The 72089-nt window shown below is 39.2% G+C and overlaps 2 protein-coding genes across 4 annotated transcripts; one reads left to right on the forward strand and one right to left on the reverse strand.

Moving 5' to 3' along the window:
- The first annotated feature begins 12041 nt into the window (after window positions 1-12041).
- On the forward strand, window positions 12042-18935 carry LOC142166916 (DExH-box ATP-dependent RNA helicase DExH12-like). Its single transcript, XM_075226764.1, has one exon. The coding sequence runs from the start codon at window positions 12441-12443 to the stop codon at window positions 18789-18791; it is 6351 nt and encodes a 2116-aa protein (XP_075082865.1). The 5' UTR covers window positions 12042-12440; the 3' UTR covers window positions 18792-18935.
- A 4384-nt stretch (window positions 18936-23319) lies between these two features.
- Window positions 23320-40294, reverse strand: LOC107787850 (transcriptional repressor ILP1). Of its 3 annotated transcripts, none has more exons than XM_075226766.1 (6): window positions 39856-40272; window positions 38638-38793; window positions 26224-26891; window positions 25629-25911; window positions 25260-25537; window positions 23320-23630 (listed from the first exon to the last, which is right to left on the reverse strand). In XM_075226766.1, the coding sequence occupies exons 1-6, from the start codon at window positions 40210-40212 to the stop codon at window positions 23600-23602; spliced, it is 1773 nt and encodes a 590-aa protein (XP_075082867.1). In that variant the 5' UTR covers window positions 40213-40272; the 3' UTR covers window positions 23320-23599. The 3 variants fall into 3 exon arrangements, with proteins under 3 accessions (XP_075082867.1, XP_075082866.1, XP_075082868.1); XM_075226765.1 differs by lacking the exon at window positions 23320-23630 and adding an exon at window positions 24381-24912 and having other exon boundaries at window positions 39856-40294; XM_075226767.1 differs by lacking the exons at window positions 23320-23630; window positions 39856-40272 and adding exons at window positions 24381-24912; window positions 39336-39677.
- Window positions 40295-72089: the final 31795 nt, after the last annotated feature.

Below are 72089 nucleotides of genomic sequence, written 5' to 3' on the forward strand. Positions count from 1 at the left end.
CCGATAGGTGAACGACATCGCCGACCATATAAAGCCTCAAATGGAGCCATCTCGATGCTGGATTAGTAACTGTTATTATAAGCAAACTCGTCCAAAGGCAGGAAACGATCCCACTAACCTCCAAAGTCAATCACACATGCCCTGAGCATATCCTCCAAAATCTGAATTGTCCTCTCTGACTGTCCATCGGTCTGCGGATGAAAGGCTGTGCTGATCTCTACACGGTTCCCCAACTCACTCTATACTGCTCTCCAAAAATGTGAAGTAAACTGAGGGCCTCTATCTGATATGATGGAAATTGGCACACCGTGCAACCGAACTATCTCCTGAATATAAATCTGGGCCAACCTCTCTGAAGTATACGTAGTCACAACAGGAATAAAATGTGCCGACTTGGTCAACCTGTCAACAATCACCCAAACTGCATCAAACTTCCTCAAGGTCCGCGGCAACCCAACTACAAAATCCATAGTAATTCGTTCCCATTTCCACTCTGGTATGGTCATCTGCTGGAGTAGGCCACCTGGACTCTGGTGCTCATATTTAACTTGCTGGCAATTTAGACACCGAGCTACATACTCAACTATGTCCTTTTTCATTCGTCGCCACCAATAATGTTGCCTCAAGTCACGATACATCTTAGTAGCACCTGGATGAATAGAATATCGAGAACTGTGTGCCTCTTCCAGGATCTTTTTCCTCAGCCCATCCACATTAGGAACACATAGACGATCCTGGAGTCGCAGAACACCATCCACTCTAATAGTAACTTCCTTGGTATCATCTCGTAGTACCGTTTAACGAAGAACCACCAGGTGTGGGTCATCATACTGGCGAGTCTTGATTTGCTCCAATAGTGAAGACTGGGCCACAACACATGTAAGAACTCGGCTGGGCTCTGAAATGTCCAGCCTCACAAGTCTGTTAGCCAAAGACTGAATATCTGAGGCTAATGGCCTTTCCTCTACTGAAATGAAAGCCAAACTACCCATACTCTCCGCCTTTCTGCTCAAGGCATCTGCAACCACATTTACTTTGCCCGGATGATACAAGATAGTAATATCATAATCTTTTAGTAACTCCAACCACCTGCGCTGTCTCAAATTTAGGTCCCTCTGCTTGAACAAATGCTGCAAACTGCGATGATCAGTGTAAACTTCACAAGACACCCCATAAAGATAATGCCTCCAAATCTTAAGAGCGTGAACAATCTCAGCTAACTCTAAATCATGTACCGGATAATTCTTTTCGTGGGGCTTCAGCTGATGTGAAGCATATGCAATAACTTGCCCTTCCTGCATCAATACACAACCCAAGCCAACGCGCGAAGCGTCGCAATATACTGTATACATCCCCGAACCGGAAGGCAACACTAACACTGGTGTTGTAGTCAATGATGTCTTGAGCTTCTGAAAGCTCACCTCACAATCATCGGACCATCGGAATGGGGCACCCTTCTGGGTTAATTTGGTCAAAGGTGCTGCAATAGATGAAAAACCTTCCATGAACCGACGATAATAACCTGCCAACCCCAGAAAACTCCTGATCTCAGTCGCCAAAGTGGGACGATGCCAATTCTGAACTGCCTCAATCTTTTTGGGATCAACTTTAATACCTTCGCCCGATACAATATGTCCCAAAAATGCTACAGACTCAAGCCAGAACTCACATTTAGAGAACTTAGCATATAGCTTTTGTTCCCGCAATGTCTGAAGCACTAATCCCATATGCTGCTCATGTTCCTCCTTACTGCGCGAATAGATTAATATGTCATCAATGAAGACAATGACAAACAAATCAATATATGGCATGAATACCCTGTTCATCATATCCATAAACGTTGTCGGGGCATTAGTTAAACCAAAAAACATTACCAGAAACTCATAATGACCATATCTAGTACGGAAAGCAGTCTTCGGAACATCCGAATCCCGAATCTTTAACTGATGGTACCCCGACCTCAAGTCGATCTTAGAGAATACCCTAGCACCCTACAACTGGTCAAATAGATCATCAATACGCGGCAACGGGTACTTGTTCTTAATAGTGACTTTGTTCAATTGGCGATAATCAATACACATCTGCATTGTTCCATCCTTCTTTTTCACAAATAATACTGGTGCACCCCAAGGAGATACACTCGGTCTGACGAACCCTTTGGCTAGTAACTCTTCAAGTTGTTCTTTCAATTCTTTCGGAGCCATGCGATACAGTGGGATAGATATAGGCTGGGTATCTGAAGCCAAGTCAATACAGAAATCAATATCACAATCAGGTGGCATACCTGGAAGATCTGACGGGAATACATCGGGGAACTCCCGAACTACAGGCATTGAATCAATAGTCGGAGTCTCTGCAGTAGTATCCCGAACATAGGCTAGATAATCCAAACAACCCTTCTCAACCATGTGTTGAGCCTTTATAAAAGAAATAACTCGATTAAATGAACTAATAGGCAAACCTTTCCACTCCAGCTTAGGCAATACTGGAATAGCCAAGGTAACAGTCTTGGCATGACAATCTAGAATAGCATGATATGGAGATAACCAGTCCATGCCCAGAATAATCTCAAAATCGGTCATCTCAAGCAATAGGAGATTTGCTCTAGTTTCATAACCACATAATGTAATAATACAGGACCGGTAGATCCGGTTCACAACAACAAAATCGCCCACAGGAGTGGACACATATACAGGAGTACTCAAGGACTCACGAGAAACACCCATGAATGGAGCAAATAGAGATGACACATATGAATACGTAGATCCTAGATCAAATAATACTGAGGCATCTTTGCCACAAACAGAAATAAGACCTGTAATCATAGCATCTGAGGCCTCTGCATCTGGTCTAGCTGGAAAAGCATAGAACCGAGCTGGAGCACCAACTGTCTGGCCTCCGCCTGACTGACCTCCACCTCTAGGACGGCCCCTACCCACCTGTCCTCCACCTCTGGGTGGTCGGACTACTGGTGGAGCAACTGGTCCAGTAAGCATAGGCTACTGACCCTGCTGTACTGGTCTACCTCGAAGCCTGTGGCAAAATCTCCGCATGTGACTGGGATCCCCGCACTCATAACAACTCTTCGGTGCGATGGGCTGTTGACTAAGTGTCTAGACCTGGGGACCTGAAGACCCACTGGGAGGACCCTAAATAGCTAGTGGGCGGTAAGAACTCTCTGGGATAGCATTGAGATAAGATCGCACTGGAGCACCTCGAGGAGGTGGTGGTGCTGGATATGGGGGTCTGCTGGACTGTCCCCTCACGAACTGACCTCTGCCCCCGGACGGAGCACCTCTGAACTATCCAGAGTACCTGAACCGCTTATCTCTCATAATCTTCTCTCGGCTCCGCTAACGTACACCCTCAATCCTCCGGGCTATCTCCATAACTCGCTCATAAGAAGTACCCATCTCAACCTCTCGAGCCATAGTGGCCTGAATACCAGTATGTAAACCGGCTACAAACCTTCGCACTCTCTCCGCCTCAGTAGGGAATATCATTAGTGCATGGCGAGATAATTCAGAAAACCTCGCCTCATAATCAGTCGCTAACATCTGACCCTGCTGGAGCTGCTCAAACTTAAACCGCAACTCTTCCCTCTGGGAGGGTGGAATATACCTGTCCAAAAAGATACGGGTGAACCTGTCCTAAGTCATGGGAGGAAAATCTGCTGGTCTACCAAGAGCATAAGACTACCACCATCTACGGGCTCTACCCTCTAGCTGAAAAGTAGCGAAATCAACCCTATAGGATTCCAATATCCTCATGTTGTACAGTCTATCTTTGCAACGATCAATGAAATCCTGTGGATCCTCATGTCGCTCACCCCCGAAGACAGGAGGATGTAGTCTAGTCCATCTTCCCAATAGTTTCTGAGGATCGGCGGCTACAGCTGGCCTGGGCTCAGGTGTAGCTGCTGCCACTGGCTGGACTCCACCCACGGGTAGTGCACTCTGGGTCTGATATACAGCAGCTGCTTGTCCATGAGCCTGTGCGGTAGGGGTCTGTGCTCCCCCGCCCGCCTGAGATGTGGCTGGGTCTGCCGAAAATAAACCGGCCTGAGTCATATTATCCATGAATCGCAGCATACGACCCATGACATCCTGAAATCCCGGTGCAGATGTGAAGTCCACCGGAGCTGGCTCTGCCATAGGCACCTCACCCTGCTCCTCAATAATGGGATTCTCTGCTGGATCCACTGGCGGCATAACCGGAATAGTCCTGGGATGTCCTCGCCCTCTACCATGGGCTGGAGCCCTCCCTCGGCCTCTGCCTCGGCCTCTAGCAACTGGGGGAGTAGCTCTTCCCTGGTCTAGAATCTCATTAGAGCGTGTTCTCACCATCTGTGAGAGAATAAGAGAAAGATATTTAGTACTACATCAATTGCACGATAGAATATGAAGAAAGGTAGTTTCGTAACACCATATAGCCTCTCGAAGATAAGTAAAGACGTCTCCGTACCGATCCGCAAGACTCTATTAGGTCTGCTCATAACTTGTGAGACCTACGTGAACCTAGTGCTCTGATACCATGTTGTCACGACCCAATATCATCTATAGGTCGTGATGGCGCCCAACACTACAGGTAGGCAAGCCAACTAATAAATCATACGTACATTGGTTAAACTTTTATTCCAAGAAAATAATAAAATACAAACTTCTACCAATGTGTGTGTGCCAAGACCCGGTGTCACAAGTGCATGAGCATCTAGTAGATTATACAAAACTCCAAATATTGTCTGAAATGAAATAGACAGAATATAAATATAAGAAGAGACGCTGGTAGCTGCAGAACGGCTCAGAAAGGTAGCTTACCACTATGCCTCGGGATGACGTGGGTATGTGATGATAGGTCCTCCACTAGTACCTGTCTCAGATCCTGCACAAAAAGTGCAGCAAATATAGTATGAGTACGTAAACAACGTGTACCCAGTATGTATCAAGCCTAATCTTGAAGTGGTAGAGACGAGATGGCCGACTTTGACACTCACTATGGGTCAATAATAATAACTGAAATATAACTAGAATATTTAAATCAGCATGATTTACAGAATGTACAATAATTGATTTAATCATCAGAGATAATCAAATTCCTTCAAATGTAACAACTCTCAATATATTAATTAAATTCCTTCAATTCAGAAAAATTTTAATTTATCAATTAAATCTCATTTACAGGAGTAACAATTAATTCCATAAACAAACAAGAATAATGATTCATTAAATTTTAAGAATTTTCCAAATAATTAATTAGCTTCTCAAGCTGAAATAAATTATTAAAGTATCGTGTAATTATTATTATTAAGCACGATTTCTGTTGAGGACGTACGGCCCGATCCAGAGTGTCGTGTACACTGCTGAGGGACGTGCGACGCGATCCATAGATGCATCTATCCTGCCGAGGTGTTTGGCCCGCTCCACAAGAAAGGAGGATATTTTTATGTACCTCCGGAAGGAGAGTATATTTATTATGAGATAAATTTGGGAGGAAGAATAATTTCTTTTAACAATTAATAATTTAAACAGAGAATCAAGTATATGAGGTTTTCATCCTTTAATATCTTTATCTAACAATTTACAATATATATTCATATATATCAATTAATATTAATTAATCAAAGAATACAATTTACACAAGTAATGCATGCTTTGAGTCCTAAACTACCCGGACTTTAGCATTAATAGTAGCTACGCACGGACTCTCGTCACCTCGTGCGTACGTAGCCCCCACAATTAGCAATAATTATTTAATTTTTAATCACCTATGAGGTAATTTCCCCCTCACAATATTAGACAAGAGACTTACCTCGTCTTGCTCCAATTTAATCCACTATAAGGCCTTTTCCACGATTATCCAACTCCGTCTGGCTCGAATCTAGCCAAAACAATTCGATATAATCACTAAAAATTATAGGAAATCAACTCTATAAGAAAATACTACAATTTTAATACAAATCCCGAAATTAATTAAATATTCGTCCGTGGGGCCCACATCTCGGAATCCGGCGAAAGTTATGAAATCCGACAACCCATTCAATTACGAGTCCAACCATACCAATTTCACTCAAATCCGACTCCGAATCGATACCGAAATCTCAAAATCTTGTTTCTATGAGATTTCTAAACTTTTCCAAATTTCAATCTCAAAACACTAATTTATGGTGAACACAATGATATACTTGTATATGTAGACCAAATTTGAGTTAGAATCACTTACCCAATATTTTTCCTTGAAAATCTACCAAACGTTGTCTCTGCTCAAACTCAAGTTCGTCAAAAATGGCAAATGGGACGAATGTCCTCTTTTTATAACACTGTCCAGCACTTCGGAACTGGGCCTCGAACAGGGCCTCGATCGATGCTTCGATCATGGCCCTCGAGCCTAGGCCTCGATCGTGACTTCGATCACAGGATTGAGCCTGGACCTCGGTCATGGCCTCGATCAGGGCATCGAACATGTGCCTTCGATCAGGGCATCGAGCTTGGGTCTCGATCCTAGCCCTCGAGCCTTACCTTCGATCATGCCCTCGAGCCTTGCCTTCGATCGAGGCTTCGATACTGAGCCTCGTCCCTGACTTTGACTTAAGGATCGATCGTGGGCTCGATCACAACCCAGAATGTCCAGCATAAGAGGAAATATTGTAGCAGCTTTTTAACTCAAATATTTTATCCGTTAACCATTCGAAACTCACCCGAGGCCCTCGGGACCTCAACCCAAAACACCAACAAGTCCTAAAACATCATAAAAACTTATTTGAAACTTCAAATCAAATCAAACAATGCTAAAATCACGAATCATGCTCCAATTCAAGCTTAATAAAACTTAAAAATTTCAACTTCTACATTCGATGTCGGAACCTATCAAATCAACTCCGATTGACCTCAAATTTTACACACTTGTCATAAAATACATAATGGAGCTATGAAAATTTTCGAAACTGGATTCCGACTCCGGTATCAAAAAGTCAACTCCCCGGTCAAACTTTCAAACTTTAAATTCCTATTTTAGCCATTTCAAGCCTAATTTCACTACGGACTTCCAAATAAAATTTCGATCATGCTCCTAAGTCCAAAATCACCATACGGAGCTGTTGGAATCATCAAAATTTTATTCTGGGGTCATTTTCTCAAAATATTGACCGAAGTCAAACTTAGCACTTTAAAGCCAACTTAAGGAACCAAGTGTTCCGGTTTCACCTCAAACACTTCCAAATCCCGAACCAACCATCCCCGCAAGTCATAAATTATTACAAGCACCTACAGAAAGTTTTATTTTAGGGAACGGGGTTCTAAAAGTTAAAATAACCGGTTGGGTCATTACACAAAATGTATATTTTAAAAAAATAAAATTGGTATGACGTGAATTGTTTTTAAAAAAATGTAAATAAATTATATCGAAATGGGATTATTTTTTAAAATATAACATAATTTAAAAATAAAAGGATAAGATATTTTTGAATTTTAGTAGGGAGTTTTTTAAATTATTATAACAAAAGTCATATCATGGATAAAATCAAGTAAACAAGATCTTATGGAATATTTACATAAATATGTGGCCAGATTTATATTTTACTTTTTATAGCTAATATACATAGATGATATACCGACAAAACGTAATTATACATATATTACATATGAATTATATATAAATTACATATCCTTCAATTTTTTAATTTAGTAGTTGGGTGAGCACCTATTTAAGTTGATTAGATAAAGAAAAAAGAAAAATATGAAAGAATTTCAACCAAAGACTAAAAATATAAATAAATTTCTTATCTAGACTATTTCTATTATAACTCATCCTTTTATAGTGAAATAAATTAATTTTTTTAACCAAAAAAAAAACCATAAAAAATAAGATAAAAGAAAATAAATATAGAAAACAATATATGGAAAAACTAAAAACCAGAAATAAGAGATGACAACGAATTTCTTCTTCTGCTTCATCTTTGTTGAGTATATAAATTTTGGAAGTTGATCTCATCGATTTCAAATATATATTTTTTTCAACTCAAATACATAGATTATAAGATAAGAATTTTTTAATTTACATTATGTGTCGTTTTTCAAAAATCACTATTAGTAACAAACTGATATGATATTCAAATCTGAATTTAAATGCAATTTGAATAGTTTCCATTGTGGTTAAGCCAAGTATGGTATCGAGAAAAGAATAAAGTTACCACATACTATTGGCATTGTGGTTAAGCCAAGTAGCAAGCTAATAGGGTATTCAAAATTCAAAATCTGTTGTTTGAGATATCGATAAACTCAAAATTGAGTCATACTGAAATAAAGTTTCACCGGCAATAAAATTATTTAAATTTTTAGATAGCCGATTAAAGTGGATTTTAAATTAAGGATAATATTTTCACTTGCATCATTATAAAGATAATCATTATTGAAATATATAAAAGTTTTAGAAATTGAAATTTCAAAATAGAAATATTTTTTAAAAGATAACAGCATACGAAATAAGAGTTCAAGTCGTAGTAAAAGAGTCATGTCGTAACCACAGAGTCGTTCATATTTTGTCAACCTTTGTGCTTTTCCATAAATACGAGTTATTATTTCGCTTCGTGACTATTTTTAGATTCCATTGACACCAATGAAAATTGTGCAAAAATATATTATCACTACAAGATTTGAGAAAATGTTAGTCTTTTTTCACATAGTGTTTCTTAATTAATATCTAACGATTATCTATAATTATCTAGAAGGTTTAAAGTTTAAGGTTATTTAAATATAATTCAAATAAATTAGATATTTAATATGGTTAGTGTCAAATATCAAAATGGAGTTATACTGGAAAACAAATTCACTCGCTAAAGAATTATTTAAATTTTTAGATAGCCGGGTAAAATAAGTTTTGAATTAAGGATATTATTTTCACTTACATTATTATCAAAATTATTATTATTGAAAAATAAAGTTTTAGAAACTGAAATTTAAAATAGAAATATTTTTTAAGAGTTCAAGTAGTAGTAAAAGAGTCAAGTCGTATCCAAAGAGTCCTTCATCGTCTCAACCTTTGATTGTTTCGCCATAAATATGAGTTATTATTTTTCTTTCTGACTATTTTAATGACACCGACGAGAATGGCACCAAAAAAGAAAATATAATTGTAACTAGGAGATTTGAGAAATGGTTAATCTTTTTCATGTAGTGTTTCTTAATTAATATCCAATAATTATCTATATTTGTCGAGAATGTTTAAATTTTAAGATTATTTACATATAATCCAAATAACTCAAATACTTGATATGGTTAATGTTCATGCATCCGCGCGGGTGCTAATACTAGTATATATATATATATATATATATATATATATATATAAGAAAAATAGTTTGCAATGTAGTTAAGCCAAGTGACAAGCTATAGGCACTTGGAAATTTTAGGACAAAGTCATCTAAATTAGGTAATAACATTAAGTTTAAATTCAGAGATAAATCTTTTTAAATTAACAAGATAAGCAACCTTTCTAGATTTATTCCTCTGCCTATTATATCATCCTCCATATGGGAAAAAATCTTTTTAAATCGTGTTGATAGTTTTTCAAAACTCTATACCTATTTATATTATACTAGATTTTATTATATTAAGGGGGATGATCAAGCTTGATATTAAGCCAAGTGACATTAATAAAAAGTCACTTCGATCTTTTATGACAAAAATCTAAAAAAAAATGGACAAATCTAATAAGGATTAAGACAAATCAGATTTGATCAAATCTAATATATGGTGAAATTAATTACGATCGACTCCTATTTTCATAGTAAATAGAGTTTAAAAGTTTTTAAAAATAAAGATTCCTATTTTAATAGTTATGCACTAACCACATGATCCGTTTTCCTTCATTTCATATTTTTGTTTGTTGGAAACATTATGTAAGAAATAAATAATAGTGAAAATATTGTTATAGCAATTAGATATAATGTGTTCAAATAAATAAAAAATAGTTTTTTTATAATTAATATTTGAATTGAGCTCTGTTAATCTAAGTTTGAGTGCATAAGATGAGTTTTTGACAATACAATCCAATGTAAAAAGTAGAAGGATAAGATTTATTTGACTTTGAGAGGAGGTTTTTTTTTTTTTTTTTGAAATATGATAAGAAAAATTATATTTTTGAATATAAGTAATAGAGTCAAAGTTACTATTGAAATAATTTTCAAGCTTAATCTGTATTATATTAAAATAAATGTAGTAGAAATAAATATTAAATTCAAACAAAGTTAATAAAAAGCCACGTGATAATATAATATTAAGTATTGAATGATGTAATAGCAAAAATAAGGAACAGATAAAAAGATAAAAAGTTTCCTCCTACAAAAAAGATAAAACTTATTTTAATTTGAAATGAGAAGTATTATGATACGAAAGATCACGTTATGGATAAGGCCACATAACTGAAGTCTAATATAAAAATAAAAAATAAAAAATAAATTAGAGATAATATGAGAAAATTTATATTAAGAATTAGTTTAGAAAATAAAATAGAGTAAATATAGAATACTTAAAAATAATATTGACAAATTCAAATAATTTAAGAATTTCGAGCAATAGTTTTAAATAAAATAAATATTTATTTTAAAATTTTAAAATTGCACATATATCTATATAATATTAAAGGATGGTAGTGAAAAATAATATTAAATGAAGTGAAAAGTTAATAAAAAGTCATTCGACAATGTGATAATACAATATATTAGATAACATAATAGCAAAAGTAACAAAAATAATTAAGAATTCAAAAGGTTTTAATATTAGAAATGGAAGGAAAAGACTATCAAAACTTGAGATTAGAAAGAACGCTCAACTATAGATAGGACCACGAAATTGAAGTTTTACTAGATAAAGAAAAATAATATTTTATAACAAACTAAAAATTTTAAAAATATAAATAAATATTACATGTAGGTAATTTTACTATCGAAAATTTAAAATCAAATTTGTATCTTGAATCTAAAGAGAAAGAAATTTAATTACACGTAATACAAAAATAATTATAAGATAACTCAAAGATTTGAAATAAATAATTAAAGAACTATCTATTAATATTTTAGACTAGTTCAAAGTTACATTTAAAATAAGAAGTGATATTATTATAGGTAAAACATTACCGTAAAAATTAATTAGAACTTATAAGAAAACATTTTTCCTTCAAATGGTAATAAGCAAGATATTAAAAAAAAAGGAAGATATTAAATAAATTGGTAAGCTAATAAAAGATCACATGACGGTATAACAATATTAAGGAAAGAATAATGCAATAATTATAAGGAAAGAACAAAAACATAAAAAAATTTATATAAAAATATAGAAGAATAAGACTTATTTGAATTTGAGGAGAAAAACAAAAGGATAGTAAGAATTTTGTTGAAACAATATGATCCAATGTACTCAAATAAGACAGATCATAATAAGACATGTTTGGTATTTTTAATATTAATCAAGAAATAAAATGCAAGTACTAAAATCAAAGAGTTGTGTCGTTGCATATAGAAAAAGAAAATAAGTTATCTACTAGTTGAGAAATGATTTTATGTCCTACTTCTTAATTAATATCTATAATGTATATGTGAATAATTTATATTTTAGGTTATTTGCATATAATACAAATAAATAAATCACAATTTGACATGATTTATGTGTGTGCATTGTGCAGGTACTAATTCAGTACTAGTGTTAACAAAGTATTAATCCCTACATTTCAATGAACCATCAGTTTCTTATTAGGTGATAGTTCCTGCATCGTTAATCTCAACATACAAATTCATACATTGTAATCCTTGCATATTGTTAAGTCAGAATCCCTACTTCACTAATCAACATTACAATTACAATGTGAAGACAATATTAAAACTTGTGTGGTATCATGTTTTATTCTTAATTGAATTAAATAAATAAAATTACTTTTAGGAGCTTACATTATTACCTTTAATTTTAAGTTAGTACATAAATCATGACATAATTTTAAATGCTTATTTGGTCTCAATTTATTTGTTTCCCGTAGTTAAGGTTAGAGCCGTTGTAGGCTCAGCCAGTTTAGAACTCAAAAGCTTTTTTTTCTTTAACCCAAATCGAATTGGGATTGGGATTGAAACCGGCAATGTAGGCCAATTGGAATTGGGATTGAGACTGCCAATGTAGGCCTTTTTAATCCAATTGGAATTGGGATTGGGATTGGGATTGGGATTGAAACCGCATAGCTCCTCCGCCAATTCCGACTGGGATTGGGATTGAAACCGGCAATGTAGGCCAACTGGAATTGGGATTGAGCTCCTCCGCCAACTAGTATATATATCCCTTATAGGAGTATTGTATTTCATCAATTCCGTCCAACTCCATCCCTTATATTCTCCCTCCCTACAATTTACTTCACATCAGAATCTCTCCTTCCAATTCAAATTCAAACTAGGTGTAGGTTTTGTGATGGGCCATTTGGAAGCACAAGCAGTGTATGAATACGGAGCCAACTCACCTGAGTCTCTTTATGGGAAAATAGACCCCAAAACATTTGGTGATCGTGCTTACAAGGGTAGACCTGACAAGGCTGCTAGGAAGCGCGAACCACTACTTGTCTCTGATTGGCATAGACAAAGCAAGAAGAGACGGTTACTTGAAAGTGTTCTTACTTCAACTGAGGAAGAAGGTGTTTACCAGCCTAAAACCAAGCAAACGAGGGCTGCTTATGAGGCCCTGCTCAGCCTCATTCAGCAGCAACTTGGTGACCAACCATTGAATATTGTTACTGCTGCAGCTGATGAGATATTGGCTGTCTTAAAAAATGACTACTTTACCAACCCTGATAAGAAGAAAAAACAGATTGAAAACCTGTTAAATTCCGTATCAAATGAGGTGTTTGACCAGTTGGTGTCGATTGGGCGACTCATCACTGATTATCAAGGTGATGGCGATGGCGATGCACCTCTGGATGATGATGTTGGTGTAGCTGTTCAGTTTGAGGAGAATGAAGAAGAAGAAGAAGAGAGTGACCTTGATGATGAAGAGGATGAGGACAATGATGTGCTGGATGCCGACTGTTCTAGTGCTATGCCTATCATTGCTGATTATGAGATGCGTGAGGCGGATGACGGAATGTCCTTGAATGTTCAGGACGTAGATGCTTATTGGCTTCAAAGAAAGATCTCTCGAGCTTATGAGCCCCAGATCGATCCGCAACAGAGCCAAAAGCTTGCTGAAGAGGTTCTCAAAACTCTTGCTGAAGGCGATGATCGTGAAGTAGAAACCAAGCTACTGTTGCATCTCCAATTTGATAAGTTCACTCTCATCAAATATCTTCTGCGGAACCGGCTAAAGGTAGTATGGTGTACCCGTCTTGCACGGGCTGAAGACCAAGCGAAAAGGAAGGAAATTGAACAAGAGATGTTGCGGTTGGGGCCAGATCATGCCGCGGTACTAGAGCAGTTGCATGCTACTAGGTCTACTGCAAAAGAGAGGCAACTGCATTTGGAGAAAAACATTAGGGAAGAAGCTCGGCATCTCAAAGATGGTGACAGAGATAATGATAATGCTTGGTTAATGGGGCAACACCAGCTGCTTAATCTTGACAGCCTTGCATTTCCTCAAGGTAGTCTGTCGATGGCAAATAAAAAATGCGAGCTTCCAGTGGGGTCTTATAGGAATCATAAGAAGGGGTATGAGGAAGTTCACGTGCCAGCACTGAAGCCAAAGCCACTAGCCCCTGGAGAAGAGCTTGTGAAGATCTCCTCCATTCCGGTGTGGGCTCAACCAGCGTTCAGTGGGATGACCCAATTGAATAGGGTTCAGAGTAAAGTATATGAGACTGCCCTCTTTTCCCCAGAGAACATCTTGCTCTGTGCTCCAACGGGTGCTGGGAAGACCAATGTAGCTATGCTCACTATACTTCAGCAAATCGCTCTAAACCGCAACTTAGATGGATCATTCAACCACACCAATTATAAGATTGTGTATGTGGCACCTATGAAAGCCCTTGTTTCTGAAGTGGTTGGCAATCTCTCCAAGCGTTTGGAACATTACGGTGTCAAGGTAAAAGAGTTGAGCGGTGATCAAACATTAACTCATCAACAGATTGAAGGGACTCAAATTATTGTGACTACCCCTGAGAAGTGGGATATTATAACTAGAAAGTTAGGTAATCGCACTTATATGCAGCTTGTTAAACTTGTTATTATAGATGAGATACATCTCCTGCATGACAATCGAGGTCCTGTTTTGGAGAGTATCATTGCAAGAACTATCAGACAGATTGAAATCACAAAAGAGCATATTCGGCTTGTTGGATTGTCAGCAACTCTTCCAAATTATCAGGATGTGGCTTTGTTTTTGCGAGTTGATCTGAATAAAGGACTCTTCCATTTTGACAATAGCTATAGACCTGTACCGTTGGCTCAACAGTATATTGGAATTACTGTTAAGAAGCCACTGCAGAGGTTCCAGTTGATGAATGATATTTGCTATGAGAAGGTGATTAGTGTTGCAGGAAAGCATCAGGTGCTTATCTTTGTTCATTCTAGGAAGGAAACAACTAAAACAGCTCAAGCAATCCGGCATGCTGCACTTGGTAATGACACCCTTACTAAGTTTTTGAAGGAGGATGGTTTAACTCGGGAAATTTTACAGTCTCAAACTGAGCTTATCAAGAGCAATGATCTCAAAGATCTTTTACCATATGGTTTTGCAATTCACCATGCGGGTTTGGTCAGAACTGATCGGCAGCTTGTGGAGGAGCTTTTTGCTGATGGACATGTGCAAGTGTTGGTCTCAACTGCAACTTTAGCTTGGGGTGTAAATTTACCTGCACATACTGTCATTATAAAAGGTACCAAGATTTACAATCCTGAAAAAGGAGCATGGACTGAACTCAGTCCTCTTGATGTTATGCAAATGCTTGGCCGTGCTGGAAGGCCTCAATATGACACTTATGGTGAAGGAATCATCATAACTGGACACAGTGAACTGCAATATTATCTTTCTTTGATGAATCAACAGCTTCCTATTGAAAGTCAGTTTATATCCAAGTTGGCTGATCAATTGAATGCAGAGATTGTTCTTGGGACAGTACAGAATGTCAAAGAGGCATGCAAGTGGCTCCTATATACTTACCTCTATGTTCGCATGGTACAGAATCCCACACTTTATGGTCTAGCTGCGGATGCCCTCGAAACTGATTATGCTTTGGAGGGAAGGCGTGCTGACTTGGTTTATTCTGCTGCTACGTTGCTGGACAAGAGTAACTTGGTTAAGTACGATAAGAGAAGTGGATATTTCCAGGTGACTGACCTGGGGCGCATTGCGAGCTATTATTACATAACTCATGGGACAATTTCCACGTACAATGAGCATTTGAAGCCCATCACGGGTGATATTGAACTTTGTAGGCTTTTCTCTCTCAGTGAGGAATTCAAATATGTAACAGTCAGACAAGATGAGAAAATAGAATTGGCAAAGCTTCTAGATCGTGTCCCTATTCCGATAAAAGAGAGTCTTGAGGAGCCTAGAACCAAGATCAATGTTCTACTGCAGGCGTATATTTCACGGCTGAAGCTTGAAGGGTTGTCTCTATCATCCGACATGGTTTATATATCTCAAAGTGCTGCACGTCTGATGCGAGCCCTTTTTGAGATTGTTCTGAAGAGAGGATGGGCTAAGTTAGCTGAGAAGACCTTGAAATGGTGCAAAATGATAAGTAAGAGGATGTGGAGCGTACAAACACCACTCCGCCAATTCCACGACATTTCAAATGAGATATTGATGAAGTTGGAGAAGAAAGATCTTGCTTGGGAGCATTATTACGATCTTTCATCACAAGAGTTGGGAGAGTTTATCCGGTTCCCGAAGAAGGGTAGAATGTTAGACAAGTGTATTCATCAGTTCCCGAAGCTGAACCTCGCAGCACATGTTCAGCCAATTACCCGGTCAGTCTTGAGGGTAGAATTGACCATTACACCGGATTTCCAGTGGGAGGACGCGGTCCATGGTTTTGTAGAACCTTTCTGGGTGATTGTTGAAGACAATGATGGGGAATATATTCTTCATCATGAATATTTCATGCTGAAGAAGCAGTATATTGATAAAGACCAGACTTTGAACTTCACAGTCCCAATATATGAGCCATTGCCCCTTCAGTATTTCATTCGTGTTGTCTCTGACAGGTGGCTAGGGTCTGAGACTGTTTTGCCAGTCTCTTTCCTACACCTGACTTTGCCAGAAAAATATCTTCCTCCCACTGAGTTACTAGACTTACAACCTCTACCAGTTACTGCATTGAGGCATCCAGCATATGAAGCACTTTATCAAGATTTTAAGCATTTCAATCCGGTTCAGACTCAGGTATTCACCGTTTTGTACAATTCAGATGACAATGTCTTGGTTGCAGCTCCAACTGGTAGTGGGAAGACCATTTGCGCTGAATTTGCCATATTGAGGAATCATCAGAAAGGACCTGATAATATCAGTCGTACTGTGTATATAGCTCCACTAGAGGCTCTGGCCAAGGAGCGGTTCAGTGATTGGAAGAAGAAATTTGGAGACTCTCTGGGAATTAGAGTTGTTAAATTAATTGGGGAGACTGCCAAAGATCTGAAGCTGTTAGAGAAGGGTCAGTTAATTATCAGCACGCCTGTGAAATGGGATGCTTTATCTCGTCGCTGGAAACAGCGAAAGCATGTTCAGCAAGTCAGTCTTTTCATTATTGATGAATTACACCTGATTGGTGGTCAAGGTGGCCCAATCCTGGAGGTGATTGTCTCTCGGATGAGATATATTTCAAGCCGGGTTGAGAACAAGATCCGCATCGTTGCTTTGTCAACTTCCCTAGCTAATGCCAAGGATTTGGGAGAATGGATTGGGGCTACATCTCATGGGCTCTTCAACTTTCCTTCTGGTGTTAGGCCCGTGCCACTGGATATTCACATTCAAGATGTTGATATTGCCAACTTTGAAGCTAGGATGCAAGCCATGACAAAACACACATATACTGCAATTGTCCAACATGCAAGGAAAGGAAAGCCTGCAATTGTGTACGTTCCCACGAGGAAGCATGCACGCCTGACTGCTGTTGATCTGATGAGTTATTCTAGTATGGACAGAGAAGACACACCCATGTTTCTGCTACGATCTGCAGAAGAGCTGGAGCCTTTTGTGGAGAGGATCAATGAACCTATGCTGAAAGAGACACTCAAGTATGGTGTGGGTTACTTGCATGACGGATTGAGCGGCACTGATCAGGAAATAGTGAAGACGTTGTTTGAAACTGGATGGATTCAAGTATGTGTAATGAACAGTACAATGTGTTGGGGAGTACCACTATCTGCCCATTTGGTGGTGGTGACGGGAACACAGTACTATGATGGTAGGGAAAATATGCACACTGATTATCCAGTTACTGATTTGTTGAAGATGATGGGTCATGCCAGTCGACCTCTTGTAGATAGCTGTGGGAAGTGTGTCATCCTTTGCCATACACCACGCAAGGACTACTACAAGAAGTTCTTGTATGATGCATTCCCAGTTGAAAGCCATCTGCAACACTATGTCCATGACAATTTGATTGCTGAGGTGGTTGTGGGAGTTATTCAGAACAAGCAGGATGCGGTGGATTACCTAACATGGACCTTCATGTATAGAAGGCTGCCACAGAATCCAAACTACTACAATCTGCAGGGTGTTAGTCACAGGCATCTGTCGGACCACCTCTCAGAGCTGGTGGAGAATGCTATCAGTGACTTGGAGGCAAGCAAATGCGTTGCTGTTGAGGATGACTTTTTGCTTTCACCTTTGAACCTTGGCATGATAGCGTCATACTATTATATCAGTTACACGACAATAGAGCGATTTAGCTCTTCCCTGTCCTCCAAAACGAAGTTGAAGGGCTTACTGGAAATATTGGCTTCAGCGTCGGAGTATAAACGGTTGCCTATAAGACCAGGTGAAGAGGAGTTGACAAGAAGGTTGATTAATCACCAGCGTTTCTCCTTTGAGAATCCGAAATACACAGATCCTCACACCCAGGCTAATGCTCTTTTACAAGCCCATTTTTCTAGGCAAGTGGTGGGTGGAAATCTTGCTTCTGACCAGCAAGAGGTGCTTCTTTCTGCTATTAGGCTGCTTCAAGCAATGGTTGATGTTATTTCCAGTAACAAATGGCTTAGTCTAGCACTTCTAGCAATGGAGGTGAGCCAGATGGTGACACAGGGAATGTGGGAACATGACTCGATACTTCTTCAGGTTCCACACTTTACAAATGAATTGGCTAAGAAGTGTCAAGAAAATCCAGGAAAGAGTATAGAAACAGTGTTTGATTTAATGGAGATGGAAGATGACGAGAGGCGTGAGCTCTTGCAAATGTCGGACTTACAGCTTATGGATGTTGCCCGGTTTTGTAATCGGTTTCCAAACATTGATTTGACATATGATGTGTTGAACCGTGATAATGTGAGTGCTGGAGGCGATGTGAGTGTGCAGGTAACCCTTGAGCGAGATCTTGAGGGTGGAACAGAGGTTGGACCTGTTTTTGCACCTAGATATCCCACAACCAAGGAAGAAGGATGGTGGCTTGTTGTTGGCGATACAAAGAGCAACCAACTGCTGGCCATTAAGAGAGTTACCCTGCAAAGGAAGTCCAGTGTCAAGCTCAATTTTTCTGCACCTGCAGAAGCTGGAAAGAGGACCTACACACTCTATTTCATGTGCGATTCTTATCTGGGTTGTGACCAGGAGTATATTCTTACACTTGATGTTAAAGCGGCAATGATTAAAGAGGACAGTGAAAGAGTCTGATGTAGTTTTCTTTTTTGAGAACTTTCCCTATATCCCTGTTGTCTGTGAGGTCTTAAGGGCTAGGAACCAAGTCTGTATTTCGCTTTGTAGTTATGAAGGATTACACTGCTTTGTGTAGTTCATGTTTATATATTTACAAATATGCTTTGTATAGTTCCTGTTTATATATTTACAAATATGTCATCTTCTCAAAAACAAATATATATATTTCTATTGTCTGCAGCTGCTTTATAGCTTTTAGTAATTGGTTTTAATGCTGGTAAGATGGCATTTTATGTTCATTTGATATCATTATTGTGTTTCTCACTTGGAGATTTCTGTCTTCTCCCTTCCCTGTTGCTTGGTGTTATGAATCTTCCGATATATACAACTTAGTTTTTACCTATTTTCTTTGTCCCAGTTATCCTTGTAGTGGTGTTTCATTTTCAATTTCTTTGTGAAGTGGAAGGTTTTGCTTAAAATTAGCAGTAAGAAGCTGAAGGTGAAAAGATAGCTCTTTTCCTGTGTTATTAGTAAGGGAAGTGAGAGATATTTTTGTGCAAAATATGTGTTATGCCACTTGTCTCTACTTGCTTTTCTAAAAACGAAAAATAATAATTCTTGTCTCTGATTTTCATTCCCTGGCTCTCTCCCTCAATGGTTTTATACTTTTATATCTGAAATTCAAGGTAGAGAGTGTGTGTGTGAGAGAGAGAGAGAGAGAGTCCAACAACACAGTGTTCCTGCATTTCATAAAATACAAAAGATTAAGGGTTCCATTACCACGCCTCTTGAAGTGGATAAAGGCGATCTAATTTATTCCATTAAACGCACTTTTGGGTATTAAGCTATGTTTGAGTATTTGTTTGTGCTCAATAGAATCAAGTACATGTAAAAAGGAATTTGGGTGTCATTTTATATTTATATTTTATTTTTATTCTTGTCCTGTTTATGGCGTTCTTACTTTGTACCTCTAAATATTGGCTGGATCGCTTTGTTTCTTATATTTAGAATGGCTTGTCTGTTTGACGAATTCTTTTTGCTTTAGCTTTCATTCTGATATTTTTTTAGAATATTTATTTGTACTATTATTTTTCAGTTTTCTGATAACAAGGAGGAGATACTTTTGTAGTGTACTTGGAAGGTGCTAGCTTAACCATAACTGCTAGATAATTTATTTATTTTTTCCTGTTATTTTGCTATCTTAATAATAAAATGCTTGTTTTAAAGATATCATTTGTGACTCTGTGAAGACCCAATTAGATACAATCATTTGACCCACTTCAAGGCCTTTTTCAATCTAATAGTCTATCGTATCTCATCTTTATCTGGTTTCCTCATGCCATTTATCCCTCTTGGTATCTCCCCCATTATCCCCCCTATACTCACCCTTTTTCCCTTTCTACTTTTTCATCTCTTGCCTCTGTAATATGTGTTGTCCTCAGATTTCTCTGCCTCAAACTCTATTTCGCTGCGGCGCAGAGAATTGTGGCACGGTGAATCGTGATCATTTTCTACGCCTCGAACTCTATTTTATGTATATTTAATTATAGAGTGAAATATTATTGCAACTAATGTGGAAAAGTATATGGTGTTCAATTTCTCATTCTTTCACTTCGCCTCAATCAAACTAGTTGTGGTCAGCTGCATCGATTCTCTCTATATAGCAAACTATGGTCTATGGCAAGAGTGCAGTAGAAGATATTTGAAGGAATATGCATGAATAGTATGAAGCATATTTTTCTATGCATTTGGTCTCTCAGTATAAGCAAAAAGATGTAAATGGCTTGAGGATGGCTTAAGAATTTGTCCTCTTAAGCGCTTACTTTGGCTTGTGTGTATGAAATATTCTTACAACAACAACGCCTCAATTCAAAACTGGTCTGGGTGCTGTATAAATATTCTTACTTACAAAAAATAATTGTTTGCTGGATTTTATTACAGGTGTTGGGTTCTTTTCAAAGAATACTAACAACTAAAATAAGTGATATTGCTCTTCTTCTCATTTGTGATCAAGCTTTTTGGTATTTGATGATTAGTAGCATAATTGGGGCCATTTGTGAACTAGATTCCTGAATCTGCAGTAGAGAGATCTAGTTTCTGCAATTCTTTGTTGGACTTGGCACTAAATAGGCACTACTGATGTGTAGAAAATGAATCTGAAGGTGAATTTTGGCTGTGTAAGGTTGAACCTTGAAAGAAATGGCTAAAGGTGGAGAAGAGGACTTGCCAAGGGATACAAAGATTGTCCAAACATTGCTAAAATCAATGGGAGTTGGTGACTACGAGCCTCGAGTTGTGCATCAGTTCTAGAACTGAGGCATCAATATGTTATTGATTTACTGACGGATGCTCAAATCTACTCAAGCAAGCAGGGAAGGTTGCCATTGACTCTGATGGTATCAAGCTTGCCATTCAAGTGAAAGTTAATTTCACCTTCTTACAACCCCTGCCACGTCAGGTACTAAGTCTTATTAGATCCTCCATTCTTGTGTTGGTATTCATTATTCCAAGACGTAAATTCGTACCTTTCTTAGAGGCCTCTTAAGTCTTAAGGGTGTGGTGAAACTGATAACCTTTAGCCTTCTCTTGTCTAGGAAGGATAATTAAAATAGGGACTTACTGAGTCGAAGGATTATATGATGTAACTAAAATGATAGGCTTGGAGGAAAATATGGTTCCTTTGCAAACAGTATTGTCACTTTACCCTAATTCTCCTTTTTCCTTTTCGGATGTACAGTACCTGGTAATTTCACAGTTCAGCAAAACCAATTTCTTCAGACTTGAACATTTCTTATGTCGCTTATGAACAAGCTAGAAGTGAAAAATAATTCATGAACGCTACTAAAGCATGTCATTATTTGTGAAATGTGTATGAAAAGTTATCAAATTTATAATTTAACAATAGTTTCGTGGAAAATTTTAAAATTTATATTTTGGCAATACCTTTGTGGTTTTTGTAATAGTTAAACCTAGAGAGTATTCCATGCAGAGAAGAGAGAAGTGAGATTACAGAAATGGCTATGTAGATTCAATGATGAGAAGATAGCTACCTGGAAGACCGGTTGAGATCAAATATGGAAGAGGGGTTTTGGGCTCCCAAGACTGTGAAAACACCTTATGGACTAGCTGTATGGAAACAGATCTCTCGTCTTTGGGGGAAGTTTAGCAAGAATATCAGCATTAGGATTGGATATGGGCAAAGAGTCAGGCTATGGACTTATGTTCTAATTGCTGAAATGTTTAATGATACTTGCTTGAACTGTCAGTTTAGAAGAAATTTCTTTGAATGGGAAATGCAAGAAGCGGACTTATTCTTGCATAAATTGCATTTACTAGAGATTAATCAGGGGAAGGAAGATGCATTATGGTGGAATGTTACTATGAATGGAGTGCTCACTGTGAAGTCTTACCACAGAGAACTCATAAAAATTGATTCAAAGCTGGGAACTAATTGACCTTGGAGATTTGGAAGACAGTTGCACCAACTAAAGTGGCCTGCTTTGGTTGGATGGTGGCTCATGAAGCATGATTGACTCAAGATAATTTGAGGACGAGAGGCTCTAATATGTGTAGCAGATACTATCTATGTGAGAGCTTCTGGCAATGCGAATCTGTTGTTCTTCTTTGAACCATGTTTGTGGCTATTTTTGGTGTTCAAGGTTTTATGCCTGAGAACTTCAGAGGTTTGTTAGGGTGTTGGAAATCAATCTACGTTGGGAAGTGCAAGAAAAAGATCTGGATTACTATTCCAGTGTGCATTGCATGGACAATTTGGAGGGAGAGAAATAGGAGATGTTTTAATGGCCTAAAGGAGCACTTCAAGTTCTGAAATTTAGATGCCTTCAAAATTTGAACTATTGGGAGAATGGGAACTGTGTTTTTAGTCCATGATGTGCTAGACTTGTTAGAATTTATAGAGATCTGATGTACCAAGTCTAGCTCTGTTTTCTTTTTCTTTTCTGCAGTATTTTCTTGAAACTGCGTATTAACAAAATCTTATCTTATCAAAAAAAAATGTCCAACCTCTATTAGTCTTTTTAAGCTTGCAAACTTTGCTTCTACTTAACTATCCCAATCACATCTCAAGAGTTAAAATGCAAGGTGTTCAAAACTGTGTGCGAGTGTTGTTCGTTTAATTTGGAAAATTACAGAACACATAAAGGTATTTTGTATTTTCTCAGCCAACAAAGTAATATGGGGAAAAGAACAACAAGAGAAAGGAGGTGGGCTACGGTGGTCAATGCAGAATAGTTCAATTATATGAAGCATCTCAGTACAAAATTATTAATAATGCATAATGGATATAGAGGATTTTGGATGTTTTGTTCTATCTCTAATTCTTTGTATGGGTATAACTTATTGATACTTTGATCAATAACCATATAGGATTAATCAGCCATAGCTGACTTCCATCATTATATATTGAACAGAAGTGATAACCTTCGTAACAGTCAAATGATGAGACAGGAGCCCCACATGTTGCCCCAAGGTGCTTTACGATTGCCTCACAATGTAAAACGCAGAAAGTTTAGATTACCAATATATCCTAGATAAAGTCAATAATAAACTTTAACGGGTGGTGTCAAAGTAAAAATAGAAAAAATAAATATAACCGATGACATCGTTAGGAGAACTGCTCATCTATTTCAAACTCGATGTTAGGCAAATTAACGAATTACCAGCGGCCATCTCAAAATGACCTTATTAATAATAGCATACAAAGGACTTGTACACGCCAAATCTTTTTCTGAAATGCTAATACCCACTGTCACGAACTAACCGGCCCCACCTGACTAGCTTGGAATTTGTAGTAGCCGTTGCATTTCTCACCACCAGTTGTCACAAACTAAAGAGTTCCTGGTACAAGTGTAATCATCACATGTCAAAACTAAACACAACTGGCCATAAATTCTCAAATTTATTCTGAAAAATCTGATTTTGGTGAAGTTTGGTTTGAAGATGAAAATGTGTTTGGACATCTGTTTTGGGTGAAGTTTAATTTGGAAAAACATGAAACATGACTTATACTCACAAATTCTAAAAACTATCACAAATACCTAACAGTACCATTATCAATAACATTCATTATATTATCGCAAACCATAGTCCTGAACATAAATAAATTTGATACAAAATTATTATTTTTATAATAAACTACAACAACCCAGTATAATCCCACTAGTAGGGTCTGGGGAGGATAGTGTGTACGCAGACCTTACCCCTACCCTGGGGTAGAGAGGCTGTTTCCGATAGACCCTCGGCTCCTTCCCTCCAAGAACTCCCCACCTTGCTCTTGGGATGACTCGAACTCACAACCTCTTGAAACTACATGATACACTATCAGATGACCGAGAAGACGAAGCAACATCGTTACAAAATAATAAATGGTGGGCTCTTTTATAAAATATAAAGTTTCGGGCAATTTTTAAAAAATATAATAGTGATATTTTGGCCCAAAACCAGCTATTGGGATTTGGAATTTGGCCAAAATGTGGCAAAATCTATGGCCAAACGGGTCCTTAATCTTTGCTAGCACCTTCTTTTCCATTTTCTATAGATTACTCAGACATTAAATACCAATAGTTTTTAAGCCCAAACAAAAAGATGTCAATCCAACCAAATTCAAACATTCAAATATAAGCCACTCCGTTATATATGACCAGGACCAGCCAATTGGTCAAATGACAAATGCTCACGACACAGAAAAAATTGTTAATGACTAGCTGATATACGAGTGGTTACAACTCTCCCCTGTACAGCACACAGGACTCCTTCACTGCCTCAATTATGTAGGATATTAACACTGTGCAAAAGATTTTAACTAGGTATAAACTGATAAAACGCCCAAAGAAATAAAGCAAAGGGTCATTTTGACACCACCAAGAAAAAAGGGTATCAAAACGGATCATCTGTCTCAAAATATGGTCTGCTCATTTCCTTAGCATGATCATCTTCCTTGAGAGCTCGTAGCATCTTGTGCAAATAAGGAAGAGATTTTGCAGTAACTAACTCTTTACCGCTCTTATCAGCAGAAAAACCGTCGAAATGAGTCCAAATCTCTTGACCAAACGAACAATGCTTTTCCTTAAGCCCTTTTTCGAGTTCTAGCACGTAATCCACCAGAGGCTGTAACTTTCGACTACAAAAAGGGACCACGAAAACAATATCCATACGTACAACAAGTCAAACAACAGAAGTTTTTTAATAGAACACACTTTTGCACTAAAGGAGATTCTAAATATGTACAGCAAAGAGTCTAAACATACATTCTCATTCTCAAATAAATAGTCTAATGAACTTATGAACATATCACGTGTTCATAAGAGAAGCCCTCTTGGAAAGATATAGAACTTGCTAATAATAAATTAAAGTAGACAGCTGTTCATATATGTAGCAACCTTGAAAGCATCATATACCATTACTAAAGACAATCTGTAGGTAAAGAAAACAAAAGGGTTAACAATGACCTACTTAAATAAACAATACCTGTGATCCCCTGCGAAAATACCAGTTAATGAAACAACTTTCTCAGTTCTCATAATAGCATCGTGAATGTTTGCTTGGATGCCTCGAAGATAAGGAAGAATCTTCCCACATAAGAGTTTATCAAGAGCAAGTTCTTCTATGACAGCCATGGCAAGAATCCCACCGTTATGGAACAAGCATATATTAGACATCAAGCGAAGAGACATTCCAAACCTATATGCAGCGACTCGTGCTGCATCAGGTACAGCTTCCGTTACAAGTGAGTCCAACACAAGGACCTGCAAAGACCAATACTTAGTTTCAGACCATTTGTCTGAAACTAAATGAAGTAAAGATTTCCAGACGTTTGTAATGATCTAAGAAAGAGACCGTCAAATTAGCAACAGCCTTATCTAGACGCTCATGAACCGTGTTAACTAGATCAGTGTATGAAGGGTCAGTGGACGGAAGACGTCTTCTTAACAACAGATTTATGGCAGATACAGCACACTGTGTCTCACGGGTGCTAAACACATCCCAGCACTGAGCTAACCGGTTATGTAGAATGGCCATTGCAAGTTTCACCACCAATTGAACAGGATTGGCATCAGCGTCATCAAAGCTATTTGGATTTTCATCTGTAGAGAGTCCATACTTACGAAGCAAAGTATACCTGGAATGACACAAAATATAGTTCAAAGTTAAATCTTAAAAGAGCATGTATATATGTATATTTTACATATTAGAATCTTTTTACAAGTCAAAAGTTCCTTACCAAGATGGTGTGAGAGACATGAAAAATTTGTATAGAAGTGAATATATGTCTCAACGACATCTTTTCGTATTTGAATATTTCATACATATCAATTATAGTGCTACGAACTTCTAGGTCCCAAAAAGGAAGTCTCCCAGTCGGACAAGGAAAAGTTTCCTCTCACAACCCCTGAGTCTAGTATTTACAAAATTTGAGAGGAAATGCACTTACCATTTCACATTCATGAAATTTGCATTTTCATGTAGAGGATCCCACTTCAGAAGCTCCAGCCTCACATAGGGTGAGAAAATAGCAGGTATACAAACGGACACATGTGCATCACGATAGCTTGAAGTATAATCTTTCTTCCATCTATAAAACTTTCTCACAACTACGGAAAATTCAGAGTATTCATGTTTATCACCAAAAATCTGTTTAGTAGAGTGAAGCAATTGATCATGCTGAGACCGATACGCATTGCTCTCGGTGTCACTTTCATCAGTGTCTAATTCTCCTTCTATTGGCGGATAGGATCCTATAGCTGGCATTCTCATAACATCATTTCTTGCTCTCCTGCGTTCTCGGGCGTTTGCCCTTCTGCTCACATCCATCTGATTCTGCATATTCCCATCTCTACTGAATTCATCTAGCTCGACTGGAAAATCCCCTCCTTCCCTCACAGCTGCTCTTAGAGCCAGAGCAGCAGCTGCCACAGCTTTTATTGTTTCTGCATCACCACCTCCTTTACTTAGAACTTGATTTGCAGCACTTATAGCAGCTACTAGTTCCTTCATGTCATCATCACTATCGGCAGCTCTCCTTTCTAAGATGGCTGCTGCTCGTTCTTTGTGAAGCTTCTGCATCTTATCCTCAAGTTCCTCAATGCAAGGAGCTTTATGCTGTAAGGAATAAAGTCACTGAACAATTAGCACATACAATCAAGGCATCTCGCTTTAGAAGATTTTGAATTGCAAATAATTTGGAAAACCCAAGAACAACAAGAAATTATGACATGCTTTCATTCAAGGTTCAAACTGTGAGAAGGCACGGGAGAAAATATGTTATTGATATTAGATGAACAATACAATACAAGAGGTCCTTATTTATAGCTATACTATACAAGGACATACTACTCTTCTACCAATGTGGGACAATACTACATTATATACATGCTGTAAACTAACACTCCCCCTCAAGCAGGTGCATACAAATCATATGTACCGAGCTTGTTACATATATAACCAATACGAGGACCAGTGAGAGACTTGGTGAAAATATCTGCAAGTTGATCATTCGACCTCACAAACTTTTTAGCAATCTCTCCTGAAAGTATCTTTTCTCTGACGAAGTGACAATCAATCTCAATGTGTTTAGTTCTCTCATGGAACACCGGATTTGATGCAATATGAAGGGCAGCTTGATTATCGCACACAAGTTCCATCCGACTGATTTCACCAAATTTCAACTCCTTGAGCAATTGTTTGGTCCAGACTAGCTCACATGTTGCCATAGCCATTGCTCGATATTCTGCTTCTGCACTAGACCGAGCAACTACATTCTGTTTCTTGCTCTTCCAGGACACCAAATTTCCTCCTACTAAAACACAATATCCAGACGTAGAACGTCTATCAGAAGGTGATCCTGCCCAATCAGCATCTGAGTATCCAATGATCTGCTCATGACCTCGATCCTCAAAGAGTAACCCTTTGCCTGGAGCCGATTTTATATATCGAATAATGCGAACAACTGCATCCCAATGACTATCACAGGGAGAATTCATAAACTGACTTACAACACTCACAGGATAAGAAATGTCGGGTCTAGTCACTGTGAGATAATTTAATTTTCCAACCAGCCGCCTATAGCTTGCAGGATCGCTAAGCGGCTCCCCCTGTCCTGGCATAAGTTTAGAATTCGAATCCATCGGAGTGTCAACAGGTCTGCAACCTATCATCCCCGTCTCCTCAAGAATGTCTAAAGCATATTTTCTTTGAGAAATAACAATACCTGAGCTAGACTGGGCAACCTCAATACCTAGAAAGTACTCCAATCTGCCTAGATCCTTAGTTTGGAAGTGCTGGAAGAGATGCTGCTTCAGATTGGTAATACCATCCTGATCATTGCCAGTAATAACAATATCATTAACATAGACTACCAGATAAATACAGAGACTTGAAGCAGAGTGCCGATAAAACACAGAGTGATCAGCTTCACTACGAATCATGCCAAACTCCTGGATAACCGTGCTGAACTTACCAAACCAGGCTCGAGGAGACTGCTTTAGACCATAAAGTGACCGACGCAAGCGACATACAAGGCCACGAGACTCCCCCTGAGCAACAAAACCAGGTGGTTGCTCCATATAAACCTCATCCTCAAGATCACCGTGAAGAAAGGCATTTTTAATGTCCAGCTGATAGAGGGGCCAATGACGAACCGCAGCCATGGATAGAAAAAGGCGGACTGAAGCCACTTTAGCCACGGGAGAGAAGGTATCACTGTAATCGAGCCCAAATATCTTAGTATATCCTTTGGCAACAAGACGGGCCTTAAGTCGATCAATCTGTCCATCGGGACCAACTTTGACCGCATAAACCCAACGACAACCAACAGTAGATTTACCTGAGGGAAGAGGAACAAGCTCCCAAGTACCACTTGTATGTAAAGCAGATGACAGACGATGATAGCTCAAACCGACATAATGAGGATTAGGGTTAAGTGTGGTCTGTATACCTTTCCGAAGTGCAATCGGTGTACTAGGAGCAGGGTTCGCAGCAGGAGCAGGGTCAGGTGCAGGACGAGAACCAGTTGGGCCTGATGGAAGACGCAAACGACGATGATAAGTCAAGAGTGGTGTTCCTGTGGCTGGGGAACTAGGGGGAACAACACTAGACTCCTCAACGGTTGGTATGGATGAAACCTCTGTGGTCGAAGGTGGAGGAGGAGCTATAGTAAACTCCTCAAAGGTCGGTATAGGTAAGACCTCAGATATATCATGGTGGTCAGCAGAGGTAAAGAAAGGTTTATACTCAAAAAATGTGACGTCAGCTGACATAAGGTACCTACGAAGATCTAGAGAATAACAACGATATCCCTTCTGAACACGAGAATAACCAAGGAAGACACATTTGAGAGCACGAGGAGCTAACTTATCTTTCCTAGGGGCTAAGTTATGAACAAAACACGTGCTCCCAAAAACACAAGGTGGAAGAGAGTATAAGGATGACTGGGGAAACAATACTGAATGCGGAATCTGATTCTTGATGGGAGATGAAGGCATCCGATTAATCAAATAACAAGTTGTGAGAACTGCATCGCCCCAAAAATGCAACGGAACACGAGATTCAATTAGAAGTGTGCGAGCAGTCTCAATAAGGTGCCTATTCTTTCTCTCAGCAACCCCATTTTGCTGAGGGGTATAAGGACAAAATGTCTGATGAATAATTCCTTGAGAAGTCATAAACTGCTGAAATTGAGAAGATAAATATTCTAAGGCATTATCACTGCGAAAAATGCGAATAGAAACACCAAATTGGTTTTTTATTTCAGCACAGAAACTCTGGAATATAGAAAATAACTCAGAACGATCTTTCATTAAGAAAAGCCAAGTACATCTTGAATAATCATCAATGAAACTAACAAAATAGCGAAATCCCAAGGATGAACTGACTCTACTAGGACCTCATATATCAGAATGAACTAAGGAGAAGACACACTCTGCATGACTCTCAACACTACGCGAAAAGGAGGCTCGGGTATGTTTCCTAAGTTGACACGACTCACAATCTAATGTAGACAAACTAGATAAACTAGGCACCATCTTCTGAAGTTTGGATAAACTCGGATGTCCTAAACGTCTGTGGATTAGATCTGGAGGATCTGTAACTAGACATGTTGTGGAAGGACTGAGTGAGTTAAGGTAGTAAAGGCCTTCTGATTCACGTCCTGTACCAATTGTCTGTCCCGTACTGCGGTCCTGCATAATAAAAGAATCGTCAATAAAATATATACCACAATGGAGGGCACGAGTCAAACGACTAACAGATGCAAGACTAAAAGGACAGCACATAAAGAACGGAATCTAGGGTGATAGAACACAAGAGATTAGCTTGTCCAACTCCTTTTGCCTTGTTTGACATCCATTGGCTAAAGTAACAGTGGGAAGAGACTATGAATATACATTTATTTTTAAAGTGATATATTACCAGAGATGATCAGAAGCGCCTGAGTCCATGACTCATGGGCCAAGAGTGCTAGACTAGGAAACACAAGCAAAAGAATTACCAGTAACAGAAGTATCAGTCTGAGCAACTGAGGCTACTTGTGGAGATGTCTGCTTACTTGCTCGATACTGAAGGAGCTCATTATATTCTTCTTTAGATAAAGAAAATCCCTGGTTACCTGGAGTCTCGGTCTGCGCAATGTAAGCATTTTTGGGTGGACGACCATGTAAGGAATAGCACATTTCACGAGTGTGTCCAAGTTTGTGACAATAAGAACACTTCGGTCTAGATCTTCCAAAACGACCTCCTCGTCTATGCTCCATAGTTTGAGATGCCCGAACATCCATTGTCTGAGATGCAAGAACAGAGGAATCAAGTATCTGTGATGAGATCACTGGTGGACTTGGTGCTGCAGCAAGGCGGAGTAATCGAGAGAATAATTCATCAACTGTCGGGATAGTCGGACTAGCCAAAATCTGGTCGCGTACTGAATCAAGATCATTAGGAAGTCCAGCGAGGGTAAGAACGAGAAACATCTTCTGTCGCTGCTCTTGTTGTTTTTCCACACTAGCAGAAACTGGCATCAACTTCTCAAATTCCTCCATGACTGCCTGTACTTGACCCAAGTAAGTAGACATATCCAATTCCTGCTTCTTTAAGTTTGTCATCCGTGATATCACATCATAGAAGCGAGATATGTCATTAGTGTATAAGGTGCGTGCCTTTGCCCAAACCAAATAACATGTCTGGAATGGACGAAACAAGGGCATCAACTTGGAATCAATAGATCGCCACAAGATGCTACATAATTGAGCATCGATTTTTGCCCAAAGTGCTATTGCATTTTCATCTCCATCGCTAGACTGTTTGATTAGATGATCTTGAACACCTTGACCTCTACACCATAACTCGACAGATGAAGCCCAAGCTAAGTAGTTTGAACCTCTCATTAAAGGTTCCGAGGTAATAATAGCACTAGAGTTTCCAGAACTCATGTTTCTAGACCCAAAAGCATCAAATCCCAAAGACATTGTTGCAAATTATTACCAAATAGGAGAAAGAATCAACTGTAATCCACTGAAACGGTGTACGGAAACACAGAAACAGAATACTGAAATACTGTAGCTGCCGGAATCTACTATAGCTGCCGGAATCTACTGTAGCTGTCGGAATAGTACTGTAGCTGCCGGAAAAAACTCGAAGTTGTCGGAATGAAATGAAAACAGTAGGAGTAGGACCGGAATTACCAGGCGACCCAACTGTTCTGAAGGAAAATTTTCAAAAAAATGGCCGGAAGTGGTCGTACGCGCCGGCGCGTGAACTCACGCGCGTGAGCTTCTGGTGGCGCGTGGAGGCGCGTGAGGAGGCTGCTGCCGGAGTTTTTCACTGGGGTTTGGTCGCCGGACAGTGACGACTCTTGTGGTAGTGTTGGATTTTGCACAACACTGACAGAAATGAAGCAGATAGAAAACAGCCTTAAAAAAGTACTGATTTCTCTTTCCCGGAATCGCTGGAATTTATGCACAGCGACAAGTCTCTCACAATTGCTCTGATACCATGTGAGAAGGCACGGGAGAAAATATGTTATTGATATTAGATGAACAATACAATACAAGAGGTCCTTATTTATAGCTATACTATACAAGGACATACTACTCTTCTACCAATGTGGGACAATACTACATTATATACATGCTGTAAACTAACACAAACGAAACAGATTTAGTTGTTTATATATGTCCTTCACGTATATTTTTTGTTATCTACCTAAAGGAAAATATCCCCTGCCGCTATGTTATTAGTTTCTTTCTTTTTAAACTAAGTAAAAGTCTTAACTATTTAATGAAGCCCAGCAATAAGAAAATGCTGGGTGGAGAGGCTACAACAAAAATACTGATTCATTACAAAATTATGTTGATGAATTGAGAAAGTCAAACATGGCATTTACATCATTATATACGTTATTGCTACAAACTAAACAGTAAAGAGAGAAGCTTCCATATGTAAAAACGCATAATAACATCTGTATTACTCCATTCTATAAGCTATTAAGTATAAACATTTAACATAGCTATCTCATTTTTTGTTACTTAAAACCAACACTGACATTACGCTAGGTAAACAAGGGACTAATAACCTACCTGACCACGTTGGGGCTAGGATGGACTCTCTTGGGAAGTGTGCCTTCCCCTTAGTGCGCCTTCTCCGGCATTACTTATCGTAATCTAACTTCCCACAAACTTCCTGATTACTCTTCGACTGTCTTGATCATCACTAAATTTTCTCCTGCTAATCTCTTCTTTCCTACTGTTTTCTGTGCTTTCCTTTTCCCATGATTTTCTTATCTACCGGCCTTTTATTGCCTAATCCTTAGCATCTATTAGTTTTGCTGCAATAGCTGAGTAACTTAAACCTAGTCACAGGTTACGACATATGAGAAAGAGAGGCAAGAATAAGACGATAGGATGGCAAGAAGTGCATTTCTTCCTGACAGGGGAAAAGTCCTTTGAAATCAGAGAGATAGAAGATAACTAATTTGAAGTCATTGAACAGAGGAACAGTTTTGAAAGTTTAAATATCTTCGGTTTTGCGAGTGTTTGAGATTGGCCTAGGAGGGTAAAGGCAAAATATGCAGGAGATGGAGGCATTTAGATCAACTCGACTATTTGAAATAGGACCTCCGCTAAAAGTTGGCATCATTTGTGCCCCTGCCGTGACCTAAAGGGTACCCTATTCACTGACGGACGCAATTTCCGAATTTTTGTATTTCGAAAAAAATATTTTTCTCTTTTTTAAAATCCACATGGCCCACCCCACCCCACCCCCCCTTTTTTCTAGGAAGGGTCAAAAACTGTCCCTGAACTATACGAAGTGGGATAGTTATACCCCTCCCCGGCCCCTTATTTTAGTTTTATATTTTTAATTTTTTTTTCTCCCCTTCATTTTCTTTTCTCTTCCTCTCCTTTCAACCTCCATTGAAGAACCTCTCCCAAACCTCCCAAAGAATTCCAAGCCAACAAAAATTGCATTTATCTCCTCTCTTTCATTTTCTTTCTCCTTCTTCTTCCTCTCTTTTCAACCTCTACTGTGAGTGAGGGTATGTGTATTTTTATTTGTATGTATTACAGTTAAAATAGAATGGTTCTCTCTTAAACTTTGATTGGTTCTTTTCGATAAGTTACTCCCTAATGAATTTAAGCTATGTGCATCATCATCTATTAATAGCATAGAACCATTGGTGGTAGGGTAGTGAGGTTCAAGGCAAGGTAGACGCCAAGAAAGCGGTATATCTGAAGCTTCTGGAGAGCACGGACGAGGAGGTGAAGAGGAGGAATAGGGAGCGGTATAGATGGCTACAATGCTCCTGTCCCCCTCCTCGTTCAAGAGACTATGGAAGTAGGTCTTCCATCTCCGACGGATAAGCCCCTCATCCAACAAAACTCTACTTTTTTCGTCCTTGATGCACTTCACTTGGTCCAAGTCCCGCGCCTTCCTTTCTCGCGCCTTGACTAACCTGAACAACCTCTTATCCTCAGCTCGGCCCTCGAGTTCCTCATGCAAACGACTAAAAGCTGCAGTCTTGTTCAGGAAGAACCAAATCATCTTTTATTGGATGCTCTTATTCGTTTCCGACATGAATCAAGAAGACACTAACTACTGGATCTGTTCTTACTTTATATTTCTTGTTAGTTGAATCTTTTTCATTTGATGCCAGAAGTATAACTTTGGCAAACTAGCTTTTACAGTCTCTGCTTTTATTGATTTTGGAACTACGTAGTACTTGACATAAATTACCTCCAAAACCATTAAGTTTTCACCAAACGGTTCATTAATTCCAATATATCTCTAGAACTTCGTTTGACACTTAGCTATAAGTGCTTCATCCCATATTATCAATTTTGCTTTCCTCATAAATTTAGCACCATTGCTCTGCTTTGATATATTTGTGAAGGTTATTTAAGTTGTTCGAAGAGGAATATCAAATCTAAAGTGGGTGGCCTTACCTCTTTTATAAAATTTGTTACCATTATCAACAAAAAAAAAGTGGGTGGCCTCACAATAAAATCGTTGTTGGTACACCACTTGCTATTATTGCTAACAGTGTCATGCCTTTTGATATGATATTTGCAAATAATGCGTGACATAGAAATATTATTTCGATTCCGCCAAAGGCATCTACAAAGAATAATCTTGTTATAGCAGAGTCCACTCTTTATAATATAGTTTTGAAAGCTTGTTCTTGTTTAGGATTTAGCTTTGATTGTGCTTCCTCAGACACTTGTATAGCATTTTGATTCTTAATAATATATTAACCTTTTTACTTTGTGTTCTAACGTTTTTTTTATGGAATAATTATTTGATTTTAACATAAAAAATAATTTATTCTATGTTGATTCAGATCTTAATATTAGTTCATCTCTTGTTTTGAATATTTAATCTTAATTATAATTTTATCCATCATAAATTTTATTTTCAAAGAGTAAAAGAATGATATGACATTCCACTTTTAAATCTTTATGTTTATAGAATCATTAGTGGTATTGACTCTTATTTACCATTTTTTTCTCTTTATCACACATTTATATTCTTAAATATTTTCTTAGTTGTTTAATAATTGAGTATTTTTTAAAATTACACGAAAAATTAATAAAATAATATTATTTGAGTAGGAATAATATTGGGTAGTATTCCTACTGGTATGTTGTTGTTGTTGTATTTGAGTAGGAAAATAATTCAAATATAATATAAAAATATATTATCGTGGGGGTATTTTTTTCTCAATTTCAACTCTCTATGCAGTCCCGGTATTAGACATTATGGAGTGGTAATGTATTGCCAATACGGAGGATTCTGAAATGATTTTATTAAACATTTCTACATATTTTTAATAAGAATTTAATAGACAAATTTTATTAATTTTAAAATCTTAAATATTAAAAATTAGCACACAAGGTATTGTAGTCCAAAAAATAAGTTATTGCAGTTATGCCCTTTCCCTATTAGTTCTTCCATTTAATATTTTATGGCTATTTTGGTATATTAATATTGTATTTATGCTTTTATAATAATATAGGCTCTCTTTTTTTCTAAATAGATTTGGACAATATAATACATTCTCAAATTAAATTAGTAATAGGACATTATAATACGTTATCAAATTAAATTAGTAATAGGAATTTTTAAGAAGTATATCCTAAAAGTAATAGGATTACATGACTAAAGATATTTACTTGTTCAATTTTATATGAATTAGACAGCCGGAAAGTAATTATACTAATAGGATTCCTAAAGGTAATCATGTAGGATTCCTAACGTGTAGTATTATGTCATAAAACTAATAGGATTATAAGGCTAATATCTAGAATTCCGCTTATGTCCTTTTATTATGCGTTATTATGCTCAATATTATAAGGTTATTTTTGTAAACCAACATTGTATTCATGCTTTTATAATAATATAGATAACAAATACATATTCAAACTTGCTCTAATGAACTCGTGCATTACTTTCCTTCCAAATAATCCACCATAACTTAGGCATATTTTAATGGCTCTATTTTTTTAGATATTTGAATTATTTTTACTCGAATCCCCACCACCCTTATCCCTCCTGAATCTATACCCCCAAAACTTAAAATTTAGATCAATTTTTGTTATTTCATTTTTGGTGCAAAGAGAGCTAAAGGGAGGATGTACATTCATTACTAGATCTGCTAGAAGAAATGTAATCGAACAGAATAGGCTAGGGGGTCTAAGTTCTTTTGGGTTCTGATTGTGGTTCACACAATCTCTTGTAAATATTTTACTCATTTATAAAATTTGTTACCATTTTCAAAAGAAAAAGAATTATGGTAGGAGCTACAAGCTATAAGAGATTTGGACGTACTTACTTGGGCAATTGGAGGAAACTTCAACATTACAAGATTTAAGGATGAGAGAACCAGCAAGTACAAAAATGCAAGATCAAAGAAAGAATATTCCAGATTCATATATGACCTCTCCTCATTGACCACCCCCTTCATGGTGGTCGATAGACATGGTTTAGAGGCAACAATGAGAGGGTACCCTCTAGAATAAAGAGGTTCTTGGTCTCTACTGAATGGGATGAGTTTTTCTGTTTTTCAAGAATATTAAACAGAGAGTGATGCCGAGGATCATGTCTACTCACTTCCCAAATTTACTTGAATGTAAAGATTGGGGAAAGGGAAGGGATGTAATATACATGGCAGTATAAATCTGGTGCTTGCGAAAAAACTAAAACTGTTGAAGGAAGATAATTAAACCGATGTTTTTGGGAGGCTAGAGGATAAGACAAGCACTGAAATGAGTTGAAGAAATTGATCTCTTGTTGCATCAAAAAGCCAGGAATTCCATCTTAAATGAAGAAAAGTCTACATTGTTAAAAGAGTTGGAGGAGATTGTAAATGATGCGGAGGTGTCTCTGAGACAAAAATTTAAGTGCCTATAGATTAAGCAAGGAGACAGGGATACTAGATTCTCCACATAATGTCCAATTCCCACAAAAGATAGAAATACAGTTATATCGACATGCTAGAAACAAATGGCAGAACTTCAGAAGACCATAATGTTCATTACTACCTTTAGTTTACTTTCTGAGTAGGAGAAGTCGATACCTTTTTGGTGCTGTGAACAGGCTGGCTGCTCGGGATGAGGAAGACAGTGGATTGCAAACACCATTTATGGAAGAAGTCAGTGAAGTCATCCAAATGTTTGATGGTGACAAGGCTCTGGGTCCGGACGATTTTAATACGACCTCTTTTGGGATGTTCATTGTGAAGGAACACTTGAAGACTAGGATTTTCTATGAAGAAGGAACTTTTGGAAAAGCTTTAATGCAACTTTTATAGCCCTTTTTTAATAAGTAAATGTTTATAGCCCTGATTCCCAAAAAGAAAGGAATTGTAAATGTCAAAGACTTCAGGCCTATCAATTTACTGGTAGTGTTAATAAAAGTATTGCCAATATGTTCACTGAATGATTGAAAAGGGTGATGGATAGATTGGTGGCTGATAATCAAACTGCCTTAATCAAAGGAAGACAAATGTTTGATGCAGCTTTAGCAGCAAGTGAATATCTAGATTATTACTTACGAAAGGCAAAGCGGCGATATGTTAATTGGTCTTTCTCATTTACTATACAGAGAAAAGCCGAAGAAGCTAAATTTGTTTGGCCTCAGAAGATGCTTCAGAAAACCAAGGCACCAATTAAAGTTACATGCTTTGAGCGGTTGGCAGCACATGGAGTTTGTCTTGACACTTGATCTACAGAGCAGTGGGTGCAATAGTGGCAATAGATGTTTTCTATGTGAATCTGATGCTGAATCTGTAAGTCATATGTTAATGCATTGTAATTGTTAGGATCGGGAACCCGGGTAGTGCGGAATTTAGCCAAACAACGGTATAATGACAATAACAAAGACAATGGAAGTTGATAACAACGACAATTAAAGTAGATAAAGAAGACACAAATTTAACGTGGTTCGGTCAAAGTGACCTACGTCCACAAGCGGAGAGGAGCAATTTACTATAACAATAAGAGTACAAAAGAGAGTACAAAATTAGAGTAAACACTCTAATTAATCCCAAATACCCTAAGAGAATAACCTCACAAGATCACTCCAAAGAAAGGGTTTATACAAGTGCTTCCCAACACTAACTCTCATACAAAACACTCTTAATAAAAGAAGAAAGGAAGAAACAAGAATTGAAGACAAGTCTTATTGGTGTGTCTAAAATGAACTAATGGCCTTCCCTTTTATAGGCAAAAAGTCTTGACCTCTTAGGTGTAAAAGAAGAGATACAACTTGTGCAAATGATGTCCAACACACAATGCAATATTTTTGGGTCCCAAAGAATATTGCCAACAAAGTCTACACTTTGCAAAGATACTTATGCTTATGTGAGATGGACTCCATTTGACAAAATAATGGCCATATTACAGTAATCTTTTTGGAGGGTCTCTCCCCCTCTTATATATATACACATATATATACTTATATATATTTGAGGTATGCTGGGTTATGCCACAGAACTTCAAATGCTGAATCGGTATCGTTTGTTGATGCATTGTTATCTTTCTTGGAGGGTCTGGTTTTTTCTTAATATTTTTGGGGTATGTTGGTTATATGCCACAGAACTTCAAAGGTCTACTCATCAGATAACAAGTTCAGGGCATGGAAAAGACTGAACTACTGAAGAAGATATGAAAGCTCATTCCTTAGTGCATTATTTGGACAATCTGGCAAGAAAGAAATAAGAGATGTTTTTTAGGGGGAAAAGGTGCAGATTTCAGCAAGTAAAGGTGTTCAAAATTTTATTTTGCTAGCATAAAGTTGATCTTGTAATTAGTATAAATAAGGTCTTGGAATACAGAATAAACAATTCATAAATTGTAAAACATACCTGCAAACACACACATATTCCACAAACAAGATCACGAAGCTTTTCCATAAATATGCACTCCTCATTAATAGCTGATAAAGAATGTTCCAGTGCACTGACATTTGACAAAGAGGCAGATAGATTTTCTTCAGTATTGCACAACGGTGCAACAGATTCCTGACAAGAAAGGCAAAAAAGGTAACAGAGTTAATATCTAAATAGACACTATGCTACAATAGTTCAACTTTTTATTATGGCAAACACATATAGGCAGTTTGCTAGTTGAACGGCTGAACTTACACATGTTTATGTGTCTTAACCTATTTTCTCTAACCACTATTTAACCTTCAAAATCAATTAGGGAAAAAAGACAACTATTGCAGCATGAATCAAACACTTCATTATCTGGATTTAAAAAAATTATATCATACAAGCTTAATTTATTCCATTAATGCATAAAAATATCAGCATTTTAGTCCCTGAATTTTTAATTTTTTTTCACAAGTATTTGTGTTCCTAAATTTCTAAAGCAAATTTGTAAAGCACAACAAGTTCCCACTTGTTCTAAGTTAATGCAAACATGATCTGATTAGTAGCATCATATCCATGAACAAAATACATAATCAATGTTTCATCTTGAAAATATCAGACATTGCTTAAACTTATAAATTACAAGAACCTAAGTGAAAAATGTATGACAAAAAGCTAGTGACACAAACCTGATAGTCAAGGCAAAGAGGATGTCTGACATAAGATTCTTGAAGAGCAGACATTGCTTAACCTTATTAATCACGAGAACCTCGGTGAACAAATGCATGACAAAAAGCTAGTGATACAAAAGCTGACTCTAGTTTAGTCAAGGCAAGGGGATGTCAAATGACAGATGATTCACGAAGAGCGTACACAGTTATCTTCACACAATAAAAACTAATATCAATCTATTATTCCTCAATCCCAAGCAAGTTGGCTCAACGAAATGCATGCTAAAATCCGCTTTGATCAGACCATATCTTTCTTAATATGAGGTAATACGTCAATGATCCAGCTAAAATAAGAAATTGAGAAAAGAAGACAAATTCACATTCTTTTAAGGAGCTAAACAAAGAATTACTCCTAAATAACGATCGAACAAGAGATGGAATTATTAGCAGAGAAAAGGAGAGAGAGTTTTAATTTCACCTAAATGGATCGAATGAACAGAAGTACAGAACACTCAACAGAATGAATGAGAACACGTACTTTTAGCCTTTTCATTTTCTCAAGTAGGCTTTTCTTAACAAGCTCAGCCTGCTGCGAAATCGAGATGGCATCCAAATTAGGCAAAGCTGTGTAAGTACCAGTTTGGGGTTCCACATTGGAAGGGACAGATGAAGGTGCAGAGGTAAAACGGATTCCAGGGGAGGGTTTTATGGGGCGCGTAAAAGGCATTGCAGAACCGGAGGAGGGATTAGTGGAGCGCTTAACGGGATACTCGTCTACAAAGCTGAGGAGCCTGGCGGAGGCGGTGTTTGGTCGTTTAGCTGCGGTGTCTTCGCCGCCATCGTTGCCGCGCCCATCGTTGCTGCTGCCGCGGCGGCGGAAATTTCGCGCTTTCATTGGCCAAGCTTATTTTGAGCAAAAGTGGTTTTGAAAAATGTTTGTGTTTGCTTGATTGCTGTAAAAGCACTTTTGAGACATAAATATATTTACTTAACACTTACTATTATAAATAAATAATCTTAAAAATTTATTATTACAGATAATAATTAAATCTTTTTATTTTATTTAAGTAAAATATAAAAATAAAATTTAAAAATACTTAATTCTTTTAATATAAGTTAAATATATTAAAAATCATTCAACAAGTATAAAATCATTCACCCATAAAGTCACTGTATATTAGAAAGTTATCCTAAATATAATAAGAAATATTTATACATTAATATCCTAAATATTAGGTTTAACGGTTATTTTGGTATATATTATATTTTGTTAAGAGTATTTTTGGTAACAAAAAAAGTCAAAACTGCTTCTAATTCTACTTTTGGGAAGATGCTATTTTTTTCCTGCTGCTCAGAAACTGCTTCTGCTTCTTCCCAAAAGCATTTTTTTTCCAAAAAAGCTTGGTCAAACACGTCAAGGTAGGGGAAAAGTGTTTTTGAGGAAAAAAAATATTGTTGGCCTCTTGAGAAGCTTGGCCAAATAGGTTATTAGTCTTTATCAATTCACTTGTAAAATGAATAACTAGTGGATAACTATTTTTATATTTGTAAAGACTTAAATTGGGGATAGTCTAGTTCTTAAGTGATCATATTCAACAAGTCATAAATAATATTATCCGTCGATTAATCTATTTTCGATTCGTATTAAATATGGATCGGATCAAATAATTTATTCATTTTTACTATCATTTTGGACTTGTCTTTGTCTAATCTGACCCACCCATTTACCAAACTAACTACGCCTATTACATATCCTATCATACTATATTATAAATGTGAACACCTTATGTCAAAGTTAATTTACAGATTTACCCATTAAAAGTTGAATAACGGTTTAACCCTTAAATTCAAAAATTATTCCAACAACATTTGTGTACAAAGAGGTAAATATACATTACAATGAAGATAAAAAATTAAATTAGAATGGGACCCATTAAGGTGGTCAGCTTTTAATAAGGCATTTGACTTCTTCGAACTAGTGTATGTAAGCTTAAATATTTTATATATTACTCTACGTTCAAATTTGAATAATGTTATAAATATAATTGTTTATCCGAAAAACGGATAAAGTTGAATTTTATACGTAGTTCTAAGGATATGTGATGTAGCTTAATACAAATTGTAAGGATAAAAGAAAATATCAAATATGGACTGCAAAGGGTGCAAAATAAACAAAGTTATAAAGAAGACGATTTCTAGGACTAAGCAAGATGAATCAGTTTATCAGGCTTAAAAGAGTAACTCTTGAATATAAGAGGATACAGTGCTTGAATTATAACGTGAACTCCAAAAAAAAGGACCCCTTACATAGTCTTGGCTTCTGATGATGATGATGATGATGGTAGTAAGAGCAGGTCCGAGAACGGAGGGGAGCCCGGTGGAGAAGAGACCGCTCCCGGTGATAACCCAAAAGCTTAGCCCTTACTTTCTATGTTGTAATTAATCATGTAAACAATCTTTGTATATATATACAAATATCTTTTTTCTTTTACTGACTTGCTTCCGCTTTCTTGCTTTGTGAAGATTTCATTCATGCCTTGAGAATGTTTTCATAAGGATTTAGGCAATTTCATCGAATTCGGACTTCGTAGCCTTTATGACCGAGTGAGTGTTTGCTCGAACCCGAAATAAAAGTAGCCCGTAGGCGTAGTGGTCGAGTGAATGTTTCAAACTCGAAGTAATGTAGCCCGTAGGTATAGTGGTCGAGTGAATGTTTCGAACTCGAAGTAATGTAGCCCATAGGTGTAGTGGTCGAGTGAGTGCTTGCTCGAACTCGAAATAAAAGTAGCCCGCAAGCTTAATAGTCAAGTGAGTATTTGCTCGAACTCGAAATAAAAGTAGCTCGTAGGCTTAATAGTCGAGTGAATGATTAGAATTCGAAATAATGGCACACAGGCATAATGGTCGAATGAGTGCTTGCTCGAACTCGAAATAAAAGTAGCCCGTAGGCGTAATGGTCGAGTGAGTGCTTGCTCGAACTCAAAATAAAAGTAGCTCGTGGGTGTAATGGTCGAGTGAGTGCTTGCTCAAACTCAAAATAAAAGTAGCCCGTAGGCGTAATGGTCGAGTGAGTGCTTGCTCGAACTTGAAATAAAAGTAACTTGTAGGCTTAGTAGTCGAGTAAATGATTCGAACTCAAAATAATGTAGCCCGCAGGCATAATGGTCGAGTGAGTGCTTGCTCGAACTCGAAATAAAAGTAGCTCTTAGGCTTAGTAGTCGAGTGAGTGCTTGCTCGAAATCGAAATAGTGTAGCCCGTAGGCGTAATGGTCGAGTGAGTGCTTACTCAGACTCGGAGATTTATCTTAATTCTGTTTGCGTAATAAATCTCAAAACAGAGGAATTTTTCTTGGATATAAGATATTAGTAAAAAGGAAAACTTTCTTTGCAAGTCATTACACATGCGTTCATATTTTGCGTAAGGGCTCGGGCCAACTACATGAGCATGTTTTGAGTCAGGGCTCAGGCCAACTACATGAGCATGGTTCGTTTTGACCATTTGGCTCTTACAACTTTTCCTATTGTAACCCCATTGTTGCGCAATAACTTTCTTGTATCAAAACTCGATATATTTGAGGGCCTAATGCCCCCCCTCCCCCAGTATTCGAGGTCGATTGCAAAGAGGACTCGGATACTGAAGTATTGTTTCCAAGTAAAACACGATCATTGCTTGCCTCATTAAAAACCTTGCCAAAAAACCCATTTGGGATAAAACCGGTCTAAGGGAAAAAGAGTGCAACGCGCGCTTTCAGACCTGAGGCTTCGTATTGAAGGATCCATCTTAGCTCCTGACCGGACTCCTGCAGGGGTTAGTTTTGAAATGCAAATAAATATGGGAGGGTCGTACCTTAGCAGTAGTATCATTTTAGATGCGACACATTCCAATTGTTTGATAGTTGTTTGCTGTTTATAATGCTGAGCTTGTATGATCCCTTTCCGATGTTTTCGAGAACCTGATATGGTCCTTCCCAGTTCGGTCCCAGTTTTTCTTCGTTTGGATTTAGGGTATTGAGGGTGACTTTCCTTAATACTAAGTCCCCGGACTTAAAATGGCGGAGCTTGGTTCTTTGATCGTAGTATCTTTCAATTCGTTGCTTTTGGGCGGCCAATTGGACGAGAGCAACTTCTCATTTTTCGTCCGATAATTCGAGGCTAGTGTTCATGGCCTCGTTATTTGATTCTTCTATTGTATATCAAAATCTGACACTGGGTTCGCCGACTTCGACTGGTATCAAGGCTTCAGAGCCATATACTAAAGAGAACGAGGTTTCCCCCGTACTAGATTTTGATGTTGTTCGATACGCCCAAAGGACTTTGGGTAGGATTTCTCTCCATTTTCCTTTAGCATCGTTCAACCTCTTCTTTAGGTTTTGAATGATAGTTTTGTTCGTTGATTCAATTTGTCTGTTTACACTAGGGTGATACGGTGTTGATAATATCCTTCTTATTTTGTGGTATTCGAAGAATTTCGTCACTTTGCTGCCGACAAATTGTTTCCCATTGTCACACACTATTTCAGCGGGTATCCCGAATCGACACACGATATGATCCCAGATAAAGTCTATAACCTCTTTCTCTCTTACTTTCTCGAACACCTGTGCTTCAACCCATTTAGAGAAATAATCAGTCATAAATAAAATGAATTTAGCTTTACCTAGGGTCGATGGCAGAGGGCCGACGATATCCATCCCTCATTTCATGAATGGCCATGGGGATATGACTGAGTGAAGTTGCTCTCCGGGTTGATGGATCATCAATGCAAATCTTTGACATTTGTCATATTTTCGAACAAACTCCTTTGCGTCTTTGCCCATATCGATCCAATAATACCCTGCCATGATTATTTTTTGGACTAGTAAATCGGCACCAGAGTGATTCCCACAAGTGCCCTCGTGCACCTCACGTAGGATGTAATTGGTATCTCCTGGACCTAAGCTTACTTCCAACGATCCATCAAATGTCCTTCGGTATAGTGTTTCATCTGAAGCCAACGTGAATCGAGCAGCTTTGGTTCGTAAGGCCCTTGAATCTCTAGGGTCCAATGAGAGCTTTCCGTTCTTTAAGTATTCAATATACTTATTTCTCCAATCCCAGGTTAAGCTCGTAGAATTTATCTCGGCATGACCTTCTTCGATCACGGATCTCGAGAGCTGAATGACAGCCCCCGAGCTCAACTCACCTTTCTCGACTAATGATCCCAAATTTGCAAGTGCATCAACCTCACTGTTTTGTTCTCGTGGAACGTGCAGTAAAGTCCATTGTTTGAAATGGTGCAAAGTGACATGTAGTTTGTCCAAATACCTTTGCATTCTATCTTCTCGAACATCGAAAGTTCCGTTTACTTGATTTACCACCAGCAAAGAGTCACACTTGGCTTCAATGACTTCTGCTCCCAAGCTTTTAGCTAGCTCGAGACCTGCAATCATGGCCTCATACTCGGCCTCGTTGTTAGTCAACCTAGTAGTTTTGATAGATTGCCTAATAATGTTACCCGTGGGTGGCTTTAAAACTATGCCTAGCCCAGACCCCTTCACGTTCGAAGCACCGTCCGTAAAAAGGGTCCATACCCCCGATGACGTACCTGATTTCAACAAGAGTTCTTTTTCGACTTCGGGTATGAGGGTTGGCATGAAATCGTCCACGAAGTCTGCTAAAATTTGAGATTTGATGGCCGTACGGGGTTGATATTCGATATCGTACCTACTGAGTTCGATGGACCATTTGGCCAATCGGCCTGATAGCTTGGGTTTGTGCAAAATATTACGAAGCAAGTAAGTTGTTAATACGCATATGGGGTGACAGTGAAAGTACGGTCTTAATTTTCTAGAGGCTCTTATCAGTGCAAGTGCCAATTTTTCTAGGTACGGATATCTAGTTTCTACTTCTCTTAAGGTCCGACTTATATAATAAACAGGAAATTGCGTACCTTGATCTTCTCAAACTAGGACACCGCTTACTGCGATTTCGAATACTACCAAGTACAAGCAAAGTTTTTCATATGCTTTTGGAGTATGAATTAATGGCGGGCTCGATAGATATTGTTTTAATTCCTTCAATGCCTGCTGGCATTCCGGGGTCCAAGCGAAATCGTTCTTTTTTTTTAGTAAAGAAAAAAATTTGTGACTTCGATCTGACGATCTTGAAATGAATCGGCCTAAGCCTGCAATTCATCCCATTAGCCTCTGTACGGATTTCACGTTGTCCACGACGGTGATGCCTTTGATGGCCTTGATTTTATCGGGGTTAATCTCGATTCTCTGATTTGACACCATGAAGCCGAGGTACTTGTCTGAACTGACCCCGAAAGCACATTTTTCGGGGTTGAGCTTCATGTTGTATTTCCTCAAAATCTTGAACGTTTCCTGCAAATTGGTCAAATGGTCCTCTGCGCGCAGTGACTTAACTAGCATGTCATCAATATAAACTTCCATTGATTTACCTATTTGTTCTTCGAACATTTTATTTACTAGGCATTGGTAAGTAGCTCCTGCTTTTTTTAACCCGAAGGGCATCATTTTATAACCATATGTTCCATATTTGATGACAAATGAAGTTTTTTCATGGTCTTCCGGGTTCATCTGGATTTGATTATACCCGAAATAAGCATCGAGAAAAGTGAGGATCTCGTGGCCGGCCATGGCATCGATCATGCGATCGATGTTGGGCAGTGGAAAGGAATCTTTGGGGCATGCTTTGTTCAAATCCTTATAATCCACACACATTCTAAGTTTGTTCCCCTTTTAGGGACTACAACTACATTGGCTAACCATTCGGGATATTTCACCTCCCGAATGGATCCTATCTTGAGAAGCCTGGTTACCTCGTCCTTTATGAATGCGTGCTTTACCTCGGACTGAGGTCTTCTCTTTTGCTTCACCGGTCTGTACCTGGGGTCCAAGCTTAGCCGATGCGTCATTAGTCCGGTGGGATCCCTGTTATATCTAAATGGGACCAGGCAAAGCAATCAATGTTATCGATAAGAAATTGAATAAGTTTCTTCCTGAGTTCGGTGGTCAATCCCGTCCCCAGGTATACCTCCCGTTCGGGCTAGTGCACGATTAGTGTGACTTGCTCCAATTCCTCAATCATTGATTTGTAGCGACGGAATCATCGGGAATCATGAAGGATAGAGGGATCCTCTAATCATCATCTTCTTCGATCTTCTGGTTATCTGGTTGAGTCAAAGCCGATTTCTGTGATTGCTATTTGGTATCTCATTCCCCTTCTGAGCCCGATCCCTTTACTGATATTGGTTTCGCTTCCTCGACGACGAACATTTCTCTTGCGACTGGTTGTTCTCCGTACACTATTTTGACTCATCTCGATGCTGGGAATTTAAGGACTTGGTGTAGGGTCGAAAGTACAGCTCTCATGTTATGGATCCCTGGCCTTCCAAAAAGGGCGTTGTATCTCAATTCGCCTTCGATCATGTGGAACTTCATTTTCTGGATGGTCTCGGCCACATTTATCGGTAGAATTATCTCGCCTTTGGTGGTTTCCCATGCCATATTGAATCCATTTAAAACCAGGGTTGCGGGTACAATATGGTCCTGCGGCCCAAGTTGTTCTACCACCTTCAATCTGATGATGTTGGCTGAGCTACCTGGATCAATCAACACACGCTTAACTTAGTTTTATACATGAGTACGGATATTACTAGTGCATCGTTATGAGGTTGTATGACTCCTTCTGCATCTTCATCATTGAAGGACAAAGTTCCTATGGGTATGTAATCTTGAGTTCGAGATCACTTTTTCTCACAATCGATGTCTTAGTGCGTTTAAGCACCGGTCCCTGAGGGGTATCGGTGCCGCCGATGATCATGTGAATGACGTGTTGTGGTTCTTCTTGTTCGTTTTGCTTGCCGAAATCCCTATTTTTAAAATGATTCTTTGCCCTATCGCTCAAGAATTCTCGAAGGTGCCCTTTGTTGAATAACCGAGATACTTCCTCTCTTAGTTGCCTATAATCTTCCGTCCTGTGGTCATGGGTGCCATGATATTCGCACGTTAGATTGGGATTTCTCTGGGCAGGATCAGTCTGCATGGGTCAAGGCCATTTAGTGTCTTTAATATGTCCGATAGCCGAAACGATGGCGGATGCATCAATGCTGAAGTTATATTCCGATAACCAAGGTGCTTCCTTAGATCTGGCAGGCCTATCGAACCTACTTCTGTTCATCAGCCCCGAGGCCCTTGATCTCGATCACTTCTTTTGTTATCTTGCCCGAGGTTATGTCTCGATTCACTAACTCTGTGGCTTTCATTATATGGTTGGTATCGATCTCCGATCGGACCTCGTTCTCGATTAGTATCCCTTCGAACAACGGGTTCAGATCCTAATTGATCATCTTCGACCCTAATTTTTGATTGGTACCGATTGTGCACGTCGGCCCACGTGATGGTTGGGTATTTGATCAGACTATGTTTTAATTGCCGTGAAGCCGTCAAACTTTGTTCGTTTAAACCTTGAGTGAAAGCCTGAACAACCCAGTCGTCTGTGACTGATGGCAAGTCCATTCGTTCCATTTGAAAACTAGATACGAACTCCCTCAGCATCTCGTTATCTTTTTGTCTTACCTTGAAGAGGTCTAATTTCCTTGTTGCGACTTTTATGGCGCCGACATGTGCTTTCACAAAAGAATCTGCTAACATGGCGAATGAGTTGATGGAATTTGGTGGTAGATTGTGATACCAAATCATTGCCCCCTTCGAGAGGGTCTCTCCGAATTTTGTTAACAACACAGATTCGATTTCATCGTCTTCTAAGTCATTGCCCATGATGGCACATGTGTAAGAAGTGACGTGCTCGTTGGGATCGGTTGTTCCGTTATATTTGGGAATTTTGGGCATACAGAATTTTTTTGGGATTGGTTTTGGGGCTGCGCTCGAGGGAAAAGGTTTTTGCACGAATTCTTTTGAATCCAACCCTTTTATCATTGGTGGAGCTCCCGGGATCTGATCGACCCTAGAGTTATAAGTTTTTACTTTTTTATCGTTGGCTTCGACCCATTTTGTGAGTTTCTCGAGTAATTTAGCAATTTCGGGAGTAGTCCCCGCTTCTTGCTCATTTGACTTCACTATGGCTGGCTCCGTTATGTGGGTGATTTCTCGAGGTGGATTGGGCTCCGGCCTGCTTTGTAGAAGGGTTTGGCTCTGCGACTGAGCTATTGCTTCCTGTTGGGCTTGCAATATTTCTAAAATCATACGCAAGCTAACATCGTTTTCCTCGACGTTATGGGTATCTCGAGCTGCAGACCGAGTGCCACCATGGATGCTATTTTCGGGTTCAACATGCAGGTTCGCCTCAATGGCTACATGCGAATTGATATCTATTGGCGCTCCAAACAAACCCCTGTCGTGATGGCGCCTTTTGTGGAACTAGGCAAGCCGACTCATTTCCAAAACAAACCGATATTTTCATTTCAAAGATAATTTCAGTGCTATTTAACATAAAAACCTTCGCAAAGGAGTTCAAATCAAAACAAAAGTGCGGAAGGAAAAGCCCGACATCGGGGTGTCACTAGTCATGAGCATCTACTACAATCTGTCTAACAATATCAAGGCTAACTCAGCCTGGAAAATAACTAAATACAACTAGAGGAAGATAAGAGGGAGAAAAGCAGGGGCTGCGGTCGCCAAGCAGCTACCTTGCTATCCCCATGAAAATCTGCAATCAAAATAATCAATAACCGCTACCGTGTCCAGCTACACCTGGATCTGCACACAAGGTGCAGGAAGTAACGTGAGTACGCCAACTCAATAAGTAATAACAATAAATAAAGACTGAGCAGTAGTGACGAGCAATAAAGCATATAATGTTCATATCAGGAAATCTCAGTAAAATACCACATGCTTTTAAAATCAGGGTTTTAATCAAAATATCTTGTTTACACCCAGTTCCAGTAAAAATCATTTAAAGATATTTTTCAACAGTTTTCAAACAGAGGAAAAATGTAAAGGTGAGCAAAAATGATGAGATCATAAACAGCCCCTCGGGCAAAACATCACTCATATACAACCCCTCGGGAAAATCTCACAGTCACTTGTGCCACTCGGGCATACTTCACAATCAATCATGCCTCCTAGTCACTCAGCACTCGGCACTCGGTATTCGCACTCAGTAGGTACCTGCGCTCACTGTGGGTGTGTACAGACTCCGGAGGGACTCCTTCAGCCCAAGCGCTATAATCTGCACGGACAACTCACGTGCTGCACGAACAACTCACGTACTATAATAATAAAGTATGCTGCAGACGGGCAGCCCCGATCCATACTCATCCTCACAATCAGGCCCTCGGCCGATATCAACATGCTGCGGCGTGTAGCCCGATCCCATAAATTTCCTCACAAATCAGGCCCTCGGCCTCACTCAGTCATAAACCTCTCAAGCCCCTCGGGCATTTCAGTAAAACAGGGCATTCGGCCCAAAACATTTATATGCATCAAAATAGAGTCATAAAACTGAGTTATGCGGTAAACAAGTATAAACATGACTGAGTATAGATTTTTCAATCGAAAACAATGAGAGGATAGTAAGAAAAAATCCCTAAGGGTCCAAATAGCACTGGTGCAACGCCCAAACATGGCATCCAACCCAATTTACAGAAACTCTTTCTAAAACATATAAGTATCATATAGTTTCAACAAAGTATGCAACTTTACAGTTGCTACGGGATGAACCAAGTCACAATCCCCAACAGTGCACGCCCACACGCCCGTCACCTAGCATGTGCGTCACTAAAAATAGTAGAATGATAAAAAATCCAGGGTTTCGTACCCTCAGGACTAGATTTACAATCGTTACTTACCTCAAACCGGTCAAATCTCTACCCCGCAATGCTCTTGCCTCTGGACTCGCCCTCCAAATGCTCCAAATCTATTCCCAATCAGTACAATATCATCAATATACGCTAATGGAATAAATTCCAATGGAAAAGCTACAAAATTAGACCAAAACCCGAAATTGACTCAAACCCGGCCCCCGGGACCACGTCTCGAAATCCGACAAAATTTACAAAACTAGAAATCTCATTCACTCACGAATCTAACCATACCAAATTCATCCAAATCCGATATCGTTTGGTCCTTCAAATCCTTAAATTAAACTCTTAAAAATTCCAAGCCCTAACCCCCTACTTTCACCCCAAAATCCTACTAATTAATGATGAACAAGGCCATAGATTCACAAAAATTATACCATTATGGGTTAGAATCACTTACCCCAATGTTGCTCCTTGAAAATATTTGAAAAATCGCTTCTCCTGAGTTTCTCAAATCCAAAAATGGAAAATGAAGACAAAACACACGAGCTGGGGCTTTTCTGCCCAGCACAGTCACACATGCGGCCATATGTCCGCTCCTGCGGAATCGCACCTGCGATCGAATCCTCGCACCTGCGAGAACCACTTAAGCCCTCAATTCCGCACCTGCGACCCCAGGTTCCGCACCTGCGGGCGCGCGCCTGCGTAACATTTCCGCTTCTGCGGAACTGGCCCAACTCTTCCTTTCCGCATCTGCGCTCAAGGCCTCGCACCTGCGGGTGCGCAGATGCGACCAATTCTTCGCTCCTGCGTTCCTAGCCTTGGCCTTCCATTTCCACATCTACGGCTTCCCTAAACGCACCAGTGGCCTTGCACCTGCGACTCTTTCTTCCGCAGGTGCGAAAATAGCCGTAGCAGCAGCTTCAACTGCATTTTCCAACTTCGACAAATCCGTTAACCACCCGGAATCACCCCGATGCCCTCGGGGCCTCAACCAAAAATACCAACAAGTCATATATCAACATACAAACTTAGTCGAACCTTCGAATCACTCAAAATAATATCAAATCATCAAATTACCCTCGGATTCAAGCCTAAGAACTTCTAAATTTTCAAATTCGGCAACCGATGTCAAAACCAACCAAACCACGTCCGAATGACCTCAATTTTTGCACACACATCACAAATGACACTACGAACCTACTCCAACTTCCGAAATTCCATTCCAACCCCGATATCAAAATTTGCACTGTCGACCGAAATCGCCAAATTTCCAATTTCGCCAATTCATGCCTAATTCTACCACGGACCTCCAAATCACATTCCGGACGCACTCCTATGTCCAAAATCACCTAACGGAGCTACCGAACCATCAGAATTCAAATCTAATATCGTTTACACATAAGTCAATATCCGGTTGACTTTTCTAATTTAAGGTTCTAAATAAGAGATTAAGTATCTCATTCCACTCCGAAACTACTCCGGGCCCGAACCAACTAACCCGGTATATCATAATATAGCTTAAGAGCATAAAAAATAGAAATGGAGAAAACGGGGCTATAACTCCCAAAACGACTGGCCTGGTCGTTACAATCGACGCTCCGATTCGAGCTCCAATAGCGTTTACAAGTGGTCTTTTGGTATTGGGTGTCAAGTTGTTGTTTTTGTCTTAAATACCGGCTCCGTTGTCGATTGGTGAAGCCATTTGATTGGTGTTCAGTTGTTGCTAATCCGAAATTCTAGATATTTTTGGAAACAAGCGTAAAACACAATGGCGTGTTTGTTTTTTAGATTCGTATCAAATAACCACTGTTATTCTTAGCCCCACGGTGGGCGCCAAATTGTTTGCCCAAAAAACGGATAGAGTTGAATTTTATACGTAGTTCTAAGGATATGTGATGTAGCTTAATACAAATCGTAAGGATAAAAGGAAATATCAAATATGGACTGCAAAGGGTGCAAAATAAATAAAGTTATAAAGAAAACGATTTCTATGACTAAGCAAGATGAATCAGTTTATCAGGCTTAAAAGAGTAACTCTTGAATATAAGAGGATACAATGCTTGAATTATAATGTGAACTCCAAAACAAGGACCCCCTTACAGAAATGTTAACCACCCCCTCTATAGTAAAGGTACCTTACTTTAAATTTAATTCAAAATACTCAATGGGAGACCCACGATAAATCTGCTTTTCCACAATTCCTGCCAAGATTCTCTCCTCTAGTGGGATTGCAACGGCTTTTGTCTATGAGCTCGATCTTGACTTGAGCTTTCGATCTTGGCTTGATCTCGATTCTGACTCGAGCTCTCGAATTGATTCGGGGTCAATGTTGGTCGGTCTCTGGATCATAAGCCTGATAGCTTTATTTTGCATCATAGTTCGAAGCTTGTTTGTACCATCTTCAGAACCCATCTAGAAGTCTCACTTCGATCGATTATCTTTCGAACTCGATCAGACGTACGAAGGCCGAAATCTATTTCGATCGTATATAATAATAATTAGAATCGAAAAACTGTTACTCTCAATTCATTATTGATGCCTCTAAATCTACTCATATTTTGTAGAGTAAAATCCACTTTACCCCCTTAACTTCTAAGGGTTGGGAAACAATACCCCCTCATATTTTGAATAGGAAAGGGAACCCCCTTATGCAGTTTCTTTTTTAAAATAAAGATTTTTTTCTCTCTATCCTTTGAAAGGTTAAGTATAATATTTTCCATCCAAACCAATACTTGAATTTCGTCTTTCTTGCTTGTAACATTTAAGAAAATTTTCTATTATATTGAGGTCATTGTTAAAATTGTGCAATAAAAAATAATCAAGCATACAAAATTCAAGAAATATGCTGAATGCACATTCACCATGGATGCTTTAGAGTTTCAATATGAAGGAAAAAAGATACATTGAAATAGTCAATTCTCTGACATATATATCATATGAAAGAATTGTTGCTATGAGTATTAATTTATTTATGTATTTTATTTGTATTAAAATTATTATACTAAAGCAATTATTAAACTTTACTTATTTTGAAAATGTCTTTATTAAACAGAAATTATAGTTGATAATGTCATATTTGAAAATTTATTATAGAGGCGTTTTTGCATCACATCATATCTTAAACTATGCAGGAAAAAAGCTATGGAAAACTCCATAAATTATATATATCCTAATTGTTTGTCATATCTTGAGCTTTTGGCAATAATGAAAGAATTTGGTTATTCTAAAAATTATCTATTGAAAAAAGAAGAGATTTTTATTACAAAAATTATTTCATTTGAAAGCTATTGCACAAGAGAATTCCCTTTCCCGTTCAAAAGGTGAGGGGTATTATTTCTCAACCTTAAAGGTTAAGGGGTAAAGTGAAATTAACTCTATATTATATAAGCAATGCGTGATAAATGACATTCAAGTTACTAGTCTCATCTGCTCCCTACCATAATAAGATTCTTTAAAAAGACGTTATCCCTTCAACATTAACATGTAAAAGCACTGAATAATATAAAATGTATCTGCCATTGCTTTGAAATTTGTAAGATTTTTAGTATTCCTAATAATTAATTAAATAAGTCGTTAATTGTGCAACTTATTATATTATGAACTGAATATTCATGAATTTTTTAAGTAGAGAATATTCAAATCGAAATATTAATGCTCACAAAGCTCTCCCTTAATACATTGCTAGTACCACTATGGCGGTTGCGTTTTTATCCTCTTGATTGAGTGACATCACATGGCATTAGTGTAATGCACCAAGGAGTAGAAGTGTAAAGACCCGACCGGTCATTTTGAGCATTTGCACTTCGCTCGTTAGTTTGAGGGCATGAGTAGCTCTGTATGATATACTATGACTTATGTGAATCGTCGCTTTTGGTTTTCAGGTTATTCGGAATCGATTTGGAAAAATGAATTTCATAGTTTAAGCATTAAGTTGGAAGAGTTGACCAAGTTTGACTTTTTAGTATTTGACCTCGGAGTGGAGTTTTGATGGTTCCGTTAGGTCCAGATGGTGATTTTGGACTTTGAAGTATGCCCGAATTTGCATTTGGATATTTCTAGAAGGTTTCGGCACAAAATGGCGAAAGTTGGAAATTTGAAGGTTTGAAAAATTCATAAGTTTACCGAGAGTTGACTTTGATGATATCTGGTTTGGATTCTGATTTCGGAAATTTGAATAGTTTCGTTATGTCATTTTGGACTGATGTGCAAAATTTGGGTTCATTCCGGGTTCATTTGATATGTTTCTGCGAGAGTCTAGAAGTTGAAAGTTCAATGTTTGTTTAAATTCGAATTGAGGTGTGAGTCGTTGTTTCAATGTTGTTATATGTGATTTGAGGCCTCGAGTAGGTCCATGTTAGGTTATGGGACTTGTTGGTATATTTAGATGGGGTCCCGAGGGGCTCAGACGTGTTTTGGATCGAATTCGAATAATTTTCCTTCATTTTGGCATTGCTGGTTCTGCTGAGCATATGGTTTCCTTATTCGCGATCGCATAGAGTTAATCGCGATTGGTAGAGTTGTTTAAAGACTAGGAGAAGTTGTTCATCGCTTTCGCGAGTCCACAGACGCGTTCGCATAGGTTGCTGCAGTTTGTGCAATGCGTTCGCGTAAGTTTGCACGCGTTTGCGTAGTGATTTTGGGCTGAGCTGGGTAGAGGTTGTTTCTTTTCGCGTTCGCAGTCATATTTCAGCTATCGCATAGTTTGTGATCTTTGTGTACCGCGTTCGCTTGACTTTATATGTGATCGCATAGTGTATTTCTGGGGCAGAACAATTTCCTTCTTCGCGATCGCGAGGGTGTTTCCGCGATCGCGATTCATTAATTTGCCTAGTGGTTATAAAGTACGCTATTTCGGAGGTTTCAACCATTTTAGCATATTTGGAGCTATGGAGCTCGGATTGGAGCGATGTTTTAGGCGATCTTCACCATGTGGATTGGAGTAAGGGTTCTCTGCTAATTTTGGATTTCATATCATGAATCTATCTACGTTTTTGGCATTTGACCTAGGGTTTCAAGAGAGAAATTGGGGGGTTTTGCTAAAGTTTCATAGAGTAAAATTTTGAGTTTTAAACATCGATTCAGAGTCGGATTTGAGTGAAACTAGTATGGGTGGACTCGTAATTGAATGGGTTGTCGAATTTAGTGAGTTTTGCCGGGTTCCGAGGTACGGGCCCGAGTTTGACTTTTTAGTTGATTTTGGACTTTTGAGTAAAGATTCGACCTTTATCAAGTGGAATTGTTTCCTTAAGCATTATTTGATGTATTTGAGTTGCTTTTGGCTAGTTTTGAGCCATTCAGAGGTCGGTACGTTCGGGGTGGCATTTTTGGAGCATCGCTTGGCTTGCTCGGTATTGGATTTGGCTTGTTCAAGGTAAGTAACACTTCTAAACTTGGTGCTGAGGGTATAAAACCCCGAATTTTATGTTATGTGATTGGTGTTGAGGTAACGCACATGCTAGGTGATGGGCGCATGGGCGTGCACCGTGTAAATTGTGATTTAGTCGATTCCATAGAGCTGTGTAGCTATCTTATATGAACATTCTGTTGTACTCTATGTGTTAGAGCACCTGAGCTGTAATTGATGCTAGAAATCATGTTTAGGCTACATACTGGTGTTATTGGGACGCACATGTCATGCCCCAAATTCGGGGAGCGCGACTGGCGCTCAACCTAGAGAATAAAGAGGAGATGTACTCCATTAATCAAACACTGAAAAAATTCTATTTACAACCTCCCTTTTCATTCCCATTAGCAGCTTCATTCATAATTTACAAAATATTACGAGTTTATAGAATTAATGAAAAAACATGATTTCCAGATACCAACATTTCTAGTTCAATTACCAACATCAACCACAACCCACAACCTGTCTACGGAGCCTCTAAGTACAATAAAAGAGTAATATGAAAATGCCGGCAACAAGGCCATGGCTATACCTCAAAACACAGTACATGAAAAATAAAAGATACATGACCCCGAAATGAAGTGGGACTCACCAAATCAGCTGAAAAAAGTGTACTGCTATTACTGATCAATGTCGCCTGCTGTAGAACCACCTACATCCATTAAAGATGTAACGCCCCCAGCAAAAGGAACGTTAGTGCTGTCGAATAATACTAGTATGTATAACTAAAAATCCTCTTTCAAAATAGAATGCCCATATGATCTATACGTGGAACACATAATATAATGTAATTGAAACAACATGAACAAACGGGGACAACGAAAGTGGCACCTATTGTCTACATTAATAATGTGTCTCATTAGACCGTCCTTAGTGTTCACATATCGTGTTATACATTTATGCGTTTCATAGACCGTCCATAGTGTTTATTCATAACGTACACCTATACTTCTCATACACAATGTACCTATGCGTTTCATAGACCGTCCACAAGATTTCATAACACAATATACCTATGCGTTTCATAGACCGTCCACAGGATTTCATAACACAATATACCTATGTGTTTTATAGACCATCCATAGGATTTCATAACATAGTATATCTATGCGTTTCATAAACCATCCACAGGATTTCATTACTCAATATACCTATGTGTTTCATATACCGTCCACAGGATTTCATAACACAATATACCTATGCGTTTCATAGATAATCCACAGGATTTCATAACACAATATACCTATGCGTTTCATAAACCGTCCACAGGATTTCATCACACAATATACCTATGCGTTTCATAGACCGTCCACAGGATTTTATAACACAGTATACCTATGCGTTTCATAGACCGTCCATAGGGTTTCATAACACAATATTCCTATGCGTTTCATAGATCGTCCATAGGGTTCATTCATTATTCCCGCTTTGGCAAATGATCACAATTTATGTTCATACTATCGCTTACTTGTACTAGCCACGATGATCATAAGACCTTAATGAAATTATTATGTAAAGGAGCTAAAACTCATCTCATAATGTTCACACATTCTTTCATTTCATTGGCACTATTGGCCATATATGTAATTCTCATTCTGGGCACGATGACCATATTTCATATTCCAGACTTTCAGCTCTTTCAATTTCAAAGATCACTATCAAATATCAATATATAGAAAATTTTAGAAATCATATAGTTCAAATCCATTTGAAATGGGAACTTCAAACACAAATGGTTTCTTCCCAAAGAATGAGGCATACCAACCAACAATAGAAACACACATGAAAAATCATAAACAATCAATACAATATTTACTCTTGCAATACTCTTCCCCAGAAATGACAATGTACAATTTCAATACATGAGTATATAGAACTCGAATCACACTGGATATATTTATAAAGCAAAGCATTAGTTAAAGCAGCCACTAATTGGCATGAATTGAGTACAAAAGCTCTTAGGCAAATTCTATTTTCCAAATCACTTTTAACATAGTTGAGTCGAGGCTCATTTCATATTCTTTATCGCACTCTCTCAAATTATTTGCACTACTAGCCACAGTCATAACTTAAATTCTTGGCACTTTGGCCACACTCTATATCCCCAATTCGATTATTTCATTTCCAACCACCTTTATAGGTTATCAACAATAAGACATTTCCAATCAAGACTTTAGGTACACATATGAGCAATTTAGAGTCTTAAGAATATTAAGATTTTCTCACACAATTTGGCATACTAGCTTTCATTTGAAATACGATTCAAAGCCACAACATTTTAATATGCAACCCATACTTTGAATCTTACAGGAACATTATGGAATTCAATTCCAAGAGAGAAAGTTTATCCAACATACCTCAAATTAGCCCCTTAGTGATATTACAATGATCCACTACACTAAGGAACTTCAATCTACAATAACAACATCCAATGGAACCCATATTAGTAACAAATTCCATAATTTAGACCATTTAGGCATTTTATCAAACACCTTGTAGGCATGAATCTCTACACCTCTTAACCATCGAATTAGCTCATCCAACTACTACCATTTATCAATAATTTATCCCACCATCATTCTTAAACAATTCATAACTTCCAACATTACATACATGACCATACATCCACACCCAACCAACAAAATTCCATCAAATAATCACCTTTCAATCTCTACAATGGTTATGTATTTAAATTGGAAACTTATGGCTTCCAATCACCACACCATAAGTTCCAATACTTTATTCATACTCATATTCCCATAATATATCCATACATGTAAGTCTAAAGGTGTAGGATTACCTTTTGGAAGAAATCTTGCAAAACCCTCATTTGAGTTCTTGAAGATCTAGGTATTTTATGTGTAGATCTCACCAATACTAGTGTAGAAATGATGGAATTTAACACCAAGATAATGGAGATTGCTTACCTTGAAGATGGGAGTAGTTGGTGGTCTTGAGAGAATGGAGAAGAACTCCAAAATTTGTCCAAATGAAATGGGGGAAATGAACCCCCAAGGTGAGTACTTAAGGGAAAATCCTCAGGTGGGGGTAGCATGCCCGTGCCCGTGCCAACGCCAAATGCCTATACTTCACTGGTTTTCAAAGTTGCTGAGAGGGCTGCGTGCCACAATCCGCGCATTGCACTATCCCTAGCACGCTCCCAGTTATTTTATTTTTCCATTTCTTTCTTATCCACTCACCATCAATTGATACCTTGCTATGATATAGACCCAAATTGACTTCTAAACCTTAATATAAGTTTGAAACCTTATTTACATAATAACATCATTTCTATTTAATGTATCCAACATGTTACACACAAATTTTTCTCATTCATAAAACTCCTTAATATGATCCAACACACCTTAAACATATATTCTCATTTTAAAATGATGTGGTTCTATCCCATAGGTCTCCTTTAATACTCGAATATGTTATTCCTAAATACCGCTGGTGAAATATTTAAATCTTAAATCATTAGAAAATTTTTACAGGGCCTTACACCACAATGGGCGTTCATTGTTGTTGAGTTATTTGATTAATTGTAGTTATGTACTCAGTCGTAATCGTCATTACATATCATATCTCAGTCTCTGTTATTGTATATTGTCACATCTCATATCATTGATTGGGCTGTTTATCATGAGTGTTGTGAGCCCGAGAGACTGGAGAGATTGATGACTGAGTGAGGCCGAGGGCTTGATTGTGGGTGTATTTATGGAATTGGGCTGCACGCCGCATCATGTTTTATTTATTTATGCCTGGATCTGGCTTATGATAGCGCTTGGGCTGAAGGAGCCTCTCCAGAGTCTGCACACCCACAATGAGCGCAGTTCATTTATATTGAAGGATGGATCTTCCCTGGGCATGGATCTTGCCTGAATCATTTATATTGAGGGATGAATCTTCCCTGGGCATGGATCTTGCCCGAATCATTTATATTGAGGGATGGATCTTCCCTGAGATGGATTGGCCTTATACAATACTGAGTGACTGACTTTTAGTTGATATATATATATATATATATATATATATATATATATATATATATATATGGGATGGATCTTCCCTGGGCTAGATTGGCCATATACAGTACTGAGTGATTGAGTATTTTGAGATTTGGTTGGGCTGGATCTGCCCTGTACAGTGCTGAGTATTGAGCGTGATGAGTGAGAGAGTGAGACCATGAGATTGAGTACCCTAAGAGTGTGAGTACATGAGTTCAGCACTGAGATGCATCATGTTTGGCATGTGTATTTGAGAGACATGCATAGAGATGCATTTCCTCACGCTACCTGGTTTTGGTGACATTCATGAATTCACCTGCATAGTGACATGTAAGCATAGAAATGTACTTTTCTCATGCTATCTGTAAAATGAAACATCTTATTTATTGTTGAAAGGCTTTTTGGGAAAAGTCACAATTTTCAAACTTACTCATATATTTTAGGGTTTTCGATGAAAGATTTGGGACCTATTGTTACACTTGAAAAGCATGCCTATTTTTTCACAACTGTGAACGAGCTAAGTTATTTCTTGTATTATCTTTATTATATTGTTATGAATTGTTGTTAGTTATTGGAGTTGGACTCTGACCCTTGTCCCAGTTCGTCACTACTTTCAACCTAAGGTTAGGCTTGTTACTTATTGAGTACATGTGGTCGGTTGTACTTATACTACACTTCTGCACCTCACGTGCAGATGTTTGATGCTGATGTTGATGCATACGGCCAGAGCTGGACCTGAAGATGTACCTGTATTCCAGTCATAACTACTTCTTGATCTTGGTAACTTTAGTATTTCAGATCTGTTCATGTATATTTGAAATAGATGGTGTATTTTATTTCAAACCAGCTTTGTAAACTCTATATCTTAGAAGCTCATGATTTGTATTACTTGTCCTTGGAGAGTTGTATAAAATTCGGTTATCTCATTTTTGACTCACGTCAGTATTATTATATTGTGTTTATTGTTAGTTGGCTTACCTAGCTGGGCGGGGTTAGGTGCCATCACGACGGTTTGGATTTTGGATTGTGACAAGAAGGTTGTGTATCATCAAAGACGTGCGATGTGCTGATAATATGCTACAAGCTATGGACTCAAAGAAGTTTGAAATATGTTGCTGCTAACCAGGTAAAATATTTTCCAGTTTCCTATTTTTAATAAATTAAGTGCACAATTAGTGTTTGATAAGTCTAATGTTGGGTTTTCATATGGGAATGAACACTTCATAGGCTATGGTTTCATGTGTGTTGTTATCATTATTCTTTAATTTTACTCGACAAAACTTTTGAAATCTGGTATAATTTGGTATTGGATAAAACTTGGAATTGCAAACTAGATTTAGTAATGTGGTCAATAACAAATAGGAGTAGTACAATTAACAAGGAATATGGTGGAGTGGTAAGCATTCTTTCATCCTTAACCAGAGGTCTCGAGTCATAGATATGAAGTCGATAACAAATAGTTTAGCCAATGTATTTGGTTTTCTAAAATAAATGTAAGTGATTTTATTATAGAATTAAATAACCAATGACAACCAAACAAATATTGTTTCGAAGAATTTAGCCTCTCATACTAAACCATAATTAAGAACGAATTATTGGATATGTTTTCATTTTTTTAGTTATTCATGACTTGGCATGTTTTTTCTCAATTAGAGATTCTTTCTCCTTATGTGTGTTGTTCATAGGTCGTATCAGTGCATATTCTTTATTAATATGAGTAGTTATCCTTTAAAAATTAAATGACCAAATTACCCGTCACGACCCAAAACTCTAACCTGTCGTGATGGCGCCTATCGATGGTACTAGGCAAGCCGATTTTCAAAATACTTCAATATTTCACAAAAGATAAACCAAAAGCTTTTTCATAAAAGATATTTTCATAAAAACATGAGTTAAACTCAAAATTTAATGCGGAAAGATAGCCCCAAACATCGGGGTGTCACTAAGTCATGAGCATCTAAACAGCCAGTCTAAGAAAATCAGTGTCTACATGAGTTTGTGTCTAAATGTCAATACAGAAAAGAAAGATAGCATAGAAGAAGAGACAAGGTCTACGGACGCCGGCAGCTACCTCATAAGTCTTCGATACTCCACCACGCACGAACTCAACGACCTCCGTGACCGGACACACTTGGATCTACACATGAAGTGTAGGGTATACCATAAGTACAACTAACTCAGCAAGTAACATAAATAAATAAGTAACTGAGAAGCAGTGACGAGCTAAACAAATACTGTACATTTCAGTAATTTCAACAATGAAAGTAGATGAGTAAATTCCGGCAATATAGACCAAGTCAGCTGCATATTTACTGAGTTCAGGTAAACCAGACATAAAAACTTCCAGAAGTTCAACAGTAACATGAATCAACTAAGTGTACCAACAAACCAACAAAAATACAACCTCTCAAGGTAACAGTCCCTCAAGCTCTCAATAGCTCAATACTCGGTTCTCAGCCCTCAATACACAAACACTCAGTAGGTACTTGTGCTCACTGGGGGGTGTACAGACTCCGAAGGAGCTCTTTCAGCCCAAGCGCTATACTGTAGTGTGCAGCCCGATCTAATCTCGTTGCGGCATGCGCTATATCGTTGCGGCGTGCAACCCGATCTATATACATTCATCCCTCAGGCTCATTGCAGCGTGCAACCCGATCCATATACCTCACAAAGCTCACATCTTTGCACTCAATCCCTATCTTAGTCACTAACCTCTCCAGCCTCCCGGGCTCACAGAAATCATACAATTTAGCCCAAACAGAGATAATAACAAGTATTAACAAGAAACAAGAGGGAACGGGGATGTGACACACAAGTAAGACTGTGACTGAATACAAGACAACAATTAATAGCCAATTCAACAAGTATACGACCATTGCGGGTCCCAATAGTGATATCATATGCCTAATTACGATTTCTAACGTGAATGGCAGTCAAATTGCTAGAAGACAAGGATAACATGTAAGCAACAATAGGCTATTCGACTTTACAGTCTCACAGCACGGACCAAGTCACAATCCTTCACGGTGCATGCTCACACGCTTGTCACCTAGCATGTGTGTCACCTCTAAATAGTCACATTGTACCTAATTCCAGGGTTTCATACCCTCAAGACAAGATTTAAGAATGTTACTTACCTCAATTGCGCAGAAGTCCTACTCCGAAATGCCCTTGCCCCTCGAATCAGTCTCCAAATGCTCCGAATCTAGCCACAAACAGTATGAGATAATTAATATAGGCTTAAGGGATTAATTCCAGAAGAAAACTACTAAATTATAGCCCAAAATCAGAAATCGGCTCAAACCCAGCCCCCAGGCCCACATCTCGAAATCCGACAAAAGTCACAAAACCCGAAAGCCCATTCACTTACGAGTCTAACCATACTAAATTCATCAAATTACGACACCATTTGGTCATCCAAATCCCCAAAATCCACTCTCCAATTCTCAAGCCCTAAACCCCCAAATTTCACTTCAAAATCTCGCTAATTAGGTGGGGAAATCAGTGGGGAAACCAGGTTTATGATCCAAAACGAGTACAATAAGATTACCTCAATAATCTCCTCGAAAAACTTCTCCAAAATCGCCGAAGTCCGAGTCTAAAATGTTGAAATAAGACTAAAATCGCGAACCTTTGCCTTTTAAACTTCTGCTCAGACTTTTCGCATCTGCGGACCAACTGTCACATCTGCAGAAAACTCCATCGCAGGTGCGGATTCCACTTAAAATCCCAAGTTCCGCTTCTGCGGTCAGATGGCCATACCTGCGTGTGCGCATCTGTAGGCCCTTGCCCGCTTCTGCGATCCTTCTCGATCCAGGTCCCTTTCGCTTCTACGCTCCCTCTTCCGCATCTGCGGATGCGCAGATGCGCTCCCCTTCCCGCACCTGCGCTCATAGACCAAACTGACCAAACTGCATCTGCGTGCGAGTATGCATCTGTGGTCTCCCCACCGCAGGTGCCAAACACCAGAAAACTAGAAAACTCAGCAATTGCCTAAGTCCAAATTTCATTCCAATAAGCCTCCGAAACACACCCGCGGCCCCTAGGACCTCAACCAAACATACCGACAAGTCTTATAACCCAACACGAACTTAGTCGAACCCTCAAATCACCCCAAACAACATCAAAACATGGATTTCACACGGATTCAAGCCTAATGAACTTCTAAACTTCCAAATTCCACAAATGACGCCGAAACCTATCAAACTACGTCCGTTTGACCTCAAATTTTGTACACAAGTCATAAATGACACCACGAACCTACTCCAATTTCCGAAACTCCAATCCGATCCCGATATCGAAATTTCCACTACTAGTCAAATTTGCCAAAAATCCAACTTTCGCCAATTCAAGCCTAATTCTACTACGGACCACCAAATCACATTTCGGCAGCGCTCCTAAGTCCAAAGTTACCTAACGGAGCTAACAGAACCTTCAAAGTTCAAACCTGGGGCCGTTTACACATAAGTCGACACCCGGTGGACTTTCCTAACTTAAGCTTCAAATTAAGAGACTAAGTGTCTCAATTCACTCTAACCTCACTCCAGACCCGAACCAACCAACCCGGTAAGACATATAACAACAGAGGGACACAATAGAAGCAGAAAAATAGGGGAACACGGCTATAACTCTCGAAACAACCGGTCGGGTCATTTCATCCTCCCTATCTTAAACAAACGTTCGTCCTCGAACGGGTCTAAAAACATACTTGGAATCTCAAATAGTTGTGGATATATGCTCCGCATCTCCCGCTCGGTCTCCCTAGTAGCCTCCTCCACGGGCTGACCTCTCCACCGCACCTTCACTGAAGCTATATCCTTTGATCTCAACTTTCAAACATGCTGCTCCAAAATGGCCACCAGCTCCACATCATAAGTCAAATCACCATCCAACTGGACCGTTCTGAAATCCAAAACATGAGACGGATCTCAGACGTACTTTCGGAGCATATAAATATGAAATACTGGATGCACACTCGACAAGCTAGGTGGCAAGGAAAGCTTGTAAGCCACCTCCCTAATCCTCTGAAGTACCTCAAAAGGCCCAATGCACCGAGGGCTCAACTTGCCCCTCTTCCCAAACCTCATAACACCTTTCATGGGTGATACCTTCAGCAGAACCTTCTCCCCGACCATGTAAGACACATCACGAACTTTCCTGTCGGCATAACTCTCCTGTCTCGACTGCACCGTGCGAAGCCGCTCCTGAATCAATTTCACCTTGTCTAATGCATCCTGAACCAAGTCTGTACCTAAGAGCCTAGCCTTACCTAGCTCAAACCATACCACTGGAGATATACACCGCCTCCCATATAAAGCCTCGTACGAAGCCATCTAAATGCTCGACTGATAACTATTGTTGTACGCAAACTCCGCTAGCGGCAACAACTAGTCCCATGAACCCCTAAAATCAATGACATAAGCGTGTAGCATGTCCTCCAATATCTGGATAGTGTGCTCGGACTATCCGTCCGTATGATGGTGAAATGTTGTGCTCAACTCAACCTGAGTGCCCAACTCTCGCTACACGGCTCTCCAAAACTGCGATGTAAACTGCGTGCCTCTATATGAAATAATGGAAACTGGCACACCATGAAGGTGAACAATCTCTCGGATGTAAATCTCAGCCAACCGCTCTGAAGAATAAGCAGTACCAATTGGAATGAAGTGCGTAAACTTGGTCAGCTGATCCACAATCACCCAAATAGCACCAAACCTCCTTGAAGTCCGTGAGAGACCAACTACTAAATCCATGGTGATCCGCTCCCACTTCCACTTCGGGATCTCTAACCTCTGAAGCAAGCCACCCGGTCTTTGATGCTCATACTTTACATGCTGACAGTTGAGACACCTAGCTACAAACCCAACTATATTTTTCTTCATCCTCCTACACCAATAGTGCTTTCTCAAATCCTGGTACATCTTTGCTACACCCGAATGGATGGAATACAGTGAGCTGTGGGCCTCCTCAAGAATCAACTTCTGTAGCCCATCTACATTGGGCACACATATCCGGCCCTACATCCTCAACACCCCATCATCACCAATAGCCACATCACTGGCATCACCTTGCTGAACCTTGTCCTTGAGGAGAAGCATATGGGGGTCATCATACTGACGCTCCCTGATACGATCATAAAGAGAAGACTTAGAGACTACACAAGCCAATACCCAACTCGGCTCAGAAATATCCAATCCGACAAACTGGCTAGCTAAGGCCTGAACATCCAACGCCATTGGCCTCTCCGCTGCTGAAAGATATGCTAAGCTCCCCAAACTCTCCGCCCGATAACTCAAGGCATTGGCCTTCCCGAGATGGTACGAAATGGTGATATCATAGTCCTTGAGAAGATCCAACCACCTCAGCTGACGCAAGTTAAGATCCTTTTTCTTGAACAAATGCTGCAAACTACGGTGATCAGTGTAAATCTCACAATGAACACCGTACAAATAGTGCCGCCAAATCTTTAAGGCGTGAACAATAGCTGCTAACTCAAGATCATGGACATGATAGTTCTTCTCATGGGTCTTCAACTGGCATGAAACATAAGCAATCACTCTACCCTCGTGCATCAGAACACACCCAATACCGATCCGCGAGGCATCACAATACACTGTGTAAGAACCAGAGGCTGATGGCAGAACTAGAACTGGAGTCGTGGTCAAAAGAGTCTTGATCTTCTGAAATCTCTCCTCGCACTTATCCGACCACTTGAATGGAGCACCCTTTTGGGTCAATTTGGTCAAGGGAGATGCAATGCCTATACTGAATAGTTAAAGAATTCTCCGTCAGTAGATGAGAAACCCTACACAAAATGACGGTAATAGCCAGCCAAACCAAGACAACTCTGAATCTCCGTGGTTGAGGACGGTCTGGGCACACTCTAAACCGCCTCTATCTTCTACGGATCCACCTGAATACCCTCGCTGGACACCACGTTCTCCAAGAATGCCACTGAACTGAGCCAAAACTCACACTTGGAGAACTTTGCATAAAGCTTCTCCTCCCTCAATCGCTATAGCACAATCCTCAGATGCTGGGCATGCTCCTCATGGCTACGAGAGTACACCAGGATGTCATCAATGAATACAATAATGAACTAGTCAAGATGAGGATGAAACACACTGTTCATCAAATGCATGAATGCTTCTGGGGCATTGGTCAGCCCTAAAGACATCACAAGGAACTCATAATGGCCATATCGGGTCCTGAAAGCTGTCTTAAAAATATCTGAGTCCCGAATCTTCAATTGGTGACACCCTGACCAACACCCTTGCTCCTTGAAGTTGGTCAAATAGATCATCTATACGTGGCAAATGATACTTGTTTTTGATTGTGACCTTGTTCAACTGTCTGTAATCAATGCACATCCTCATAGTACCATCCTTCTTCTTTACAAATAGAAATGGTGCACCCCATGGTGATACGCTAGGCCGAATAAACCCCATATCAAGGAGTTCCTGAAGTTGTTCCTTCAACTCCGCCTGTGCCATACGATACAATATAATAGAAATAGGCTGAGTGCCCGGCATCAAATCAATACCGAAGTCAATATCCCTGTCAGGCATACAGGAAACACATTCGGAAAATCATGCACCACCAGAACAGAATCAATAGCAGTGGCCTCTACACTAACATCCCTCACAAAGGCCAAATAATATAGACATCCTTTCTCAACCATCCGCTGAGCCGTCAAGTATGAAATTACTCTACTGGGAACATAGTCTATAGAGCTGCTCCACTCCACCATCTGCAAACCCGGCATCGCTAACGTCACGTCCTTAGCGTGAAAATCTAGAACATCATGACATGGAGACAACCAATCCATACCTAAAATCACGTCAAAATCGACCATTCTAAGCAACAAACTACTCTAGTCTCCAGATTCCCAATAGTTACCACACATGACCGATATACACGGGCCACAATAATAGTATCACCCATAGGAGTAGATACATGAACATATGAAACTAGAGGCTTACAGGGCATATCTAGAAAATGAGCGAAATATGAGGAAACATATGAATACGTGGAACATGGGTCACATTATACAGAGGTAACTCCGTGGCAAACTAAGACAGTACATGTAATCACAACATCCGAATCAATGGCATCTGATCTGGCAGGGAGAGCATAGAAATGGGCCTAGCCACCCCTAATCGGCCACCCCCTCTCGGACCCCTGGCTGACCGGGTGTTGAAGGAACTGGTGCTGATGTCATAGACTAGCTCCTCTGCGGAGCTGGACCTCCCAATAGACGGGGACACTGTCTTCTCATGTGACCAAACTCTCCACACTCATAGCAACTACGTGGTGCTTGTGCTGGGGACTGAAAGGAGCCCCGATCACCGGGATAACTGGTAAAAGGACCTGGCATATACGAACCTTGACCCGATGGAACACAGGACGAACTCTGAGCTGGGAGGGCACTTAGAGATAAATGGCCCTGCTGATAACGGGATGAAATCTGACGAGCAATGTCAACAACCTCATCAAAAGTAGCACCAGACACTCTCTCTCTAGTCATAAGCAATTGCAGCTGAACAGTGAGGCTATATACGAACCTCCTGATCCTCTCTCTGTCTGTGGGAACCAACCAGATAACATGATGGGCCAACTACGATAATCGCATCTCATACTATGTCATAGACATATCACCCTAATGAAGTTGCTCAAACTGCCTACACAACTCCTCTCTGCGGGACTGAGGTACAAACTTCTCCAGAAAAAGACAAGAGAACTGCTGCCAGGTAAGGGGTGCTGCACCGACCGGCCTACGCCTCTCGTAAGCCTCCCACCAATTGAAGGCTGCCCCAGAGAACTGAAAAGTTGTGAACGAGACCCCACTGGTCTCTAGAATATCTATTGTATGGACTATCCTCTGGCACCTGTCCAAGAAGCCCTATGCATCCTCTCCCTCTGTACCACTGAAAGATAGAGGCTGGAGTCTCCCAAACCTCTCCAACCGACATTGCTCATCATCGGGCATGATAAGAACCACATAGTCCTAAGAAACTACAACCGATTGGGCTAGAGGTACCCCCCAGTGTTTGGAGTCCCTGTACTACCAGCTCTAGTGTGCGGGCGGCAGGAGTCTGAGCACCTCCTCTGGCCTGAGAAGTGGTTGCTGCGGCTGGAACAGAGACTGCCTGAGCAAGACCAGTGCACACGGTCAAAATCTGATCTAAGGACTCTTGAAGGCCAGGAATCACGATGGGCACAAGTGGTGCCTGAGCTGGTCCCACAGGCTCCTCCACAACTGGAGCCTGATCCTGAGCTGGGGCAACTATGAATTTGCAGGTGCTACCCTGGCTGCTGTGCGAGCTACACATCTTCCCCTACCACGGCCTCTACCGCGACCTGGACCTCTCGCGGCCTTGGCTGGTGGTGCTAGTGGCTGTCCATCCTGCCCCGTAGTACGTGTCCTCACCATCGATGAGAGAATAGAATAACAGAAATTCAGTTACCAGAATCAAACGATTCACACGACAAGAATTCAAGAATGTGAAATTTCCTAAGGGTTGACAACCTCTCGATAATAAGTACAAACGTCTCCGTACCGATCCACAAGACTCTACTAAACCTGCTCATGACTCATGAAACCTATGTAACCTAGGCTTTGAGACAACTTGTCACGACCCAAAACTCTAACCTGTCGTGATGGCGCCTATCGATGGTACTAGGCAAGCCGATTTTCAAAATACTTCAATATTTCATAAAAGATAAACCAAAAGCTTTTTCATTACAGAAATTTTCATAAAAACAGTAGTTTAACTCAAAATATAATGCAAAACGATAGCCGCAAACATCGGGGTGTCACCAAGTCATGAGCATCTAAACAGCCAGTCTAAGAAAAACAGTATCTACACAAGTTTGTTTCTAACTGTCAATACAGAAAAGAAAGATATCATAGAAGGAGAGACAAGGTCTACGGACGTCGATAACTACTTCGTAAGTCTCCGATACTCGACCACGCACGAACTCAACGACCTCCGTGACCGGACACACCTGGATCTGCACATAAAGTACAGGGTATAACATGAGTATAACTAACTCAGCAAGTAACAGAAATAAATAAGGAACTGAGAAGCAGTGATGAGCTAAACAAATACAGTACATTTCAGTAATTTCAACAATGAAAGTAGACATGAGTAAATTCCGGCAATATAGACCAAGTCAGCTGCATATTTACTGAGTTCAGGTAAACCAGACATAAAAACTTCCTAAAGTTCAACATTAACATGAATCAACTAAGTGTAGCAACAAAGCAAGACAAATACAACCTCTCAAGGTAACAGTCCCTCAAGCTCTCAATAGCTCAATACTCGGCTCTCAGCCCTCAATACACATACTCAGTAGGTACTTGCGCTCACTGGGGAGTGTACAGACTCCGGAGGGGCTCCTTCAGCCCAAGCGCTATATTGCTGTGGCGTGCAACCCGATCCAATCTCGTTGCGTCATGCAACCCGATCCATAATCCAAAAATATCCATAAGGCTAGTTGCGTCGTGCAACCCGATCCATATACATTCATCCCTCAGGCTCGTTGCAGCGTGCAACCCGATCCATATACCTCACAAAGCTCACATCTCGGCACTCAGGCCCTATCTCCATCCTAACCTCTCCAGCCTCTCAGGTTCAAAGAAATCATATAATTCAGCCCAAGCTGAGATAATAACAAGTATTAACAAGAAACAAGAGGGAACGAGGATGTGACACATAAATAAGACTGTGACTGAGTATAAGACAACAATTAGCAGCCAATTCAACAAGTATACGACCGTTGCAGGTCCCAATAGTGATATCATATGGCCTAATAACGATTTCTAATATGAATGGTAGTCAAATTGCTAGAAGACAAGGAAAACATGTAAGCAACAATAGGCTATTTAACTTTACAGTCTCATGGGATGGACCAAGTCACAATCCTTCACGGTGCATGCTCACACGCTCGTCACCTAGCATGTGCATCACCACCAAATAGTTACATCGTACCAAATTCCGGGGTTTCAAATCCTCAAGACAAGATTTAAGAATGTTACTTGCCTCAACTGCATAGAAATCCTACTCCAAAATGCCCTTGCCCCTCGAATCAGTCTCCAAATGCTCCGAATCTAGCCACAAACAGTACGAGATAATTAATATAGGATAAAGGGATCAATTCTAGAAGAAAACTACTAAATTATAGCCTAAAATCGGCTCAAACCCGGCCCCCGGGCCTACATCTCGAAATCCGACAAAAGTCATAAAACCCGAAAGCCCATTCACTCATGAGTCTAACCATACTAAATTCATCAAATTCCGACGCCATTTGGTCATCCAAATCCCCAAAATCCACTCTCCAATTCTCAAGCCCTAAATCCCCAAATTTCACTTCCAAATCTCGCAAAATTAGGTGGGTAAATCAGTGGAGAAATAAGGTTTATGATCCAAAACGAGTACATAAGCTCAATAATCTTCTCAAAAATCATCTCCAAAATCGCCTAAGTCCGAGTCCAAAATGTTGAAATAACGCTAAAATCGCGAACCCTTGCTTTTTAAATTTCTGCCAAGACTTTTCGCATATGCGGACCACCTGTCGCACCTGCGAAAAACTCCATCGCATGTGCGTATTCCACTTAAAATCCCAAGTTTCGCTTATGTGGTCAGATGGTCACATCTGCATGTGCGCACCTGCGGGCCCTTGCCCGCTTCTGTTATCCTTCTCGCTCCAAGTCCCTTCCGCTTCTACGCTCCCTCTTCCGCATTTGCGGATATGCAGATGCGCTCCCCTTCTCGCACCTGCACTCATAGACCAAACCACATCTGCCTACGAGTCCGCACCTGCGGTCTCCCCACCGCAGGTGCGAAACACCAGAAAACTAGAAAACTCAGCAATTGCGTATGTCCAAATTTCATTCCGATAAGCCCCCGAAACACACCCGCGGCCCCCAGGACTTCAACCAAACATACCGACAAGTCTTATAACCCAACACAAACTTAGTCGAATCCTCAAATCACCCTAAACAATATCAAAACATGGATTTCACATGGATTCAAGCCTAATAAACTTCTAAACTTCCAAATTCCACAAACGACGCCGAAACCTATCAAACCACGTCCGTTTGACCTCAAATTTTGCACACAAGTCATAAATGACACCATGAACCTACTCAAATTTCCGTAATCCAATCCGACCCCGATATCAAAATTTCCACTACCAGTCAAATTCGCCAAAATTCTAACTTTCGCCAATTCAGTCATAATTCTACTACCTCCAAAACACATTACGGACGCGCTCCTAAGTGCAAAGTCACCTAAAGGAGCTAAAAGAACCTTCAAAATTCAAACCCGAGGCCATTTACACATAAGTCGACACTTGGTCGACTTTTCCAACTTAAGTTTCCAATTAAGAGACTAAGTATCTCAATTCACTCTAACATCACTCCGGACCCAAACCAACCAACCCGGTAAGACATATAACAATAGAGGGACACAATAGAAGCAAAAAAATGGGAGAACGAGCTATAACTCTCAAAACAACTAGGCGGGTCATTACATTACCCCTTATTTAAATACTACCCTATAATATTCTTATATAAAAAATTAAAATTACCT

The sequence above is a fragment of the Nicotiana tabacum genome, chromosome 12 (assembly GCF_000715075.1).
Source record: "Nicotiana tabacum cultivar K326 chromosome 12, ASM71507v2, whole genome shotgun sequence".
Lineage (NCBI taxonomy): Eukaryota > Viridiplantae > Streptophyta > Magnoliopsida > Solanales > Solanaceae > Nicotiana > Nicotiana tabacum.

Coding starts and splice junctions, on each gene's coding strand:
- LOC107787850 (XM_075226765.1), bottom strand. CDS start 40,212: ATGAAAGCGCGAAATTTCCGCCGCCGCGGCAGCAGCAACGATGGGCGC. Junction 38,794..39,855: donor AGAAAATGAAAAGGCTAAAA/GTACGTGTTCTC, acceptor CTTTCTTGTCAG/GAATCTGTTGCACCGTTGTG. Junction 26,892..38,637: donor GAATATGTGTGTGTTTGCAG/GTATGTTTTACA, acceptor TATTCCTTACAG/CATAAAGCTCCTTGCATTGA.
- LOC142166916 (XM_075226764.1), top strand. CDS start 12,441: ATGGGCCATTTGGAAGCACAAGCAGTGTATGAATACGGAGCCAACTCA.